This window comes from Micropterus salmoides, unplaced genomic scaffold (genome assembly GCF_014851395.1).
Source record: "Micropterus salmoides isolate LMB-PRFRI ecotype aquatic unplaced genomic scaffold, ASM1485139v1 Ms_hic_scaffold_14, whole genome shotgun sequence".
NCBI lineage: Eukaryota > Metazoa > Chordata > Actinopteri > Centrarchiformes > Centrarchidae > Micropterus > Micropterus salmoides.
Window position 1 is genome coordinate 32,667,162 of NW_024040485.1, and position 71,329 is coordinate 32,738,490.

The 71,329-nt window shown below is 43.8% G+C and overlaps 3 protein-coding genes across 4 annotated transcripts in view; 2 read left to right on the plus strand and 1 right to left on the minus strand.

Annotated features, from left to right (window-relative positions):
- Positions 1–1,656, plus strand: part of lamc2 (laminin, gamma 2) — a 20,645-nt gene extending 18,989 nt beyond the window's left edge. Inside the window, exon 21 of the mRNA XM_038719079.1 lies at positions 450–1,656. Within this exon, the coding sequence (XP_038575007.1) occupies positions 450–703 (254 nt within the window). The 3' untranslated portion in view covers positions 704–1,656. The remainder of the gene's footprint in view (positions 1–449) is intronic.
- Positions 1,657–4,017: 2,361 nt separating this feature from the next.
- On the minus strand, positions 4,018–29,375 carry nmnat2 (nicotinamide nucleotide adenylyltransferase 2). The gene is made up of 12 exons (XM_038719088.1): positions 29,270–29,375; positions 27,104–27,353; positions 20,869–20,957; positions 16,361–16,428; positions 16,142–16,220; positions 14,680–14,806; positions 12,977–13,057; positions 12,775–12,819; positions 12,535–12,611; positions 10,860–10,961; positions 10,668–10,735; positions 4,018–6,548 (listed from the first exon to the last, which is right to left on the minus strand). Exons 2-12 carry the CDS (start codon positions 27,186–27,188, stop codon positions 6,446–6,448), a joined length of 924 nt encoding a protein of 307 aa, XP_038575016.1. The 5' UTR covers positions 27,189–27,353; positions 29,270–29,375; the 3' UTR covers positions 4,018–6,445.
- A 3,364-nt stretch (positions 29,376–32,739) lies between these two features.
- smg7 (SMG7 nonsense mediated mRNA decay factor) lies at positions 32,740–56,181 on the plus strand. Of its 2 annotated transcripts, XM_038719090.1 has the most exons (23): positions 32,740–32,849; positions 33,684–33,715; positions 36,556–36,673; positions 36,783–36,915; positions 38,828–38,999; positions 39,090–39,161; positions 41,328–41,478; positions 41,586–41,721; positions 41,801–41,963; positions 42,765–42,924; positions 43,002–43,072; positions 43,540–43,600; positions 43,683–43,802; positions 45,155–45,578; positions 45,686–45,827; positions 47,764–48,170; positions 48,602–48,979; positions 50,677–50,826; positions 51,913–51,996; positions 53,256–53,406; positions 53,492–53,662; positions 55,348–55,508; positions 55,642–56,181. In XM_038719090.1, exons 1-23 carry the CDS (start codon positions 32,824–32,826, stop codon positions 55,753–55,755), a joined length of 3,597 nt encoding a protein of 1,198 aa, XP_038575018.1. In that variant the 5' UTR covers positions 32,740–32,823; the 3' UTR covers positions 55,756–56,181. The 2 variants fall into 2 exon arrangements, with proteins under 2 accessions (XP_038575018.1, XP_038575017.1); XM_038719089.1 differs by lacking the exon at positions 50,677–50,826.
- The last annotated feature ends 15,148 nt before the right edge of the window (positions 56,182–71,329 follow it).

The following is a 71,329-nucleotide window of genomic DNA, read 5'->3' on the forward strand; positions in this document are numbered from 1 at the left end:
ACAACAACAAGGTATTCAAAGTGCTTTACATAAAAGTTTTAAAAGTTAAATAGAAAATAAAAAGGCAGGATTTGCTTCTCTTATCTGCATCGATAACAGATTCCGTTGTTTAGAGATCGCGGAGTGACTGAAAGCTTCTTCGAGTGGTTCCAATAATTGTTTTCCCAACTCAGAAGTCTTTGGGTATTTAAAACTTGACAGCTGTGAAAACTATCAGGTTTCTGATCTAAAACTTTGACGGTACCTTTAGAGTTTCGAGTGGCTTCATTGTGGATTTTCTAGTCCGTGCCCAGCTTGTCAAACAATTCCTCTTGTATTGGAATTCAGATACATAAAGTGAAATTCACGGACTTTAAAGCTGGTGTTAAGTGTTTTTAAGTGAGCCCCATGTGGCGTGTTTTAAAGAGCTCTTTCTTACCCTCTGCGTCTTTCGTTCTCCTTCTCCTCAGACCGGCCCGGCGCTGTGGATGAAAAGCATCTGAAGCAGCTGGAGGACTCTCTGGCCAACGCTCAGAGAGACGTGGAAGGAAGTCTGAGGCCTCGGTTCAGGGACATGGAGGAGCTGGAGGCCGCCCAGCGCCGCCGGCTGACGGCCATCAACCTGGACATCGACACCATCCTGGGGGACATCGCCAACCTGGAGGACATCCTGAGAGCCATCCCCAGCGGCTGCTACAACAGCCCGCCCATCGAGGAGCCCTGAGGGCCGCCAGGAGACGTCAGGTCTCACAGAGTCCTGATCTGCCATTTAAACAAGAATCTACCTTCTCTTATAAAACAACGGGTGGTGCAGTGACAGTGTTTTTGAGTGACTGGTACTAAATAATAATTCAGAACAAATGTGTATTCACAGCTCAAAGCTTTATTTAAAGCATCCTCCTAGAAGAGCGTTGATAACGTGCTAAACATGAAAGGGAGGGCGGACTATACAAATCAGAGTTAGAACTATTCTAAAAGTGAGTTTAAGGAATTTAGTCTTCGGCCAGTGTTTTACATTCTGCTGTATTATCAGGTACCAATAAATCCTGCTGGTACTCTAAGAATTTTTTTTTATTGATTTTAACTTTTAAGGAACAAAGAAAACTTTAAAGAGAAATCTGTCCTCACTGCTTCATAAAGTCGTTGTTGTGAGAGACAGATTTACAACCGAGGGCTCCAAAAAGATCCTACATTTCCCATAATGCACTTGGTTAGTGTCTGTAAACAGCCACAATTTCTCTTTCTTTTCCTCTTGAAGTTACGAGGTTGGTGTTGTTCGATGAACTCATCACGTTCACTGGGTCAGTTCACCCAAAAACTCACTGTGATGCTCGTGCTGCGTTCACGCCACGCAGGAGCCACTGTAAATATCAGTATCTGTCTCAAAAATACTGTCCACGGTCAAAAAACAAGCAATGGCCCTGAACGCAACATGTTTTACAGTAAATACAGATTAAACTGCTGCGGATCAACACGTTTCATTTCTGATAATAACGGTGTGTTTGATGTATGAGTGTGTCAATGTAAAAGTGTTTTATTTATAACTGTAAATGTTTTTGAATTCAGTGTTTTTATTTGTTCTGTCAACTCATTCATGCGACGGATCAGCAGAGATATTTATATGTTTTGTTACTGCTTTTAAATAAAACCTGCTGCACTTTTTCTCCTGATTTTCAACATGTTTTAGTTTCATTATTCATGTATGTGTCTGACATTTCTACGTGCAGCACTGGTGACGTTATGGAAGCCAAAACAAATGGAGGAAAAGTTAGGAACTATGGAATAAAAATAAAAATGTTAAGAGCATCTCTATTTTATAATAATGAGATAACGAGGTTAAATATACCAATTCTTGATTTTCAACTGATCATTTACTGAATGTCAAAACGCACTCCTGTCTGAAATGTTGAGTACAAAGTGACTTAAATTAAAGACAGCACATCTAAAATAAGGACATGTGGTCATATTACTACAGAATAAACTTTATTGTGGTATTGGAATGACAAGAGTTAACTTGTAGAGTCCCGGGACATGCGGGGGAAGGATGAAGTCCACTTCTGAAAAAGTCAAAAGGTCAGGAAGGTGGAGCTGCCTGCCTGTCAATCATCACACCGACACCGTGTGGTGCTGTCGCGTTCAGAGTCACTGGAAATCGTGACATGACATAAATATCTCTTCTATGAAACTGGCAGATTGTGACTAACGTACCCAAATTGAAGTCTACACACACAGAACAGACTCAGTGTTACATATTCTACTAACTGAGATCTGATAAACGTCATCACGCCAAATCTTTGAGTGTTAGATTCACCTCCGATCAAATGTTTCTCTGGATCTACAGATGAGTTAATATTTTTAACCAAAGACATTTTTATCTAGGCAGCAGGGGTCCGAGTTGCTTCATGTAACCAGACTTAAATTAAAAATTAAAAATCTGTTGCCGCAAAACACGTAGCATAAATCTCCTGTTGAAATACATTAATTAAAGATTTGTCAAATTCACTTTCAGTTTAGTTCCTCTCTTTGTTTCAGTCTCTCTCTCTTTCCTTTGAGATGAGTTAAGTTCACTGAGTCCAGCTGCGTCGTGTTACAGCTGCAGGATGCTGATCGAGGCCTTTCTAGTCAACGCCAGAGGCGTCGACCCAGCAGGAGGTCAGACTCAGAACGGCGTAGAGAATGTGGTCAGTTATCAAACACCCTGTGCAGACTCCCGATCATAAAACAACCATAAACACGGTTAAAGCAAACAAAAAAACAAACAAACCACTTAACTACGTAACCTACTTAAGCACTGATCAGCCAAAACAGTGATTCTGAGCAGAAGGATGTGCAGCCGTTAAGGCGATGGAACAAAGGCGGGTTGCCGGTAGGCATAGTAAAAAAAACACAACAAGGACAAAGTACCAACAACGTGCTCCTGAAACACGTCTGCCAGAGGAAGATGACGGAGGCCGGAACCAAACCGCAGCAGGACTCAGTGAACTTTCTGGGCTAGAGTTCAGTTATATAAATGTTAAAGCATAAATAACATTAAATTATGTTTCCGTCCTCGTCTGTAAACACACAGCTGCTGCTGAGAAAACCCCAACCAGACACACTCACACAAACAAAGTGCATCACAGTTTACAAACAAAAGAAGTGAAAGGCAGATTCACACACACAGAACATGAATAAATGTACAAATCATTGCAAACAAATTTCACACTGACGAGGGTCTTCAGTACAGATCTGTACATTTACAGAGCGAACAGAAAATGGACAGACGTGGGTGATGATCCCCACTCTATACTATATATTTATATACATATACTCTCTCTCTATATATATAAATATATAGTATGTATATATATCCTCTTTTGTATTGTTTCTTTTTTGCAAACACATTCACAACAGATCATATTCTACCAAGTGATAAACATTCATGCCAGAACTGTCTAAGCATGCAGTCTAAGAGGAGCTAACAGGAGCACATGAAGAAGAAAAGAACAGCCTTATACACATCACAAAAACACTGTTTTACAAAAGTTTCCATCATCATCATCAATATGTCAAATGATTTTCAGGATCCTCAACGCCTTAAAATCTCATTCACTTATTGGCACGACAGGATGTCCTGACTTAGGACAATAATTCTGCCTCTCCTGCCGTACTCCCTGTTTAAAAGTGTGTCTGTGGTCAGTTTAACCCACAGTTAGGGTAGCATCAGAAGCATCAGGGCTCTTGCTTTGCTTACCTGCAGGTTATTATACCTAAAGCTCTGATTTAGCTCGGAGGTTAAACTGTTGACGTGAACTATGATGTGGCGCTATGTACAGTTTCGGCTGCAGCTACCGCAGCACCTCTGGTGGCGCCGGTAGCTGCAGTGTGAAGAGAAAAAGATTTCCTTCAAACGTCGCAGAAGACGGTGGGCCTGATGCAAGAACATTTCTGCATTCCTGTTCTAAACGCAGCGGCTTCAGGCAGAACGCCGAGAGAATTTTGGAGGCAGTACGACTGCATCCAAAGTCGGTGGGAAGACAAATGATGCAAAGATGCATAAAAAGTTTAAACTTTAGTGAAACAATAACATGCAACAGAAAGGAGACAGAAACACACCACAGACATGGCCGGTGCGTCCTTACAGCTAACATACAGGTGGTTTGTTAGCTGGCTGGGGTCATTAAGCACAAACTGTCCAGCGGTAAAAATTTGGGGTGACAATTCACATTGCTTCCGGTCTGAATGCGACTTTAAGGGCAACACAAACACAGAAGGTGGACTCGTGTCCTATTTCTGCACACGTGTTCACGAGCAGGAGGGCGTTTGTGAGAAGGTATCAAGCTTTATTTACAAAAAGTAATGTCACCAAATAGTAAAGAGAAGAACTTCACAGTGCGGAGCTTTAGTGGTTCAACACACACGGTCCAACTTTACGAGTAGTTTCCGAAGTGTTTTAAATGTATCAGTGTCTGTAGTGGCGTCAGGGCAGCCCACAAAAGGTAAACAATGAAAACCATCTCTAAAGCCAAGCTAGGTCAATAAAAACAATAAAGCATATATTTTTGTTGCTTGTTCATGGTTTTCTAGATGAGCTACAGGATGAAGTCAGAATGAAACAACTTTTATTTTACCTTTTCATGCTACATTAATAATGACTAACTAGCTCTACTCTGCAATACAGGAACAACTCTGCTCCTTCATTTCTTCTTCTTGGGACTGGGGACCTGTTAACTTTAGCCTCAGCCTGTTAGCATGACATGTAGCAGTCTTATTTAAAAACCTTTTGCAGGATTCACAATTAAAATAAGTCAGCAACAAACATTAAAAACTCTGGCGACGGAGTTTTCAATCAACTCGTGGAGCTAACGTTAGCTTCTGTTGGCTATTAGTTCTGCGGGAAACCGAATTGTGAGACGCCGACTGAAAGGAGCTGCCTTTGTCTGAAATCAAGGATCCACTGTTTCAATAGTTACTATGGATTTAAATGGTCTGGAAATTATCATGATGTGCTTAAATGCAATGCTTGACAGGTAACGGAGCTTAGCAAACAAGACGCATGACATTGTACAGAATATTAGCAGTGTTACATTTAGCTTTAATTTTGTATTTGATTATTTTGTTTCTTGTTGATTTTGGTACAATTTAAAATTATTCAGATTAAGGAATAATAAATGTTACATCAAAGTTTTTTTTTTTGGAGAAAGGACTAATTATTATTATATTTAGTATTATTTTATATTATTTCATGCCAAGTTTATTATCGTTATTGTAAACTAGGTGTGAAAATATTTTCTTTTAACATAATAAAAATAAAAACAAGGCTTTACAAAAAACTAACTAAAATAAAATAAACAGAGTTAATGGCTTTAATTTTCATCTTTGTCAGTTTATTTCAGGCCGGACATAAGCCTGGTATTTTGGGTAGATATGAAATCTGTCTTCCAGTTTCTTAACTGTGCCAGAATTTAGTCCACGCCCATCACCTGGCATCATGGTGCGAAAGTCGAGAGGCCCAAAGACTAAAACTAACACTCAAACGAATTAAAACTAAACTAAAACTGAGCATTTTCAAAAACTACAAACTAAATTAAACCAACTTTAAAAACGAATTAAAATTAAACTGAGCATTTTCAAAAACTACAAACTAAATTAAACCGACTTTAAAAATGAATTAAAACTAAACTGAGCATTTTCAAAAACTACAAACTAAATTAAACCCGCTTTAAAAACGAATTAAAACCAAACTGAGCATTTTCAAAAACTACAAACTAAATTAAACCCGCTTTAAAAACTAATTAAAACCAAACTGAGCATTTTCAAAAACTACAAACTAAATTAAACCCGCTTTAAAAACAAATTAAAACTAAACTGAAATTAAAAACCAAAAGTCAAAATGAAATAACAATAAAACCTAATGAAAAATCTAAAACTATATTAACCTTGTTTCAACAAACCAAAGAGAAAATTATAAATACCAAAAAATGGGGGAATTTGGCAAGTTGCCTTGAATCCCACCAAATCTGTTCCTACGAGTGGTTCTTGCATGAGGCCCAAAAACCCTGTCGTCTTTTAGCTAAAAGCCGCCCTGATCCAGAAGAAGAGTTTCCTGCCGTTGGTACACTGAGCATGCCCGGCTGCGAGTCATGCACCCCAAACTTTAATGAAGACAGATAACAGAGTGAGAAACAGTGGCGTCACCGCTGCAGTGGAAAAACACATCAATAACAGCTCTGCAGCCCTTAGGGGTTACCTCCATACCTCCCCCCCCACCCCCACGTAAAGTCACATGACACAGACAGAAGGAGGGACACTAATGCTCCTTTTGGAAAGCAACAGCTCAAAGAAGAGTATATGTTTGACACAAGACAGAGAAGGAAGGTTGGGTTTTTTTTGGGGGGGGGGTTATAGTTATATAGATGACGGTTGTATGTAGCCCCCCCCCCCTCCACTCCACGCTCCCTGTTGTCATGCGGGCAGGTCGTTGTCTCTATCCCGAGGCGTTGATGTACAGCTGACTCTGCAGGATGTAGTCGATGACGGGCTGACACAGGTAGTCCACAACGTGGCCGTCACCGTGCTGCAGGGCCAGTCTGATGGAGGAGGAGGGGCATTAATTCAGTTTGAATATTTTACATTTAACCTTCTAAACTCTTCATCACTTTTCATGAGACAAGAAATACCTTGTTGTCAGCTTTGTGGCAGCGGCAATGCATTTTTTTCAGCTAACCCAAAGGGCCCATCAGGAACACGCAATCCTTCAAAATCACCAACTTTGGACAAACATGGCAGCAGCATTTAACTCTCCGCATGAAATGATTTTATTTCAATTAAATGGGTGCAATCAGTAGATCTTGTTAATTTTGTCAGCCTTTTTAAAATTTAATCTTAGTCCTGTGTCAAATGTCCTTGTTAGTTTTTGTCATATTCAGTCCACTGTATACTATTTTTTAAATCAAGTTTTAGTTTTAGTCTGATTTTAGTCAAAAGAAAATCTTAGTACTTTAGCCTAGTTTTAGCCATTAACCATCATTTAAGTCTTTTCTGACTCATTAGTATAATTTGATCAGCATTTGGTCAATCTGCTCGAACCAAAATAGAGATATTTATCATTTTATTCTTTATTTCACTCATCTCACATATAGATAAAATGTTTTGTAAAATTTTAGCTTTGTTCCCATTTTTATTTCAAAGGAAATGTTATCTCATTTCCTGGTGGTTAGCCTTGATAAGCCTTTTAAAGTTTGTAGTATTTTTCCAGAACCACATTGCTCGCCGTTCGATTTAATTAGGCACTCTGTTTTTTTTTGTCCGCCTCACTGTATTTGTAATGTATATAATATTCACATCCTCCACAGTAACGCTGCCCTTTTGTTTAAACTCTGAAACGTCGCCCCGGTCGCCCAGCATTCAAAGCACAGGAAATAAAAAAACACACTGTTCAAGTGAAAATTTAGAGGGAGAATATCTGGCCTGTAATATTTGTCTCCTCGTTATACTGACAAAAAGAAAGAGATTTTATTAACGTTATTATTTTATGAATTACATTTTAGTCTTGTGATTTTTCGTCAAAAATATTGCATGTTAACATAGTGACAGTCAGTGTTTATGGACGTTGTCGCCATCTTGTCTTTGTCTCGTTTTCGTCAGGGCAAAAAGGTTGTTTACCAATATATTTCGTTTACTTTCGTCTAAGGGAAAGTTACACAAGTAGATCTGCTTGAGCAGCCCGTCCTCACAAGAGAAACCAACGCATTCTCATTCCCAACTCCGTGGTCAAGTTAGCAACAATAAATATGCAACGTCTGGTTAGACTTTTATAATAAAAGTACCTTTTTAAGACGGCACGTAGTTGAAGTTGTGAAACGTCGCAATTTGGTTAGGTTTAGGGAAAGATCATGGTGTGGGTTAAAATAACTATGTTACTTACATCACTTAACTCACGTAAGTGAAGTAACGTTACTTACGTAACTTCTGTAACCTAAGTAACTTAGATATAAACATGCAGTGTTGACTTTTTGATTCCCACAGGAAACAAACACCGGTCTCCTGGGTGAAAACGGCCATACAGGTTGATTATGCTGCGGCTTATTAGGCTTATTATTTTTGTTAAACATCTAGAGGCCAAAGAAGTCAGGTGACGTAGTATAAAGTCAGGACTTTCACTCAGGGGGCCGAGGTTTGAGTCCCATGTGAAACAAAGTCAAACATGGCAGGTTGTGACTTAAACAACGTTTTGTAGATGACTTACATCACATGAAATATGTAACGTAGATATTTTAACCGAAACCAATGCATTTTCCTAAACCATACCAAGAAGATTTGTTGCCTAAACGTAACCAAACTACCACAGTTACAGTCACAACGTCACGTGACTTAAATCACTTTCTTTAGGTCTGGTACGTCTGTTGCTGGAATGGTACTTGTACTAGAACACTAAGCGAGATCACATCACCGCGGTTCTTGCCTCTCTTCACTGGCTCCCAGTTCATTTTAGGATTGATTTTAAGATTCTGTTGTTTGTTTTTAAAGCCCTTGATGGACGAGCTGCAGGCTATGTCGCTGATCTACTGAAGTCGCATGCTCCTTGAAGGTCGTTAAGGTCCGCGAACCAGTCACTTTTTGTTGTCCCTAAAACACGGCTCAAGAACTTTTTCAGCCCCGAGACTGTGGAATGAATTGCCTCTTCATGTCACACTGGCCCCCAGCCTTCCAGTTTTTAAATCGTGACTTAACTAATTTTTACTCCTTGGCTTTTAATCTGGGATGAGAGTAATATGTTTGTTTATATGTATGTTTTTTACGGTTGTATTTGTTTATTTATTGATTCATGTCAATGTACAGCACTTTGGTCAACCTGTGCTTTATAAATAAAGTAGGATTGGGTTGGACTGGTACTTGCCAGCGCTCTATATATTGTTTTGAGGAATGGTCATATTTGCCGTTGCGCTTTCCAACTGGCATTTGTGTCATTTTGGAAAACTCGACGATTGACCTATTTAGTGGTTTAGGTATGAGGACGCGTTGGCTTGTAGGGTTGAAGTAAATCTGCACAAATGATTTGTGTTGAGTTCAACTTGATTAAGCTCTGTTAATGAACAGCAAACCCTCCTGACTGTGCTGACCTCTGATGGAACAGAGAGTCCACATCCGAGGAGGTAATTAGCTGATTAGCTGTGTGTCACCATACGTTTTTATGATTAGCTTGGACTGTAGTAGTATTGTGACTGATTAGTGCTAGCGTTTTCCGAGGTGACTTGCCTGTTAGCGATTAGCTTGATTAGATGAACAGGGCTTTACCCAGAGTCCGGTGTTTCAGGTGGATATGTTTCAAGCCTAACTTTTAGACGCTTCAGGCAGCAGTTTTCTACATTTCCAGAGACTATGGCTGTGTTCGAAAAGGGCTAAACTGCTGTCTCAGATGGTGTCTAACAGGACAGCGAGGCAGCAAATGCTGTTTGAAACGGCTTGAACGATGTCTTCCTGTCTCCTGAGACGCCTTCATGCTGCTCCAGTAACGGCCAGTTTTGAAGGCAGCATCGCTGCTGCCTATTACCCATAAAACAGTGCAGCTAAGGCCACCGTAACTTTTGAAAACGGGTTAAGACGGCGGACAGACAAGCTGAATTCATACACAAATATATGTTTTTAAAAGTTTTTATTAGTTTTCTAGCTTCGATTTTTGAAAAGCTAGCGAGAACTAAACACTGAACTATCACATGAGCCCGTGACTTTAACCAACCAAGTTTGTTCAGTCTGATTTCTGAGGCATCTGTTACCCATTTGGCTTTTCACTAGCTAGTTAGCTGATGCTAAGGCTAGCATCTCTTCTGACAGCCAGAGGAGACGCAAGACGGCGTGCTTACGTCACATGTTGCCGTAAGTGCTGCCCTAGAAGGCTGTTCGAAACCAATGCAAACAGAGCTGCCTTCACTTGAAAGTGATGCCTTCTGAGGCAGCTGTCTGTTACAGTAACGAGGCAGCGAGGCCACTGCCTTCCGTTTCGAACACAGCCTACGTGAAACTTGAAGAACAAGCTAACGGTAAGCAATCTCTTTTTGAAGTAATTATGTTATTGGTGGTTAAATTAGCTTTGTTTGTAGCAAGCTAGATCCGTTTTCACCTTTTTCACCCCTGGCGAGTTTGCACCCCTGTTATACAACAAGTGTAGGAATAGAAATGTAAAAAGGAACGTGGTTTTAACAGCAGTTAGCGGTAGAGCTATTTGTTGACCAGCATCTGCTGTTAGCAGTGATTGCATGTAGCATCTCTAAAATCCTGAACTTAAAGTGGAGTTGTAGGTTTGAGCTCTTCTACTGTCTAATTCTACTGTCAACTAAACCAGCTGTCCACACAGTGAACTACTCACAAGCTGCCAGTAAGCTAACAAGAGATATCATGTAAATCAGACTGAGTTGTGATGGAACTATGGTAGGAGTTTCCCCTGTCCTTGTGCTAAGCTAGGCTAACAACGCACTGGACTTATCTCTGAATCGGACACATAGATTAAACTGATATCCATCTGAATGATCTGATCTACATTTATACAGTCTCAAAGGCATAAATGCTGGTAAATTCTTCTGTGGTTTGATTGTGAAGTTGCATTATTCCCAACTTTTGTGCACAGCAGCCTGAGGTCATGTAAAATAAACATTTGTTTTATGTGAAAACACCCAATAGTAATAACGTCAAAGCTTTAGTCTAATCCCCACCTGCTCTTGGTTGAGCTGACGATAGACATTGGGTGGCTCGTGGCATCTTTCACCACGATGATGTTGTCCTGAAACCGGGAACAGCACACAGAGATCAGACGAGACAATGAAGGAGGACGTTTCTCTCACAGTGTAAATATGGATGTCAGAGCGGGAGGAACAAGGTGTGAACAGTGGTATTTTTGCTCTGACCTTGTACTTGCGGAGAATGGAGGAGTGATTCATGATCCTCTCTGTGTCGGCTCCGTCACGGGGAACCACCACGATCCCAAAATCCCCCACGATCACCTGCATCTGAAACCACAGAAACACAACCTTCAGTCGCTCCTCAGGGCTCAGCGCTGCACAAGAGTTTGAAGGTGATAACTGTGGCTTCAAGGTTCGCCTGTAACACAAGCATTTATAACCAATATCGGACCGAATCAGTCCATCTCATGGACTCTCCATGATCAGAGGATTTGCTCCCTGGGGACAAACACATTTGTGTGATGTTTTTGTGTACGGTTAAACTTTGGTGAACTCTGACATGCTAATTATCTCTGTAGATAAATCAAAAAACATCTAGGCAGTGTTGACTTTTGAGGGAATAAAGAGAACCAAAGAGTCCAACATGGAGTTATTTGTCAAGTTAGCAAACAAGAGAGTTGGCGTCCTAATTAAGCTAGCTAACTGGTAGCACGCTAGCTAGAATGTGAGCTATGTTGGCTAGCAGTTAGCTCGCTAACTAGCCTCACAAGTTTACCAACTACTTTCAGAGGATTTGCAAATAATCTCACTTTCTTATGTGAGCAGGTAGTCATCCAACTCAGTCAAGCCACATTTCAAGGTTACATGAAGTTTCAAACAATAACATTTTGTTATTGTTGTTATTGCAATATTTAATAAATAAAACTACATTTGTATCTTGACTTGTTGGAAGCTCTACAAGAAAATAAATTTATGTAAGCGATTTAAACTGTACCTGCTGAAAACCCCCCAAATCTGTCTAAATTTGGATACCATTTAATTTCTCACAGGAACTTTGTGCCAATGGTGGAACATTGAACAATTTTTCACCTCAAGTCATTCGTACAGATATGACAGCTGGAGGATTATTGCAGACAGTGCTTATTCACCAATGTTAAAACTGTACAGACAGTGGATGAGTCTTGCTAGCAACATTCCACGACTGATCTCAAAAACTTGGACCCTGGAACATTAAGCTCTTTAAAGCCCCAATAAGTACTACTTTTTCGCACCAGTGCCTCAATTTGTGCGATTCAGGTGACTTTGCATCTATTTGCATCCACTTGCGTCTTTAATTTGACTTTATGTGCAATATATATTTTGTATTGGTACAAGAAGGTTCTCAGGAATATTAATCCTTTGTGTCCAATCTGGAACTACAGGGGATGTTCTTGTCACCAAGATTACTCTCATGGTCAGTCTGGTATTTTGTCGCTAGTCAGTATTGGTTATTCAGTATAGCCTACCTGCAGACCTTTGTTATCATGAGCTACACATTTTTTTGCATTTTTATCGTTCCCTCAATCAGTAAGTTGTGTCTTTGAATTTAACATAATTCCCTTAAAATGACTTATTACTGTACGAGTACAATATCAATTACATAAATTGAATTGAATTCCTTCGTTGTCTCTTGCTAACAGCTAGCATTCACATTAGCATGATGGTTAGCTTGTTAGCAGTGTGAGAGAAGAATAACGTTGCATGCTATGATGACTCTTTCCCTTTGCAGATGTTTCCTTTGTCAACAACATCGAAATGACCGGTCGGTCATTACGATTTCAGAGGAATTTGCTGAGGGGCGGGGCTACATCATACTAGGGCGGGGTTAAATTGGATGGGGGCGGGGTTACAGTGTGCTTACATCACTGTCCTTCCACAGGCCAGGGATGCAGAAGGACTCCAGGAGGTCACTGCCACACAGGAGCAAGATGCGTAACTCTACAGATGACAAACAGGCAGGAGGAAAGAGACAACGTCCTCAGTAAACAACACGTTTACTGGACACAAACAAACCAGAAGGAGTTCAAACACAGCAGGAAGGAAAACAAGAGGACACAACACCGGAGTCTCTTCAGGTTCAGATCCTGAAGAGACGACTCACCGATCTCCTCGTATCTCATTGCGGTCCCCAGGTTAGCGTTTTCATCTGACGCAGAGAAACAGAAGACATGATTTATGTTCAGTGTTTGCAGTAAATGCATCGCGTCTGGAAAAGGCCGCTAACATGATAATATACTTTTACAATGTGTCATTATGATAATTTCTCTGTCCTCTCCATCTTTACTTAGGTCGTGTCTATTTACCGACGAAGGTGAAGCGTTCGATTTGAGGGCGGACGCAGCAGATCTTCCCCAGACTCTCGCTGACCTTCCCCCACAGTTTGACTGAGCAGAGAAAGGAAAGTTTAGACATCATCAAACAACCGTTTCTAACACAGTTTCCTGTCCTTTCTGTAACAAATATTGACATTACATTTAGCTGATGCTTTTATCCAAAGCGACTTACAATTGTCAGAGGTCGTACGCCTCTGGAGCAACTAAGTGTTGCTCTGGGACACCCTGGTGGATGGGTCACAGTGGGGGATTGAACATGGGTCTCCATTGCACTATCGCCACCTCCAAATATACTCAACTGCTGTACTTAAGCTACTTTTACTTTAGGGACATATTGTACGTTTTACTTCACTATAATGATTGATCGGTTTAATTATTTTACAAATTCAGATTTTTGCACACAAAACATGAAATTATTCAAGTACGGCTGAAACAATTAGTTAATCTGATGTTTCAGCTTCTCTGCTGCTTCTCCTCTGAATGATTAATAACTGTGATGTTTGTTAGTAACGTTGATCTTTGGACTGTCGGCTGTGAAGGAGTCACTTTGGGCTCTGGGTAACTGTGACGGCAGAATCTTTACAAACCGAACAATGGATGGACCGATGGAGGAAATAATCAGCAGATTGATCCAGCATGCAGTCTGATACTAAACAGTTCAGAATGAGCTCCAGCTGTTAGGATTTTGGTTGTGTGTTCATGTTTTTACTGATTCAGTCTTGTGCCTGTCTTAGTTCTTGTTTTAATGCTTGGCTGCATTCTACCTGTCCGTTCTGTATAGTTTAGTTCCCCACAAGATGTTGTTTGTTGGTCTGTTCTGTCGGTCTTATTTGTGGAGTTGTTTATGTTTTGGTTTTTTAGTCCTATCAGTCTGTTGTATTGTGCCCAGCCTGCCCGGTGTTTATTTGCCTCTGCCTGTTTGATGTCAGTCTGTTTCTTGTTTCAGTCCGTTTACGTGGTTTACAGTTTTTATTCCAAGTCTTGATTCCTCTGTTCTGCCTTGTTATGTTACTTGGATGTTCAGTTATTTCTGTTCAGTCTTGCCTTGGCCCGTTAGGTTTCACTCCCTGCCTCTGTGTTCGAGTTCTGTGTTCTCGTTTAGGTTTTGTCTGTTATGCATGCGTTCTCTGGTATTGTGTTACTTTCGTCCTTGTCTGCTGTCGCATGCTTTACTTCCTGGTTTATTTTGTAGTAGTCAGTGTGTGGTGTTTGTGTCTAGCTTGTTCCTGTTTCTGATTAGTCCCTCATGTCTTTCACCTGTTGACTCCCTCCCTGCTCGTTAGCCCTGTGTGCATATATTGCCTGTGTTTTCCTCAGTCATGCTCTGTCTCATCTCGTGTTTTGCCTCGTCTGTTCCCGGCTTGTTTCATCTGGACATCTTTGTTGGATCGTCTTCTTTGGAACTCTACCTGCTCTGCTCGGTGTCCTGCATTTGGGTCCTTCATCCTCAATACCACACACAGCCCTGTGACACCAGCTCAACAACTACAGCAACATGCTGCTTTACATTAATGAGGAAGAAGAATCTGAGGAGATGTAATGGGAGGAGTAGTGGTGTTGGTAGTTTTACTGCAGTGAAGGTCTGAATACTTCCTCCAGCACAGAGGAAAAAAATCTGCTCGTTTATCTCGAGCTCTTGCTGATGGATGGATGAATTAATGAACATGACTCACTGGCTGTGGGCTTGTGATTCATGTTGTTGTGGTTCTGGTAGATGGGCGGAGTCTGGTTCTGCGGCTGACCAATCACAGGAGTCGTCGACGGCGTGTTGACGTTGGACAGAATACAGCCGGTGACTCTCTGAGGCACAAACACGTCTTTATCAACACTTAATAATAATCCAAACAACACACACAGATGGGAATATGATTAAGGTTTCCATGGTAACTGCTGAGGCCTCTGCTTTCATGAGGGTTTAAGATAAATTAAAAACTATTTAGATTAAGTGGGTTTCAGCTATGAGGTCTAAACACCATCGTAATGACACCAAAATATCATAATTTACTTTTAAAATATTTTAAAATATCATAAAAATAAAGTAAAAGTCACTCCAGATGTGTTTCCAGGGGTATTTGAGTAAAATAATATATATTATAGACACTTCATGTTCAAATGCAAGTGATGAACAGCTTTTAACATTAATACATGGAGAAAAACATGCAAATACTGTGACTTTCCATCTTCCCCACTTTTCCATGAACTTCTTTAAAACTCACTTTTTATTTAGTTTTTCGGTGCTGTTAATAACAAGTGTTTGAATCATCCAGAAAATATCACCCACAATAATTCAGACATCTCAACTGCAGCTGTGAAAATCTCTCTCGATTGGCTTAAAGTCACTACAAAGATTTGTAAAGGTGAGAAGGTGAACTTTTGCTGTTTTAAGAAGATAAGAAATTGCTTGACATTTGATTGTGCCTTGATGTTCTTAAACTCGGTGATATTTTCATATCTGTCCTTTGGTTTAACTGCCTGGTCCGAGGCCAGCCACTCTGTAATTTAATCAGTACTTTGAAAATCTTGGACAAAAAGCAAGTTAGGTTGCATTTTAAGTAAATACAAGATTTTAAGTTTTGAAAACTATTGATTTCCATCATATAAAGTTTGTGTTTAAATGGATTTGCTCCTCTGACTTTCTGTAAATACATCAGGAGACACCAGAGCAGCAGCAGCAGCAGATCTGCCAGAGCGGATTTCATTTTGCAAAACTTCTTTTGCTCAGACGGCCTTTTCTGTGAAAGGTGCAAAGTCTTGGAAGTTGCTAACTAAACACTTGAAAACTTGCAAACTTCACCACCTTTCAGACGTCTCAAGTCCTGGTTGGTTCAGAACCTAACTTGTACTCAGGTAACGTGTGCTTTATGGTATTTGGAGTAACTCATTTGACCTCTTTTTATCTTGTGTTGCACTGTACTTACTTGTATACTTAGGGAGGGATGAGGCGAATTAACAACTGCTAAAATCACTACGATACAGACTTTAAATTGCTGTTTTCAGTTTACGTGTATCGGTCCCTACTAAAAAATAAAAATAAAATAAAATACATTTTTTAGCATAAGTTGACAGAGAGAAATAAATGAAATAAATAAATACTACTACTACTACTAATGATGATGATGATAAATATCTCCTGACCTTCATCAGGTCGCGGTGATGCTCCAGCACGCTGCAGGTCGTCTGCCAGGTGTCCTGGTAACACTCCCAGGGGTCCACCCTGCACCAAACCCCACAGACAAACAGGCTGATTTACAACGAGCTCCTGATGCAACATATGAGGTGAATGAAGGTGAATCTGGTTCCTTTCCTTCGGGATTTTCTTCCACATCACATAAAGACATATAAACGCTGTCTCACCTGATCCAATCAGAGGACTGGACGGCCATCTGACACATGGTGAGGCGATGTCTGCTGGGCACTAATCCCTGCAGACACACAGTCAAACAGTCAGTCCACAGACACACAGAGGACTGAAAATGCTGAGAGCAGAGGAGGAAGCAGTAACTCGATTGCAGATGGTGCTACTAAAGCTTCCATTACTGGAAACCACACGCCAACTCTCTTATTCGATCGTCCCTCGCTTGCCGTTATGAAGGACGTTTGCTTTTAGACAGACTCACCTCCTTCTGACATACATCCCTGCAGTTTTATACCAAAGTGGATAAAAAAAAGAACCAAGACTCCAGAGATCGAGATTTGATTTTCTTTCAGATTCACCATCTAGTTCAAAACAGCAGCTCTGTGTTAACTGAAGGTCTGACTGACCAAAGGAACATAAATAATAAGTACTGTCTTTGTTGGTCTTTCAGCAACAAACACGTTTTAATCTTCATTGTCAGGACGGTTAATGTTTTCCCTCTCTGTTTGTTGGTCAGCGTCTGTGTGTGGTGAGCCTGCCTGCCTCTCGCTCGCCCTATAACCTGCGCACACATCGCGAAAGATGACGAGTCACTGTGATACAAGATGGCCTAAAATAATCACATTTCTATTAAACTTAATTTCAATTTCCTCCCAAACTATATGCTCATTATATTCAGCCTCACATAAAATAAATTAATTAAACCCATTTATTTTAACGGCTGCGACAGACTGTGTGAAACGGACTGGGAGCAAATAAGAAAATATAAAACACATTTCAAAGCAGTGAGCAGGCTCACCGTCATATCCTAAAAGTCTAACAAGTAGAAGCAGACTTCAGTCAGTCTCTGTAGGATGATGTCGCTGTACTAAAGTTTCTCCGCAGCAAACATAAAAGCAGCCTATCAAACAGTCTGCGGGGTCTCCTGCAGATGGTCAGTAGGCGGCGTTTTCACAGAGTTGATCTCTTATCTGGAACAGACCCTGCTCCGGAGCAGGTTAGCCGTTCAGCATCAGTTACCATGGCGATCTACCACCTTCGTGGTGCTGAAAACCCAGGGTTACCCGGGAAAAGCTCAAATCCTGCTTCGTGGGTAAGGGTCCAGTGACTCACGTGGTAGAGTAGGCGACCTCTGGCCAATCAGTCGCCAGTGGTTTTCCTGATTATCTCTTGTGCTTTAAATACTTCCTGGGGTTTTTCCTGGGCCTCCACCCTCCTCTGCCAACCGGCACCGGGCCGGGCCGTCTCAAGCCGGCCTGCCTCTTGCTCTGGTCGGCTCCACCAGCCACCTCCACTGCAGCTCGCATGTTAATAAACACTGATAAGTTGTACCTCGCCTGCTGTGTTCAGTGAAACGTAACATAAATAATGAATTTACAAACAGAGAATATGAAAAAATGCAAATAGTCCATTTGTGGATCTGAGCGCAGCATGAGGACAGGTGTTTGTCAAACAGCTCAGATTTACAGAAAAGCCCTGCTGTGCTGACGGCGGCAGCTCTGGCTTCAGAGGACGGTTCAGGAGCCCCATGTTTCCTCTCTCCTCACGTCCCCAGAGGGACTGAGGTGGGAAGAAAACACGAAAGTGAAGGAAAGGTGGATGTTCAGCCATTTTCCTATTGAGCTGGTATTTCAGCGTGGATGGCCGACGTATAAAGTGACATTATCATGGTCGTTCATCGCTGTGAAAATATGAAAACGTGTGAATATATATAATATGATCTCTGTAGTGCTGCCTGCTCGCAGATCTGAATCTGACCTTTGCTCATCTCCGCCTGGTTGAGCAGATGGAAGATAATAAGTGTGAGGCTGTGATTAACTTTGACTTATACTAACAAACACACACTGCCTACACTTCACACGCACCACACAGGTAGGACTGTTAACACGGCAGAACAAAAGAGAAACGGCTGTGTCAGAAAACATCTGGTTCTTTGATGCAAAGTCAAAGCAGCGGAAAAACCTGATTTGTCGGAAACAAAGTGCAAATAATGGTGGTAATAAAAGTGGTGGTCAGAACATGAACCCGTAGTCTGGTTCCATCATCCAGGACAGTCCAGAGAGTCCATGTTGGGGTTCTGGGGTGTTTCATGTTTCCTGTTTGAAGTTGTTCTGTCCCCGGTGAAATTGTCCTGTCTTGCTTCCTGTCTGTGTGTTCACTGATTGTCTAATTACCTGCGTCTCATTATGTCCACCCCTGTGGTGTATTTAGTGGGTTTGATCCTTTCGTTGGTGCCAGCTCATTGTTTGTACCAGCTACTTAGGTAGCTACTGTAGGTAAACGTGTTGGGAAGGAGGGAGGTTAATGTTCTTTTGGTGGATTGTGACCTTTTTCATGGATATTTAATTAATAATAATTATTATGGAAGTGAAGAAATATGCTCTTTTGCACTCTTACTTTGTTATGTTGTATTTGCTGTCCTTTAACATCTAGCTGAAGTGGTGACAGGAGCCGTTGGTTGTTTCACGACAGAATGGAGCATTAGGACAGTACAAGCACTTTAAGCTATAAACTACAATATAATCAACTTTATGTGTATTTCACCTTTCATGATAAAGAACGCAGCTCAAAGAGGAGGGTAAATATCAACAAGTCCTCCAACCAAAACGACTAAATCAGTTGTTTTCCCATATCAGTCCAGCGACAGGCACCGACCGTAACTACACAACCACATGACATCAAACACGTGGTTCAGAAAGGCCACAGTTTAAGGCTTCAAAAATACTTGGTTAGGTTCAGAAGAACAATGTGGTTTGGGTTAAAGCAAGTACATTACGTTGGTCACATGACATACAGTATATCACAAGGGTATTCAATTGACCCTTCGCTAAGCCACGCCCTGAATACACAGCTGTCCAATCACAGTGCAGTATAGGACTCGCTCTAACTGAGGTCCGACATTTTCATGGCTGCGCTCCACTGATTCTGATGTAAAAAGAGTCGTTTTCCAGCTTTTCTGGTCAAACGCTGTCCCTGCAGCATCTTGTAATAGTTACAGCAGCTACCCAGAGATGCTGAAAGGAGAAGTAAGATTTATTCTCTTTACAAAACCAAAACCAAATTCAGAAAAATGTCAGCTGTGGTTTGATCCTAATGTGATGCTAGTTAGCTAACGCTAGCTAACTTCCTGCTGAATGTAACGTAATAAAAGCCCTGCTGTTCTGCTTTTTAATGAACAGAGGCCGACCAGCTGTACAGGAACACTGATGATCCTTAATATTGTTGTCCTCTTTCTCAATAATCAATAATAATATGGAGGTTCACTTTTACTCTGTGATCAGTAGGCTTTAGCTCCTGTCTTTTTTTCATGTCAGTCTGAGTCAGTTTGAGTCAGTCTGTTAGTCTGAGTCAGTCTGTTAGTTTGAGTCAGTCTGAGTCAGTCTGTTAGTCTGAGTCAGTCTGTTAGTCTGAGTCAGTCTGTTAGTCTGAGTCAGTTTGAGTCAGTCTGTTAGTCTGAGTCAGTCTGTTAGTCTGAGTCAGTCTGAGTCAGTCTGTTAGTCTGAGTCAGTCTGAGTCAGTCTGTTAGTTTGAGTCAGTCTGTTAGTCTGAGTCAGTCTGTTAGTTTGAGTCAGTCTGTTAGTCTGAGTCAGTCTGTTAGTCTGAGTCAGTTTGAGTCAGTCTGTTAGTCTGAGTCAATCTGAGTCAGTCTGTTAGTCTGAGTCAGTCTGTTAGTCTGAGTCAGTCTGAGTAAAATGTGTAAAGTCTGAGTCAGTCTGTTAGTCTGAGTTAGTCTGAGTCAGTCTGGGTAAAATGTGTAAAGTCTGAGTCAGTGATGTAATGACCTGGTCGTTTCTCTGGAGAGGACAGGCCAGTGAACATCCTACACTTACAACTCTGTCCTTTCATTACTTCCCAGGAGACAAAAAACAAACGCCAGGAGCACTAATGAACCGAGCGAGATCCATCACCTGGATAACGACCCGACAGACAGTCAGCCAGAACTGAAGAAGCATCTTCAGGCCAAACATCTTCAACCAAGTCCAGTTGCCCTCGATGTTAACCTTCCTTGGTGGGTAGTTAGGTGGGTAAATAAGTACATCCAGTACATCTGCTGTTAACCAGTCACATCCACAATGAACCCAAGAGGCTGTGCAGGTCGGTGAGTCATCTGTTTCTATCAGGTCTGACTAATGTTCTCCACCATGAATAAACCACCAGCCGGGTTGTTGAGCTGCAGGTAAAGCACTGAGGCTGGAAATCATCATTTGAAATGAGCAAAGACTCCTGATGTGGGTGAAAACTGTGTTTCTGTAGCATCTATTATTCATGTTGTGTGTTTCTACAGTAGCAGAGCAGAAAGTAGGACAAGAGCTTCATTAATTCCAGCAGGAAGCCGAGTGGAAAACAACAGCAGAGCTCTGCACGCAGGACGCCGTTATCTGCTGGTAGATCTGATGTTATCTGCGCTTTGTGACGTGACGCAGGTTTGCTCTGATCACATACTCACTCAGTAATCAGTCTGACATTGTGGAACATAAACCTCTGTCATGGTTAAAAGGTGACTTACAGGTTTCCCGTAGGAGTCGTGCACCGGCGAGATGATTCCTCCGATCACGATGAAACGACCTGTTTTGTGCAGATATTCTCTGGCCTTTTCTGCAAACACACAAACAGAAAGTGAAGCACAACATGAAGGTAAACACAGAGTCCTCACTCTGTCTGAACACAGAGCGGCGGAACCAACCAAGGACAGTTGCTGAAATACTGTGCTGGAGTACAAGTTTGAGGTACTTGTACTCTACTTCACTACAGTTCAGAGATAACTAGTGTACCTTTTCTTTTCTGGCAATTTCCCACAACAAGACATGGTATAAAATACAACACATTGTTAAATTTTCATATTCTTCCTGTTGGCTACGCTAAGTTTAGCGCTCTGCCCTTTTTGTTGTCCGTTTGGTTCTGTGTTAATTGTTTTTGTTCTGTTATCCTAGTCTGTTGTCTGAGTACGTCTGCGTTTAGTGTCCAGTTAGCTAGGTTATGTCTGTCCCCCCTGCTGTCTCTCTGCCTGCCTGTTCGTTAGCCCTGATCCCTGTTCACCCGTGTTGCTCCCGCCCTGCTCGTTAGTCCCTGGTGTTTGGTGTTTCTGTTCAGTCCCCGTCCGGTCAGTGTCGTATGATGTGTGCTCTGCCTGTTACTGCGCTACCCGTTCTGCAGTTTGGATGTTGCCCGTTTCCACGTCCTGTGAGTTTTGTCTCGCATGTAACTTTGGATTAAAAACCCTGGAACTTTATCTCTGCTCTCAGTGTATTTGGGCTCTGTCCTGCTTTGCGCACCCTTGATCCTGAAAATAAGTATGAAACAACTTGCTCCGTACTTTCCAACCTGACTGTTAACCTCTTACAAAACACACGGGTCTGGTTATGTGTTTCAGGTGTTCTGAGTTATCAGTTCCACCAGAGAGACGTTTCCCTCTAAACTTTTTACATGATTTCATTCTGAGGCCCAGAAGTCCAAATACTGAAAACAGATAATTCATCTCACGACCCCTCAGATTTATATGTTGACCTTTTAGAGGGGCCTGACCCATACGTTGGGAACCACTGGACTAAACTAGCTAACTTTGTAACTGTGCACAACTTAGCTTCACTTTGAGCGGTCAGAAGAGTAAAATGCTGCTGATGAGTCAGACAGAATCAGACTGTCAGGGTTTGTTCCATGTTTCTGCCCGTTTCCTGTTTTATTTTGGTAATTGTCGTGCTTTGTTTCCTGTCTGATTCTTAATGGGTCCCACCCAAAGAGTACGGAAACGTTCTGAAATCTCGTGAGAGCCAAGCTGTCGCAGGAAGACGTCGTGGAAACGAGGGAGAGCAGTTTGTTGTGTGCGTAGAGGAGCTGCTAGCAAGACTTTATTTCCTAAAATCACTGAACTGACCCGGCCTGTATTTGGGACAGGCCTTTAATTCCTCTGAAATAGGTGAATATGAAACAGTTTATTTCAAACAGAATATTACTTGAATAAAAATTATCCAAAATATCAAATACGCTCCGACAGAAAGCTTACGCTCTTTTATTTTGAAGGCAGCAACGTCAGGAAAACAACAACAGGATGAGAGAAGTTAGCAGACAGAGAGCGACGGACTTCACATGACAGGATTCACAACTTGGATTAATTTTTATGAAAAGCTGTTCTGATTCTTTTGGTCGATGGATCCTCACAGACTGAAGGAAGATAAATAATCAGGAACGGACACATTCGGACTGAACGAGCGCTTCAGAGGTAACGGGAGTTTTCATCTCTCGTACCAGGCAGGTGTGAAATGTAAAAGAATTAGACTTTGGGGCTCGTTGTTTCTGTTAAATGAACTGAACGATCTAACGATGTCCACACTAACACACTGATCATAAGTTTAAACATTAATATTTGGATTAACGATCTGAGCAGCTTAGAAGCAGCTAAAGCGTCGACCCCGCGGGGTTTAAGAGGTTTAATACATCCAGAGAGCTTCTATAAAAACCAGACCAGGCTTCTAATGGAGACCTGCGTTTATTTGTCATAATGTGTTTCCTCACCAGGCGGCTGTTTGGGACTCGGCTGTTAGGGTCATTTTTTTAATGGGGGATATTTGTAAATAGTTGATATACCTATATTTTAAAGTTCTATTGTAAAAAGGACTAACTTCATGAAAAACATTTATCGTATTAAATATAGATATATTAGCAACATGTGACACGCGGGAAACGTCCACCCTGTTAAGGACTTAGACATAACTGTTTAAAAGTGTTTTCAGGGAAGGATTGCTACTAAAATTAATTTTTATAGAAATCATATGTCCCTCACTCTTATCAGATATTTGTTTTGCAATAAAATAATTTTTAAACAGCATAGGCAAGGCCTATATTGAGAAAAACAAGCGCACATTACGAAAAGGGGAAGTATTTTTCCACTTTCTCCTCAAGTGAATTATAATAAGAATTACTCAACGTCTCTTGCCTGTATATTCAATCCCTTCTATATCTTTATGTAAATACAAATATACACTTAATATTTGGTCATTTCAATAAACTATGAAGGAAAAATACCAGTATGCACTATATACATGTCCATATACATTTTGAGCTAACGTTAGCCTGTTACCTGCCTGTGTGAGCTTAATTAGATGACGAATCTATATTTTTTCACAAACAATTTTTGAAATTATTTGATTTGATTGAGCTGCAAAATCACACAGCTAAATTTCCCTCCACCAGGTGTGATGTCACCAGGTCACCTAATGAGAGTGATGTCATTAAAGGCCAGTTCATGCAACTCAACAGGGTGGACATGGTCGCTGGGGACAAAAATAAAACCTTATTTTTTGGTACAAAAGTTTAAAATTTGATTAAATAGATGTTGAACAGGAAAATTAGATAATAATGAAACATTTGGAAATCCATATGTTTTTCTGGAGAGGAACGTTTGAACGCAGCACGCGGTCATGTGTTCAGCTCTGAACAGGAAATGTTCCTGAATGTTACTCTTGTTGCAGAACTCCTGTTTGAAAGTGGAGTATTCAGAGGAGCTCACACACTTCTGGTCCAGTTAGGGTTAGTTTCTCTGCCACGATGAGTTGAACGACACACGGCGAGCTGGCCTGTCATTGGTCTTTGCTTCTGAGTGGAAAAACATGGCGTAACTGTCGACTGAAATCAGCTGTGAATACGTTTGAGGAGAGAAACGTGACGTCAGGAGGAATTTGATGTCTTCAATTTTACTGGTTCACTCAACACGTTTTCACACTTACACGAAGCATATCTCTGCTTTTTACTGCCTACTGTGTACTTTACTGTGTACTGAGTCGTACTGTGTACTGTGTACTATGAACTGTACTGTGTGCTGTACTGCGAACTGTACTGTGTACTATGAACCGTACTGTGTACTGTGTACTGTGTACTAGGAACTGTACTGTGTGCTGTACTGCGAACTGTACTGTGTACTATGAACCGTACTGTGTACTGTGTACTGTGTACTAGGAACTGTACTGTGTGCTGTACTGCGAACTGTACTGTGTACTATGAACTGTACTGTGTGCTGTACTATGAACTGTACTGTGTACTATGAACTGTACTGTGTACTACAAATTGTACTGTGTACTCTGTGTGGTTTTCATCCTACCTGTCAAATAGGAGGTTTTGTGTGTCTGTAAACAACTATGTCTCCTCATTCTGTCCAGTTAAATATGGTGTTCCTCAGGGGTCGGTCTTGGGACCCATTTTGTTTTCCTTGTATCTGCTTCCCCTTGGACATTTTATCCATAAACATGGCATTTCTTTTCATATCTATGCTGATGACACACAAATGTACTTGCCCGTCAGATCCTGGAATGCTGAGTTCACTTACCAACTGCCTTTGTGAAGTTAAAAAAATGGCGAACTGTACTGTGTATCTCTGCTTTTTACTGCCTACTGTGTACTTTACTGTGTACTGAGTCGTACTGTGTACTGTGTACTATGAACTGTACTGTGTGCTGTACTGCGAACTGTGCTGTGTACTATGAACGTACTGTGTACTGTGTGCTGTACTATGAACCCTACTGTGTATTGTGTACTATGAACTGTACTGTTTGCTGTGTACTATGAACTGTACTGTGTACTGTGTACTATGAACTGTACTGTGTGTTGTGTACTATGAACCGTACTGTGTACTATGAACCGTACTGTGTACTCTGTACTCTGTACTGTGTACTCTGTGTGGTTTTCATCCTACCTGTCAAATAGGAAGTTTTGTGTGTCTGTAAACAACTATGTCTCCTCGTTCTGTCCAGTTAAATATGGTGTGCCTCAGGGGTCGGTCTTAGGACCCATTTTGTTTTCCTTGTATCTGCTTCCCCTTGGACATATATCCATAAACATGGCATTTCTTTTCATATTTATGCTGATGACACACAAATGTACTTGCCCGTCAGATCCACAGACCCTGGAATGCTGAGTTCACTTAACAACTGCCTTTGTGAAGTTAAAAAATGGATGTCAAATAATTTCCTCCAGCTGAACTCAGACTAAACAGAAATCCTGGTCATCGGGTCTCAGCAGATGGCAAATCAAATACTGCCATCTGCTGGTTCCCTAGTAAATCACATTAAGCCTGTGGCAAAGAACCTTGGTGTTTGGTTTGATAGTAATTTAAATTTCGAGCAGCACACCACAAAGCTTGTTCAATCATGTTTTTATCAACTTAGAAATATAGCAAAAATTCGATCTATGTTAACTTTTAAGGACACCGAGACCATTTTACACGCCTTCATCTCATCACGCCTGGATTATTGCAACAGCCTTTTCACCTGTTTAACCCAAAAATCTATTGATCGACTCCAGACTGTCCAGAACTCAGCTGCCAGGCTTTTAACCAGAACAAAGAAATATGACCACATTACTCCTATTTTAGCTTCATTACACTGGCTCCCAGTATGTTTTAGAATTGACTTTAAAATTCTATTGATCACTTTTAAAGCTCTTCATGGCCTCTCGCCTTGTTATATTTCTGACCTTTTAGTCCCATACGCACCAGCACGTACCTTGAGATCCTCGGGCAGAGGTCTGTTGTCTGTTCCAGAGTCTCGACTGAAAACTAAAGGGGACAGAGCGTTTGCTGTCAGGGCCCCGAGGCTCTGGAACAGCCTGCCCGAGGAAATCAGGTCGGCTGAGTCAGTGAACTCTTTTAAGTCCCTTCTTAAAACATACTTTTATAGGAGAGCCTTTCCCGATCTTATTGACTTTATTTTATCCCTTTTATTTTATTGTATTTTACTAATTTTATATTTATCTTAAATGTGTATTTTAGTCTTATCAATGTTTTTTTGCTTTTATCTTTATCTGTATCTTTTCAGTAAATCAGTTTCTCGGGTGAGACGTCTCATCAGGTGGAGTAAAGACTGAAATCAAGAGCACACTGTTTTAAAGGCATTAATAAAACTCTGCGATCACGTGTAGTGTGATGTGTTTTGTTTTAAATTAGGATTCGAATTAATGAATAAATTAAACACAATTTAAAGGGTAAAAACACCTTAAATATTTGCCAAAACGCTCGAAAGCCATAATTGGGTTAAGGCCCCTTTTAAGGTGGAAATTATGGGATGCTCTTCTGTTGTTTTTTACCCACAAAACGGGCAGATAATCAGAACTGAGCCACACGTAATATCTTATAAAACAGTTCAAGATGAACAGATTAATGGCTGTAAGCTGCATGCGATGGTCATTTAGAAAAAGCAGCAGAAATCTGAATAATTAATCTGCAGCTGTTTGAGCTCATTAGGCCTCTGAGCGCCTCTTTAATGACGCAGGAGCCTCTGAGCAAGGCACCGCCCGCTGCACGGGCTCCAGCGGCCCTCACACTCGGCCTTTGCGTTAGTTGGTTTGTTTTGCATCGTGTTTCTGTCTCTACGAACTGAACCTCCGGAGGATCCGTCAGCGGAGGCTCCGTTTGTGGGCTGCGCCACACGGCGCGCGAGGCCTGCGGAGGTTCAGCACGGAACATTTCCGTGTCTTTACGTCCTAAAACGCGTTCACACGGCGCTCAGCTCGGGTCAGCTCTATTCTCCATGTGTTGTTATTCGGTTCTTTCTTTTGTGTTGTCGGCATTTTCCGCTGGATGTCGGGCGGTCGCCCATTTCAGCACCACCCAGCTGGACAGCGACCAGACCCGACACACCAAACCTCAGTCATATTTTCCTGGTTTTTAGCTCAGATCCGTGTGTGTTGTTTATTGGGGAGGTCTCAGGTGATCTTTATCTTCTAATAACAACTCCCCCCCCCCCCCCCCCACCTACCGAACATATGGATGTGTCCCTTGGTGATGGGGTTGAAGCTGCCGCAGGACAGCAGGATGACGTGGGTTTTAGTGGCTTCTGTCATGGTTTCTTTCGGTCTCGGTCTTCCTCTGTTGTCCTGTGTCCCGGTCCGGTCCGGTCCGGTGCTGTGTGGTTCTGTGGTCGGTTGTTTGTAGCAGCAGCAGCCGCAGCAGAGAGAGACAGAGAGAGAGGCGAGGTTGGTGAGTCTGCGGCAGGAAGCAGCGTCAGCCTGTTAAAGAGACACTCACATCATGACTTGATTTAATTATGACCTCAGGCCAAGAGATAATTAAACATCGCTCATGTGTTTGTTAACAGAGAAGAATAAAATTAACGTTGAAACCTTCAGTGTGAAGCTGGAATGACTTGATATTTTGATATGTAGGAGTTTAACGTGGCTGTATTCACAGGAATCGGAGCCACTTCCTGTGCTGATGAAATAATTTGGAGCTCAAACACAGTCTGATGGGCAGTGGATGAAAGTGAAAGTGTAAAAATGGATTACAATAATTTTACTTTTACTTTAAAGTACAGAAGAATCATCAGCCAAATATACTGAAAGTATCAAAAGTAAAAGTACTCATAATACCAAATTGCGGCTTTCAGAGAGTTAGAGTTCTCATATATTACTGGATAAGGTAGATACAGCAGCATAATATCACTGACTACTTGAATCTCCGACAGGTTCGGTCAGCTGACAGCAGCCTCTCTGATCAGGGTCGGTATTTATCAAACTTCTCAAAGTGCCATTTTAGTCTTAAGTGCTGAGAATTCATGAAATTTACTCCTACTTTCAAAATTAAGTATAAAAGCAAGTTATCAGATTTTTCAAAGCTAAGAATCACTCTGACTCTCCCAGTTATTTCAGCCAGCTGGAGAGGTCGTCAGGAGCTGCCGGTAGGGGCTGTGACGGCGCTGTGGAGACAGAGACGTGCATCTTTCAGGACAGTAAGATGTTTCTGAATTATGTGACGACGCGCAGTTGATCAGACGGGGTCGGACCGTGCTTGGTCAGCGAGCTGGTGAGCGACGTCATCTCACCACTGACTTTACGCAGTCACGCGTTTTCAGTTAAACTGAAGGTAGAGATGACGCTTCGTTTATTTGCCACAGGGGAAACGCAGCAATGCTGATGATTGTGTCCGTCACAACCATCAATAAGTCAAACTGTCATGGAAACAATTACAGCTCAGCTCCGCACACTGTCACGCGTTTCATCTACTTCCCCCCCACTAGGCGAAACTTTTTTATCTTTCATTTATTAGTGTGTAGGCCGATGTCATAATGTATTATTTTGAATATTCTTTATTGTTAAATGTGTGTTGAATATAAACTCCTGAGGAATTTCACCATTCAGAGAGAATATTCTTAAATAAGGACATCTCTTCAGTGATTGGTCCTTGGCTACATCGTCATCAAAAATCATGTTTGCGGCAAAGCAAAGTGTCTTAAATCAAGACTGACACTTAATCAAGACTGATTTAGTCCTACACTTCACTCAAATTAGGACTATGATGCTTGATAACTTTTAAGCTTTGAGCCAAGAATTCTTTTTACTATTAAGTCAGTTCTTAGCAGTATTCTTATTCTGAGAAGCTTGATCAATACGGGCCCTGGAAAGAAACTCCTTAAAGCACAAACACACAGCCTGTAGAAATCTATTTACCCATGAACCATCAGGGGAGCTGCCGTCTTGTTAAGAGGTCCTGTAACAGCTTAATAAGGCTATGGCTTATTTAAATATATAGGCATGCAGCTAAAAGCATGAACAACAAAGCTGAGCACAGACATTTAACTATAACACTGGTAGACATACAAGCAGGTGAAAAAAAAAGGTTCAATATATAAATATAAACAACAAGCAACAATCACCAACAACATGCAAGTATTTCTCTAAATTGTAAACAAATACCAAGTACAAGGGTTTATGCATATTGACTATATAAAGTGGTCATGTATCTATACGGTAGATACATTGTGCAGGACTCATGTTTGACAGTGATGGATGATGACATGTACGTGTTAAAGCAAACTGTAAATATATCATTTATAAATTGAACGTAAGTGGATGTTCGTGTTTTAGTGTTTAGCTGTTTTAATGTTAATTTAATATTTATTAAATATAACCAGATGATCCAGGCTTACGTGTCAGAAGTCCAAACAAAGCTGATGATCCACAAGTTGAACAGAACATAATCCAACGTGGATCTAATGATGAACTGGAACACTGAGCAGACCGAGACGCTCAACAACAACGATGACGTGACAAAGATCCAAAGAAGCAGGGAGGAGTGAGGAACAGCAGGTGCAACACATCAGGGAAAATCAGAGTGAACAGGAAACAAAGCTAGACAACACGGACGCAGGCAACTTCAAACTAAAACAGGAAACAGGACTCTGGTTGATCTGTTTTCTTTCACTTCTGCCAGCAGAATCATTTTCTGTTCTGTTTTCTGCCTGTTTGACGCTCGACAGCGTCCTCTGGCTGAAGAAAACATCGTAACTGTTTTATATCAGAAAACAAAGACGAGAAACGAAGGAGCATGGAAATAAATTAATAAATATAAATGAATTAAAAAACAGCAACCACAGAAAAGAAGTGTGGTGTGACAAAGACAAGGGACCGACAGACTCCTCACTGTTCAACACAGACACTAGGGGGCGCCACAGAGAACACATCTGTTGTCCATCACAATAATAATAATACTAACAATATAATAGTTTTATTTCTAAAGGGCTTTTCAAGATGAGAAACCAGCACATTTAACATAGGTGAAGCAAATAGAATTGATACGTATAATTACATAAAAGCAAGTGAAACATATAAACAAATAACAGCAGGTGATTTATAATATTATTTCTAATTTATCAGGGTGAAGGCTAATCAAAATAGGTAGATTCTGATAAGTGATCTGTATGCGTCCTCTGTCACCCCAGATACGGTGTAGGATATTAAAACCAGTCGGTACCAGATTCTGTTCATCCACATCTGTTACTCCCCGTTTCCTCAACTACATATGGTTGTTTTTCTGTGTGTGTTTCTTACATTGACCATACTGTTGACTGGTTTACCAGAACTCAGTGTGTTTGTTTTGACAATCTCAAATCTGCAACACTGAATGTATCTAGTGGTGTACCGCAAGGATCTGTCTTGGGTCCACTTTTATTTACCATTTTGTATTAATAACTTAGGGACAAGACATCCCACAGGCTCATTTACATTTTTATGCTGATGATACCATTATTTATTGTAAGGCTGCTACTTAACATCAAGCTTTTTCTTATTTACAATCTGCTTGTAACCTTGTTCAGGTACAACTGTTTCAGCTTAAGCTAGTTTTGAATGTTGAGAAAACTACGATTATGCTTTTTTCAAAATCTAAGAAGTCTCTGGACAGTCTTCCAAGTATTTTTACTATACATGGTGAGCAGATCGAACAAGCCAATTGTACAAATACTTGGGTAGCCTATATTAATTGATGATCAGCTCTCTTTTAAGTCGCACATTGACAAACTGGTACAGAAGCTCAAACTAAAAATAGGATTTTATTTTAGAAACAAAGCCTGTTTTTCTTGGAAAACCAGAAAGAGACTGGTTGGTGCAACCTGTCTCACTGCACTCGATTACAGTGACCTGCTCTATAGAAACATTTGTCTTTGTTGGAGACTGTCTACCATAGTGCTTTGAGGTTTGTGACTGGATGTAAAGCATCAACACACCATTGTACCTTGTACAAAATGACAAACTGGCATTCATTATCAGTGAGGAGGCCCAGACATTGGCTCACTTTTAGTCTATGCTGCATATGCTCCCCTCTTTGCACTTATATATCATGCAACATCAGTTCCTATAATTTGCGCTGTGATAGCTTGTATTTGTCATCTGTACTTACGGTCCGTACAGAGCTCGCTAAGAAGGCCTTTAGTTATGCTGCCCCGTCCACCTGAAACACATTGCAGACTGATTTGCAGTAGCGAAATCTTTTAAGTGGTCTAATGTTGTTTGTTTATGTATCGTAAGGGTCTTGTTGATTGTTCTTTATTGTTGTGCTCGTGTTCATATTTGTAACTGTGCTTTGTCAATATGCTGCTATTTTGGCCAGGTCTCTCTTGGAAAAGAGGTTTTAAATCTCAATGAGATCATCTGGTTAAATAAAGGTTGAATAAAAAAAATGTTGTGTATTCTAGTTATCATAGCTGTTCTTTAACTGAACTTGTTTCAACTTTAGACTTAAAACAAAAAATTATTTTACTTTATCCGTGCAAGAAAACGTCCCTTAACTAGTCCAACATACATTTCTGTATTATTCACAGTTTCAAAATAAAACAACTTATACCACTTTCCATTTCAAGTTAAGAGGATCTAAATTAAAATTTCGTGTCAGTTTACATGTATAAGGTAATTGTCAGGTTCTCTCACCAGTCCTTTCTTGTTTACCACAAAAGTGTCTATATTTTAGTTGGAATCTAAATACATGACTTATATCTGCGGTTTATAATTAGTTATGTCCATGCTTTAACTTTGCCAAGGCTTAAAAGACTCTACTTTCTTTCTCTGGCTCTGAGTCCCACACACCTGCCTCCTTTTAGTTTAGTCAACACATTTGATAAAAGTCTCAGATGGTCAACACAACAAATTAATGCAAGTCTAACTTTTGAAACTTGAAAACTCAAAATAAAGTTCAAAATCCAAAACTTGTCAGAGCTCTTTGAGTTAAAAAGAAGAAATAAGTGGACGTAACTGAACGAGGCTGTACTGATTTACAGAGAATCCGTCTTTATGAGACAATATCACAAAGGTGCAAAAAGCAAAGTCAGTTTGTCTGCATAGCGGATTTAAAGTGGTTTGATTGGATAAGACCAAATGATTGAGAATAATTAGTTCACGTGTAAGATGCAATTTTATGAAGTTAGAACAGAGAATTTAGCAAAAGATGCCTGACATCTGAAAAGATTTGAACACTTAATTAAACACTTAATTTCCTGCAGTCTGGAGACATTTTCTGCAGCAATTTAAGGTGGAAATGTCTTTATTTATACAAAAGGAAAATTCAGATTATAAAAATATGATGGGATATAAAGCAGCATTTTTTTTTTAGCTTAAGTCATTTTTTCTGGACAATGTAGATCTGTTTTCTTTTAATATTCACATTGCACTGCATGTTTTCTCATAGCACCTACATTTGTTATTCAGCATTTCTTGTTGCAAGCTATTTTTCAGAACATTTTTAACAAATGCTTTCAAAAAGGGGACAAAATCAGCTATTTCAAAAAGGGCCGGAGACACTTCCCAGCGTCCCCAGTGTACATGACACCTACACAATTGCCCCCAAACACTCTGACTTCTGGCACTGAAGTTATTGTTATAGTCTTTCCCTCACTGGTAAAAAGATGTTAATTGTATTATTATTAAGCTCACGTGTTATGTTTCTTGTGTATTTTAAGTATTTTTTTAGTTATGAAGGAAAAAAACGAGTCCAAATATAGATAAAACATTATATTTTTATTTTATTATCATTGTTTCTGTCTTTGGTTTTCCTCCCCCCTGAAACCGAAACCTGCCCCCCCCACTCCTCCCCTCCCTCCCTCCCTCCTCCTCCCCCTCCGGCCCTGTGTGGGTCAGACAGGAACAATATGGCGCCGGGAGGAGCGTTAGCTTCTCGACCAGTCGTTGTCTGATAGACTGGCGATCCGGCAGGATGAACCTCTGCGCCCAGTACCTACGGTAAGCTCGGTGCGGGGTCCTCTGCCGGTCCTCCCGCCGTACAGGTGTTGTCAGAAACGGACACTTTAACCCGACAGGTGAAGTGTTTTGTTCGGTTGCTAACGCTAAAGCTAGCTGCTTCGGGGGACCACCCCCCTTAGCTTGATGTTAGCTTCACATATCAACAAACAATCGATGCTACCTTCTGCCGTCACCTCACTCAAACAGAGTCAAACATCTGGAAGGTTTGGAATAAAAGTGTGTGTAGGTGTACTTATATAAAATGTTTGTTATCCGCCACTGGTGTGAATTTATTCTTAAATGTGTGTTTACCCGCCACAGACGGACGTGGTAACCCTGTGTGTTGTCGCTAGTTAGCTTTAGCTTGCTAGCGACTTTCTGCGCATATCAGGTTAGCTTTGATGCTGTTACACGTTAAACGTGATTTATGGTTAATGAATTAATTAACACCGGTCTCTCTCATCTTTTTAGTGTACCGGTTAATGTGTCCACCCGTTTAATCTGCTGGTTTTAAATGTCGGGAGGTGAATTAGCTTCGTGCGGGCTGTTAGCTAGCCGACGGGTTTGTTATTCGGACATATTTAGTCGCGTTTTGGATCCAGGGATTAGTCTGAGCCCGACACCACCACCACCACCGAGCCCTCCTGCCGACATCTGATACGAGCTGTGTAATGTTTCACTGAAGGATGGAGCCGTACGTTGGCAGTAGCATCACTGCAAGGTGTCTGTGCAATAAGGAAGTGCTGGCTGATGTTAGCATGCGTGAGGCCAGCTGTTCCCATGCTGTTTGTGTGTCTCTGTCTAACCTCCTCCTCTCTGTTTACACCCGAGCAGACAGGCAGAGGCCCTGAAGGCTGACATGACAGGTAGGTTTGCACCATCACCTCCGACACTTCACTCACACTCAGGCTGCTTTGTTTTTCACTGCAGGCACGTTTTTGTGTTCAGACTGTAGAGCTGTGATCCTCCTCACTGCTGAGGAGAACCTGTTGAGCACCGACTGGTTTTTAAGCGTTGAAAGTTGGGAGCAAGTACTTGGTCAGACTCTATTATTTACTGACATGAAGCTGAGTGTAATGACAGCAGGGATCTCACCAAACCACACATTTAGTATTTGATACTGATGCCAGTAAAATTCCACGATCATGAGAACAATTTGACACCACGGCAAAATACAAAACCAAAACAAAATGCCCGATGTATTTCAACATTTACACTTTACATGATAACAACTGAACAACTAACAGCTGTGTGAGCTGTGAGAGGACGTCCAGGACAGATGAGAGGGGGTTCAGGACTGAGCAAGCTGGAGAAATTACAGCCTTGGACTGTGCGTGTTTAACATCGAGGGTTAACCTTGTCAACGTAGAGGGTGTCGTTTAAGTCAGGGATCTTTCTTCGCAGTGTTTCAGTCAGAGCTGGACGATTAATCAAAGGGATCTCAGAACTATAACCTGTGTAAGTTTCCCATGTCGGTTATTATTATTTAATCCTGACAATATTTCCCACTGTGGGTGTTCATGTACTTTGCTCTTAAAAACAAACTACGGCGTGTGTGATCACCGGTCGCTACGCACACACATCGCACTGCTCCTATAACACCACCTGTCAGGTAGATGAGGAGATGAAGCTCGCCAAGCGATGCCGTGAAAATCACTAGTTGCTGATTGATATTTAATGGTGGCGTGATCAGTTATCAGTTACCATTTACCAGATAATTGATTTTTGACGTGTTTGAATCCAAAAGAAACATCCCATCTTTAAAGGTTTAAAAGTTTTAGTGGCATCTAGTGGTGAGTGTTGAGCATTGCAACCAGCTCAGCCACCGCTCACCGCTACGGTGGCCGACACGCTGTCGGCTGTCGTGCTAAATGATACGTGTGGTCCTCATGGCGACGTCCATGTGAGAGGCCCCGCGGTGTCTGTAGATAGAAATGTCTCATTCTGAGGTAATAAAAACGTAACGGTTCATTATGTGAAGTCTTTACACACCGCTGAGAACATAGTTATGGATCTTATATTGTCTCTGTCAATAGATCCTCCTGAATGTGACACGCTGGACCTTTTTTAAATGTTGAGGATACTTTCATCACAAACCTTGTCACTGTTCAACTGATCGTGATTATGATTTGAGGTCATATTGTCGTGCCGTAGATTCAGCAGCCCGTGTCATTGAAAGTGTTAAATGAATAATCTGAGCTGACTAAGCGTCACTTCTGTAAGTTTTGCTCTTCAGCTCAGTGGCTCTTCCTCCCCTCCTGCTACTCGGCAGCCAGTGCATTGATTTGATTTCTCACCGACCACGCTGTTTGGCTCTCTTTAGATTTCACCACTCGCTTCGCCTACTTTTACCAGCCGGTTTGATTTTTAGAGCAGAGCAGCAGCTCGTCATGGCGGCTGGCCGCCTGCCAGAGTGTCTGGTGGAGGAAGCTGCGTTCAGCCTGCAGGCCCGAGCGCTCTCTGATGGTCTTTCATCTCTGTCACACCTGACGATGATTAAACGGATCTCCAGCCTGAACAGGAAGACCGACATGCTTGGTGTGATCGAGGCAGCTGCTTCTTTTGATGTCAGCCTCAGTCCTCAGACTTCCCAAATGCTCATTAAACGTGTTGGTGGGATCTGCAGTCGCAGGCAGATGTTTTCTGGTCAAAAGAATTCAGACGGTCGGCCTCAAAGACGAGGCCTCAGATTGTAGTCACACAGTACAGATCAATCCAAACAGCAATTTCCAAATGTTCCATAAGAGGAGAACATTAAATCCTGCTGCACCTGACACAAATTATTATTCAACTTCATTAACAGTAATTAATCATCACTTTGTTGTTCAAGTACTGGTTCCAGTTTCTCAGCATTTGGTCTTTAATCAGGTAATACTGTGAGACGAGGTCTGTCGACTTATTAATAATTAATCAGGTAATTTAACTGACACTGAAAAACAATCTGTGGACCAGCTAATAATTAAAAATGATCTTAAACTGTAGCTGCTTGTTGTCACTTTGCCCAGACGTTGTTCCTAAATGTAGAAGGTTTTGTATTGTGAGAAGGAGGCGGCGTAAGCTTTGGCTTTCCAGCAGAAACAAGGTGTGAACACAACATTGACATGTCATTATAATCTACAGAGCTACAGGAAGGTGTATTCTCTCCCTGTTAGCTCTGTGTTTGGTCTCCACCAGCTCCTGAGGGAAACATCTGGCTCTTCAGCTGCTGAACGCTGCTCTCTGTTCACCAGCTGCTCTGACTGAGTCTGAGCAGCTGCTGTACGGCGGCTTCTTACAGCTTTGTTTCTGGAAACGGCGCTCTGAGAGTCACTATAACGCTCAGGAAAGCCGAGGGCAGCATTGGATTTATACAGACATACAATAAAGCAGCGTTTGATGGAAATAAATATCAGTAATATTCAGTAGTTTAAAACTTAGAACACACAGACGTTTCTTGGACAGACCAGCCATTAAAATGGTGAAATGTGAAATAAGCTGACGCCGCCCAAGTTGTCTGTGAGAAACACTTTGATACTTGAGTTTCAGTGTTGACAGTAAAGGTACTTTTTAGATTGCTTACTTTGTAAAATACTTACTTTCCTACAACACACTTCTCAAGTTTACTCACATGCAGCTGTAAAAAACAGGCACTGAAAGAATTAAATCAGGAACCATGTGATCAAACTGTCAACATTATTCCTGAGGTTGATTCCTCCCCGTGTGTTAGATTCGAAGCTGGGGGCGGCAGAGGTGTGGACGTCACGGCAGGCCCTGCAGGATCTGTACCAGAAGATGCTGGTGACCGACCTGGAGTACGCTCTGGACAAGAAGGTGGAGCAAGACCTGTAAGCTGCTCCGCCCGCATCACCGTCAGAGATGAAGAACTGATGTCACTTGTGGAACTAGTTTTCAGCCTCGTGTTGGCGCTGATGGTGGATTTCTGTCTGTCTGCAGGTGGAATCATGCTTTTAAGAACCAGATCACCACACTGCAGAGCCAGGCCAAGAACCGAGCCAACCCCAACCGCAGCGAGGTCCAGGCCAACCTGTCGCTGTTTCTGGAAGCGGCGAGCGGTTTCTACACACAGGTACGATTCAGGTGGAGCTCAGGGGGAACCTGCAGGATCAGGTTCAATGTCAGTTCTGGTTCTCGTCATTGAATTTAATCCTTTTTGAATCCTTATCAGGATTCTGGTCCAACAAAATCCAAATATTCTCTCAGACAGAAGTGGATAAGACGCATGCCTTTGGTGTGAGAGACGGGGGTTCAATCCCCCGCTGTGACACGTCCACCGATGTGTCCCTGAACCAGACATTTAACCCCTCGTTGCTCCAGAGGCGGGTGACCTCTGACTGTGGATAAGAGCTTAATGAGTTGAGAAGAATCCTGATTCTCACACAGCTCCTGTTTCCCTTTTGACACCTGAGATACCAGATATCAATGAATATTGATTTTTAAGCAAGGCAAGTTTATTTGTACAGCACATTTCAACAAAGTGCTTTACATAAAACATTAAAACAGACAAATAAAAACATTTGGGTTTGGTTTCCAATAATCAGGCTTTTCACCTTCTGTTGTTTTGCTTTTTTGATCTCCCGTCTGTCACCAGTCGACCCTCGTATGATATTTATTTCGTCTTATTCACAATCGTCTAAACCTATTGAGAAACTGGTGCTCATCATCCTGATCTTCACGCTTTAACTTCTACTCTCCTGTTTTATCTTCAGAATCAGTTTTATTTGCCAGGTATGTGCACATACGAGGCTCCGATGTCTGACTCATGCAGTAATAAAATCAGACAGTATATATACAGTGTGGAGAACACATATATATATATATATTATAAACAACAACAATATAGACAGATGGAATAGTGCACTGAGCAGAGTGCAAAGGATGCTGATATAAATAAGTGTTATGTGCAGGTGTTGATCTTGAGGTAGGTTAGTGCACAGGAATTGTTCCTGACACTGTGAGTCAGGAATCAGCTTGTTCATCAGAGTGATGGTTTCTGGGAAGAACCTGTTCCTGAGTCAGAGGGGAGGAGCTGGAACAGGTTGTGTTCAGGGTGAGATGGATCTGCAGTGATGTTTCCTGACTCTGGAAAGTCCTGAATGGAGGGCAGGTTGGCACCGATGATCTTTTCTGCAGTCCTGACTGTCCGTTGTAGTCTGCTCCTGTCCTTTTTGGTGGCAGATCCAAACCAGACAGTGATGGAGGTGCAGAGGACAGACTGGATGACGGTTGTGTAGAAGTGGATCAGCAGCTCCTTAGGCAGGTTGAGCCTCCTGAGCTGGTGCTGGAAGTACATCCTCTGCTGGGCCTTCTTGATGATGGTGTCAGTGTTGGGCTCCCACTTCAGGTCCTGGTATGTAGTGGATCTCAGAAACCTAAAGGATTCCACAGCAGACACAGGGCTGTTGAGTATGGTGATGGGGGCAGAATGGGGGGGCTTCTCCTGAAGTCCACGATCATCTCCTTAGTTTTGAGCGTGTTAAGCTCCAGGTTGTTCTGACCGCACCAGAGAGCCAGCTGATCAACCTCCCGTCTGTAGGCCAACTCATCACCGTCCCGGATGAGGCCGATGAGTTTGACAGATGAGTCTCCTGAGGTGCAGTCGTTGGTGTAGAGGGAGAAGAGCAGTGGGGAGGGCACACACCCCTGGGGGGCGCCAGTGCTGATAGTCCGGAGGCTGGATGTGATGTTTCCCAGCCTCACCTGCTGACTCATGTCAGTCAGGAAGTCTGTGATCCACTGGCAGGTGGAGGCTGGAACAGTGAGCTGGGTGAGTTTGGTGCTGAGGATGTCCGGGATGATGGTGTTGAACGCCGAGCTGAAGTCAATGAACAGGATTTTCTTGTTTTTATTTTCTATTTAAGTCTTTTTGTTGTATTTAAATGTCTCTTTATATAAACCACCCTGTTTGAAATGTGCTATATAAACAAACTTGCCTTACAACGTCCGAGAATGAACCGTCCCTCCTGCTCTGGTGTCTCCAGTTACTGCAGGAGCTGTGCACGGTGTTTAACGTTGACCTGCCTTCTCGCGTCAAGTCGTCTCAGCTCGGCATCATCAGCAATAAGCAGAGCAGCGGCAGCGCCATCGTCACCCCGCAGCCCAGCTCCTGCTCCTACATCTGCCAGCACTGCCTCGTCCACCTCGGAGACATAGGTGAGACAACTCCCCTTTAATCTAATCGCGCCTTTACTGTCCCCGAAGACATTCTAACAAAGTGTCCGGCCTTCATTTTGTCCATTTCAGCACGTTACCGTAACCAGACCAGCCAGGCGGAGTCTTACTACCGACATGCGGCTCAGCTGGTCCCGTCAAACGGTGAGTCTGATGCTGCAGGCTGGGGGACGTTTTCTTTAACTTTGAACTGCATTTGAACTAGGCTAACAGTTTCCACCTACTTCTAGTCTTTGTGCTAAGCTAGGCTAAAGGGTATCTTGGTATCTTAGTCTTGAGGGGGGGATATATTTATGCAGCACTTTGAACATCCTCTTTGTTAAAACGTAACGTGCTTTGACTTAAGAAACTGTGTATAAATGAAATCCTGATGATGTTTTATCAACCATGTTATTATTTCAAAACGTTCTACAAATTAACTGTCACAGAACAAATAATTTCAGTTTTATTTATAGATAGATGTTACAAAAATACCCAACTTAAACAAAACACGCATGAGTTTATTTATCCATCCATTGTCAACCGCTTATCCTGCGTACAGGGTCGCTACTTTACAGTAATGGAAGTTTAAACAAGCTTATAGATGCGTCTCTCTGACTGTATCTGTGAAAATGAGTGTAAAGGATCTCCTCTCCTGCCCAGAGGGGACTCATTGGATATTGAACGGTCTTTGTCGTTCGTGCCGAGGATGTGAAGTGTGACTTTGTGTTTGTGCAGCATCCGTCCATCTTGTTCAGCTTCTTAGTGTCACCGGCTCTGATGGGCAAAACTGGACTTGCAACAACAGGCTGGTAGAAAATGTGCAACATATTGCCGCACACGTTAAAGGACCTGGGCTTCCTCGAGAAGAAGAGTCTGCGCTGTCTCTTCTCGTAGACCGTCACTGTGTTTTAACTAGGGCTGGGGCGATTCGTCAACCCATTACGTAAATACGTCGACGTGTCGCTGCATCTGGGGTGGGATTCTCCGGGACAAGCTCCAGCTACAAGACGGCGCCTTTGACCGTCTAAAGTTTAGAGAATTTCAAACAATCAACAACGTGCTGCTCTGGGAGCTCTGAACTGGAAACAGCTTCACTGCAGCACAGCTGCTGTCCACGAACACGTGAAGCGAAAGTATCCCGCAGCACTTTGTCTAGACGGCAGCGCCGCAAATTGTGTTTCCTTTCTGTCGCCACACGAGCACGGCACATTATCAGCACGAGGACACGTAGTGTTTCTTCATTGCCTTCATGTTAAAAGTAATTTCTGCCCCGCTGCTGTCATGGTAACGTTACACCGCGAGTCACGTAACGATCGGCTGTTTCATATTTTCTGTTTGAGCGAGAAAACAGCTGAATCTAATTACAGACGATCTGTGACTGTCTGTACAGTCTGAGTCCTTTCAGGTGTTCACTGATGCAGAAATACATTTTATTATCATACTGCATTACTTAATATTGAAATGAATCCATGTCAGAAACATTTAAAGTTTTAAGTAAAGCAGCGTAATTAGTCAGTGATGTGGAAATTTGATTCATTTTAAGATTTGCTGCTATTGTCATTATTCTGATGTGCTTCATCAGGATGATTGAATAAAATATAGATTTATTGATTAGATATGTTTTTGATATTTGGATAAATTTGTATGTTAATCGAGTAATAGGCAACTTTTCTTTCTTTAGAATAAACAAAATTAGTCGTTAGATTAATCAACTTGAAAAATAATCGATATGTACAGCCCTAGTTTTAACGACCGGGTGCGTTTGTTTTGGAGAGGAGCCTCGGTGGTAATTCGGCTGCAGGTAGAAACCTCCTGAACGGTCATCACCGAAGGATTCCTAAAATAAAAACAAACTCAGCTGCACCGGCTGCACACAGGTTATTTCTGACACGGATTTGTGGTCGATTCTCTCTGACCAATCGGTGGTCTGCGGCGCTTTCACGCCACCTTTCAGTATCGCGTCAGCCGCTTAGAACAGACGTGATACCAAAATCACAGACAAGTAAAGTCGAGGCGACAGGAAAAGGGGCAGAGGTGAACGCCCAGGCGTCTGGAACCCTCCGCCTCCGTCACCTCTTCTCCCCGGATGTAAATAGTTTTCAGATTAATCCTGGTCCTCCGAAAGTCCACAAAAATATAGTTAGCTAGCTTCCTAAAAATGTAAAAATTCTCTGGATTATATTGTGGCTTTTTCCAGCTACTGAACATGTCAAGAATTAGACCCTTCCTTACGTGTTCCAGCAGGTAAAGCAGCACTCGGATTAGAGCGGCCATGTTTGTAGTTTCTCCCTGTGTATGTGGTGTGATGTTGCTCTGTGTCTCCTGCAGGTCAGCCGTACAACCAGCTGGCCATCCTGGCGTCCTCTAAAGGAGACCACCTCACCACCATCTTCTACTACTGCCGCAGCATCGCGGTCAAGTTCCCGTTCCCAGCAGCCTCCACCAACCTGCAGAAGGCCCTGTCCAAAGCTCTGGAGAGGTAACGCTGCGGGAAACAAACCTCACACGACACGTGGGAGTTTTCTTTTAATGCTCCGTTTAAACTGGCTCTGACGCCGTCCTCTTCCTCCCTCTGTGTCCCTGCAGCCGCGACGAGGTGAAAACCAAGTGGAGCGTGTCGGATTTCATCAAGGCCTTCATCAAGTTTCACGGCCACGTGTACCTGAGTAAGAGTCTGGACAAACTGGATAGTCTGAGGGAGAAACTGGAGGAGCAGTTTCAGGTACAGCATGAGGACACTTTCCAGAGTTTCTTCTGCGCGGTGTGATTTAAAGTCTGATGACCTGTGTGTGTGTGTGCAGAGGCTGATGTTGCAGAAAGCCTTCAGCTCTCAGCAGCTGGTTCACATCACCGTCATCAACCTGTTTGAGCTCCACCACCTCAGAGACCTGACGGCTGACGGCGGCGAGCAGAGCTACAGCAGCGAGCAGCAGATCAGCTGGTTCCAGCTGCTCGGACTCTTCAGTAAGAACCGAAATACTCCAAATACTGACTGCGATAATACTGCTAGTATTCACACTGCCGGGGCTGCTCGGCCTTTCAAGTAGCCGTGTTTCCGTGCTAGAACCACCAAGACCAGTCTGGGCCGGGCGGGTCATGAATAAGTACTTATATTATGTGATGTGACTATAAGACAAGTATGTGTTTTAATAGCGACAGTTACAATATCGACCATCGATTCAGGAACGAGACCTCGGTATTGTGTTTACATGTGTGTCTGTTTACATAAGAATTAAATGGCTACTTCTGTCCTCTCGTCTCTCCGTGTCGGAGGCAGCTCCTCCACATAAAGAGCGACAGGTGTCGATAACGAGTTGCTCGAAGCTATGAGGTGTTTTAATTGGTGTTTTTCCCAAAGACTAGATGACTCTGGTCAGAATGTTTGTAACGCTCGAGGTGGCCGCGTCGATCGTAGTAGATCGTAGCCTTCGTCCGTCAATAATAACCTCGCCTATTATTGACAGAAGCTGTTTCAAGCGGCACAGAGCAGATGAACACCCTGTGCAGACTCCTGATCATAATACAAATAAAACAAAGAAGAAACCGTTTAACTGCGTAGCCTCAACCACGGTAGAAGCACAAGTTAATAAATCTACAAAAGCCGGTTAAAATGACGACTATATTGTGTATTGCACATATTTCTGGGACAGTGTATCGTCCAACATAAGCTAAGGTTTAGTTAATGATCTGTGACTGCTGCTGTGTTGGAGGGCTGGCTCATGGTTGGTTGTTGGTGGCGTTTGACGTGACTTCCTGTGTTCCCAGTGTCCTTCCTGGGTGTCATGTGCAGCCGCGCTCTGCTCAACAAGAGCCGAGGGGAGGAGATCATGGGGGAGTGTCCTCTGCCGGCCATCAAAGTGTCTCTGGAGTGGCTCAAACTGAGGCCCAGCGTCTTCCACGAGGCCGCTGTGGACAAGAGGCAGTAGTAAGTCTTCTGTCCTTCAGTCATTTGATCAACGCTCAGTGGTTTTGCGGTTGTTAACTCCTCTTCCTGTCTCTCAGTATCTGGCCCTGGCTGGTCTCCATCCTCAACAGTTTCCAGCCCAAAGAGGACGACGTGTCGGGTTCCTCAGGTAGGACCGCAGCGCTGAAACCAATCAGGTTCTTTATTTAGTTCAGGGATCGATACGAGCTCTGGTCTGAGTCCAAACAGCGTTTTACAGGAACAACGACTCTGTTGGTGGATGGCAGTTAGTCTTCATATCCTGTCATCCCTTCAGAATAAAAGCTGCTTTGGTCTTTGTGCTGGTCACCCTCTGATTCAGCCGATCTTTATAATCCAGCTGCTGCCGTCTCTTCCCGGATGGATCACGCTTTCACTCTTTTGTTTTGTTTGCCAGGAGGAAGAGCTTTAATGTTTTTGTTGTTGTTGACCTTCACAAATGAATCTCAGTGTTTCCAGACTTTGACATCAGGATGTTTTAGTTCCCAGAAGAGCCAAAGCCACATTAACAGCTTTAATTTTTCCAGCTGATGTATAAATGATGTGACAGCATTGCCAGATGTGTTCAAGCTGAAGGTGTGTTTACTTTCTCTGCAGTGACGCCCCTGCCAGAGGAGTTTGAGTTGCAGGGTTTCTTGGCGCTCCGCCCGGCTCTGAGGTATTCCACTTTGATTCAGCAGTGTGGTGGAGAATCAGTCATCAGTGTGTGTCCATGTGTTGATGTCTGTTGGGTGTTTCAGGTCCCTGGACTTCACTAAAGGTCATCAGGGCATCCTGGTGGACCGGGACGGCCTGCCGGTTCACACTCGACACCAGAGACTCATCAGTCTGGGCAAATGGGTGGCCGACAACCAGCCGGGGTGAGTGTTCGTCTGCTCTGTCAACAGAAAGACAACCTTACTGTGAAAACGGTGAGACAGATTATTAATTAATCGATAATAGAAAGGGTAGTCGCAGAGCGAGAGGAGAGCTCAGTAGGTGCAGTTCTGTAGTGTCTCTTTGACATCCAGGTTTAAAAAAGAAACAATATTTTGTCTGAGGGCAGTGGTTGAATGACACGCCTGTCCTCCACCTACCTTGTGCCCTGTGGAAATCCCATCTGTGGTTTGTTTTTATGTTCCAAAGGTGCAAAACTGGCCGTCACAAATAGTTTGATCTCTAGTAAATAAGCAGAATACTAATCAGCCACAGGTCTCCACCTGTGAGAGAGCAGCACGCGTCACATTCAGGCAAAAGCCTGAAACAGTTTCTAAAAACGTCACCGAACACGTTGCTGACTGATCTATAACACACAGCTGAAGGCTGGAGAGACTTTCCACTGCATCGGTGACCAGAATGTGGAAAAGAAAGGAGATAATGAAATGAAAGTTTGATTTTAGGATCCATAGTTTGTCTTCCACAAGCTGTTTAGAGTCATTTTATAGTAATTTTTAGCCTTTTTGAAACTCTTAACAGGACTTGCAGTAACCAGTAGAAGGATAAGCTTTACTGACCACATCAAAAAGACGAGGAGCCCGATTGGCATGCGATTTTGTTATTTGACATGCATAGTTTGTCCACCAGAGGGCGCTCTGCAGCTTACTGTTGGCAACACGGGGCTTTGGAACGCCGCAGATCACAGAAATCAGCTGTACTTCTGTTCAAAGTATTAGTTATTTAAACTGCATTATGTCGTTGTCTTGGTGAGGGTTTCATAAATACACATATCAAATGTTAGGGATGATCTGTATGTAGGGCTGGGCAATAAAACAATAATGATTATTATTGCAATATAATCAGGACTTAATTTTTCTATTAAAATATTTATTTTGTTGACTTTAATCATAATAGTTTTGAATGTTTTACCTCAGATTTGTGAAGTGATTCTCTGTTTGGCATCAAGTTTTTGTCCAATTCTGACTATAAAGAAAAGTTTAACCACATAATTAACATCAGGTTTCTTCAACTTTCACTCAGGAGCAAAGATCAGCCTTTAAACATGAAAAAATAACGATTTGACATTTATCCTGATAATTATCGATATCGACTGATATGAAATGTTTTTATTGTGATAACATCTTTATGTTATGGGTCTCTAAAAATAATTAAATAAAGAAGGTTGACGTATATAAATCAGAAGATCAGATTTTAAAATCCTCAAATATCAAACTCTGGATCTGCCTTAAAGATCCCAAGTCCTCAAACTCTGAGTCACTTCTTCTCCTCTCTGCAGGCTGATCCAGTGCAGAGCGAGTGAGGACGGCCTCCTCGTCTTCATCACCGACATTCCGGAGCAGGACATCGAGGAGCCGCAGGAGAAGGACGCGCCGGTGCTGCAGGAGTCGTCCAACGGCGAGCAGACGCCCAACGACGGCGGAAACTCCGGCCTGAAGTCGGTGCTGTCTGCCGGGAAGACGCAGAGCTCGTGGCCCGACGGCAGCGACCGGCCCGTCGTCACCTTCAAGGAGAACATCAAGCCCCGAGAGCAGGGCCGCGAGGCCACACGAAACCATCACCTGAAAGACAGCGGCAAGGAGCGCCGGGACTTCGCCAAAGGCAACGGGGCTGCTGGGAAAGCAGAGCTGAAGAGGGACGGGAAGAGGAAGAGCGAGCTGAAAAAAGCCGGTCACGAGAAAACCACGGACGCCGGGAAACAGGTGCGAACTTTTTACCACCTTTGAGCAGCTTCATCGGCGACAGAGCCGCTCAGATTTCACCGAGGAGTCGAGTCCGAGCAGCCGACTGATTTTGTCCTCTCGTTCAGGTGAAGGCGCAGACGGAGCTGAGGAAGACTCCGGTGTCCGAGGCCAAGAAGACGCCTGTCACTCAAACTCAAACCACCTGCTCCAACCAGTTCATCCCCATCCATCATCCTGGAGCCTTCCCACCCCTGCCCAGCAGACCAGGTACACACACACACACGCATTTCACAAAGTTACCTTCAAATAGAAGCTAAAACCCTCTGCTAAGCCCCGCCCCCCTTAGATACTGTTCCTAAGTCCTTAAAGTCAAAGTCATTAAAAAGCAGTACGGCTTTATTATGTTACACTCAGCAGGAAGTTACATCTAACTAACATTATATTAAGAACGATCGACAGTCGACATGTTTCTGGATTTATTTTAGGTTTTGGAAAGAGAATAAATCGTCCTTCTCTTTTCAGCCTCTGCTGTAACTACTACAAGATGCCGAAGGGACGGCGTTTGACCAGATCTTAGAAAAATACAGCCAGAAAAAGCTGGAAAACGACTCGAAAGTGTTGGACCTCAGTTAGAGCGAGTCCTATACTGCGCTGCGATTGGCCAGCTGTGTATTCAGGGCGTGGCTTAGCGAAGGGTCGGTTGATTAGTTGATCAACAGAAAATAGTTAATTGATGGTTTTAAATTTCTGCGGGCGTTTCTGTGTGTTTCAGACCTGCTGTTACTTGTGTTGGAGATGTTGTATATTGCTGCCGTTAAGGATTTGATTAGATTTTTCTGAAAATGTGTAGGATTTTATAATGTGTATCTTTACAGGCCGTTTTCTCTAAATGGGTTTTTCCTCTGAGCCTGAAATCTTCCGCAGCTCTAAAGCCGAGTTCACACTACACGATTTTTAGCCTGAATTGCCGCTCGGCGACCGTCAGGCTGCGATCGGAGGTAAATCAGCGGTCGATCGGCGGACGCCAGTCGTTATGTGTGAACTACTCAACGACGCATCAAAACGGCTCGACATCCACATCCAGCCAATGAGAGCAGGCGGCTACTTTTTCACTTCAAAACCTTTTTCCTCCCCTGCAGCTCTCTGTAGCTCAGCCTGCTGCTGCCTGCGTGTGCTGATCCATCCTTTCACCCAGATTCTTTGTCTTTAGAATAACAAACAGCTGTTTCATTTCCTGTTTCATATTTCACGTGTGTTTTCTTGACTAAACGTGGTTTGGAGACCAGCGTCAGACGACTCAGCCGCTGTCAGCTCGTGTAGCGTGTGACCCCCTGTCACCGATCAGTCACGTAGCGTGAACGCCACGACGACTTCGAGACTCCCGTCACCAAACTCTCCAGCTGTCTTCCTGACTGTATTCTGAAGCTTTTTAGAGGCGTTTGTTCATCTGTCATTCACAGCCTGAATTATAGAACTTTTTTTCACTGAAACATGGTGAAAATTGGCTTGTTGACGAGGCTTGAGCAGGTGAAGAGCGACGCACAGTGAGAGAGTCTGATCCAGCAGGTCCAGAGCAGAATCCGGTAATACTTCAGCCGGGAGGGGGTCCAGGCGGAGAGCAGCCGGGATGAGCGGTGTTTCCTAAATCTAAACTAAATCTAACACGTTGTTATGCATAATTCCCTTTCAACTCATATTATAGCGACTAAATGCTCTTCTCCTGCAACCCCCTCAATCGGATCTCAGAACTGAAAATCCGATGTGTACCCAACGGTTGAGGGTCCAGCCTCTGATTTATGAAATAATAAGAGAGATCCCCTCAGTGTTCAGATTTCAGTTCTTGAAATAGATGCAAATTAGCACATATTTAATTGGATAGTGTGTCATTTGCATATTTAAACATCATAATTCAGAAAACTTGTAATACAAAATATTGTCTTAATGCAATTAATCAACTATGAAAGTTTCATGGCGATAATTTCTTTACCGTGTTGACCTGCAGCGCCTCGCCTGGCTCAGTTGTCCACCTCACGTGTGTCTGACCTTTACTAACCGTTACTTTTGTCAGTACAGGTGTCAACGCAAGCTGCATTTTGCGTAAATCAAGTTATATCAGAATTATTTGCTGGAAACACTGAAGTGGCCTCGTGTTGGATCTGATCGCAGATTTACAGTCCGTTTAAATTCTGCTCTTCCTCCGCAGGTTTCCCCCCCTCGGCCTACGTGATCCCTCCCCCGGTGGGCTTCCCGGGGCTTCAGGTGAATCCAGGCTTCACCTTCTCCACTGGGGTGTCGGTCCCGTCCTTCCTTCAGCCGGGCGTGCACACCCAGGCCGGCACCCAGGGCGGGAAGCCGTCCCACATTCCCTACAGTCAGCAGAGGCCCTCTGGTCCCGGTCCGGGTCAAGGGCCGGGGTCCTCGGGCCCGGGCCCTATGAACCAGGGCCCCTCCCAGGGTCAGCAGCCCCAGGCGCCCTCCCAGCAGGCCTTGCAGCAGTCGGTCCAGCTGCAGGTGCAGGCGATGAGCCAGCAGCAGCAGCAGTCTCCCACCAAACCGGTCCAGCAGGTCGGGATGGGGAAGAGTCCACCTCACCACCCGGGGATGCAGCAGGTCAGTGTCTGCAGGTCTTCCTCCCTCGCTGCAACCTCCACCAATTACAGAGGAGGACAGCCTGCTTTAAGCCTGATTGGCTAAACTTATTGCATCAAAAAATAAGTCCTGTTGGTGCACAGAAACACTTCAACTGAAAGTTCTGTGAGCCCGTTGGTCCCCTCAGATAAATAGTTTCATGTTTTAAAGGCTCAGCAATTGTAGTTTCTATCAAACTCAGCAGGAAATGGTGCATCTGCTGGGGACTACTTCCAGCGGCGGATGAATCCACATGTGGTTCTGTAGTGAGTCTTTGGGGCAGCAGGACGGTCAGAATAAACTACAGTGTGTGTTTGTGGGTTTTTCTTTGCTGTGAAACCCAGACCGCCCTGCTGACCGCTCAGAGTACACTAAAGTAATGGTCTCTCTGGTCGTGTGTCTGGTCTCTGCAGTACATGCAGGTCCAGGATCAGCCGGCACAGATGTGGAACCAGGCTCAGGCCGCTCTGCAGAAGATTTCTCCCATGCAGATGTCCATGAAGCAGCAGCAGCCTCAGCAGCAGCAGCAGCAGCAGCAGCAGCAGCAGCAGCAGCAGCAGGCCTTTTACATGGCGGCTCAGGATCCCCTCAAGCTGTACGAGCACCAGCTGCAGCCGCCCAACATGGACAAGAAGATCAAGTACCCCAACATGCAGGATTTCTACTGGGAGCCGTCCTACCGGATAGGGGACGGTCTGGCTGTGATGGCAGACAGGATAAAGAGGCCTCCGCCTGGTGGGATCTGCTCTGAGCAGGACCCGTCCGCCGGGCCCCGGGGACCCCCGTTTGAGGTGAGCGTCTCTCAGGTGACTGAAAGAGGAGGAGGCGGTCCCGTCCTGCTGCTTTTCTGTCTCTACGCTGCTTTTTCTCGCACGTTTCCTGCTTCTTTTTTCCCCTCTCAGTCGTCTGTTCTGGTCTTTCAGAAGTTACAGACGTGTCAGTCAGGGTGCATTTTGAGATTAGAGGTGTTTGAAAACAGCACAAAACTTTGCTGCACTAGTTGGATGCGTGATTCAAAACAGTACCGGTCAGACGTTTTAGCAGACACCCATGTTTGTAGTGTGTATATAAATGTAAGTAGTTCAAGTCCAGTGAAAACCTAGATGTACCCAAGTAAGCAGAAGTTAAAAAACATTTGCGTCCTCAAAACAAACATTTTCAGATCTAAAACTTAACAATTAAATTAAGGAGTTTTGTTCATTATTTCACTGTAGGATCAACTGATGACCAGCTGCTCTGTCTGCCTCCATTAATATATATAATATAGCACAAATAAAGCTTTTGAGGGTGGATTAACAGGCTTGAATTAGGGCCTGTGTCCACCAAAAGCGTCTTTTTCCGGTCGCCGCGAGTTTCAACTTTGGGAAAAACGCTGCGCTCGTCACTGTCACTTTTTCCCAGCCGTCCAATCACAGTGCAGGAGGGGCGGGACAAACACCACACCGAGCACATTCGATCAACGAAACAGTGTGCCTACTCGCCGAGGTGTTTCCTCGCCCGCAAAATCTCATGGACCCACGTTCGGGAGTCCGTCCCTCATGTTTCAGTCTTCTCTTCATGCAGAGCGAGTAGGCCTACGGACTTTGTGGGACATTTTCTACACAGTAAAATTAGGTAGCCTACGTGTGCAGCACATCGCAAATCATACATCGAAATTATGTATCATAGACATAAACCATACGCTGCGCCTCCAAAGCGCACCCTGGCGCTCCCAGCTAGGCGTTTTCAGCTGGTAAAAACCGCTTTGGTGGACACGGGCCCTTAGGGTAGCGGTCGCATTATATATACCTCGTTGGTTTCGATCGTTTTATAGGCTACGTCATTAACAAGGTAGCGTGTACAGCCACGATGCTGGCTCAAAGTTGTGATGTGTGTCCGTTAGACAGAACTGCAGCGGAAAATGCATTTTATCAACAGATATCGGAAGCCATAGCTTTTCATGAGCAACGAACGAAACCACGTTGATCCTACAACACAGTTTGAGATTAGACAATTTGAACACAAGTGTGTTTTGAAAAGGTTACGACCGTCAGACCAGCCGGGTCCCTGCAGTGCTCTGGGTTTCCTTCAGGTCGTTTCAGCAGAGAGGATGAGCCTCATGTGGCGTCTCTCAGTTGTTGCTTCTACACCGACACGATGAAACGGGTCAAACATAGAGCCGTCCAAGGTCGATCTAAATGGGTCACAGCCTGTTTGATGCCCCCCAGATGTGATGTTTGTTGATATTGATGTTAAAAGTCATCAGAGTGACGTTAGTGAACCACGCTGCAGACTGGAGTCCCTCAGCACGGTTGAAGGACGGACGCTGTTTTTACTGTTGACTCGGCGTTAGATTTCTCTCCTCTGTGATGTTGAACTCTGTTCTGTGTTCAGCTTCTGAAGCTTTTAGCGTAACTTTGCTTCCACCTCTTGTCTTACCGGCTTGCCTTTCTTTTTCTCTTCTTTTCTCCCTTCTTCTTCCTCTTCTTCTTGCTCCATCTCTCACCAGGACAACAAGAGCTCGCCTCTTCTACCTCCTGACCTGTTAAAAACTCTAGCAGATTTTGAGGAGGAGGAAGAGCTGGTCTTTACTAAGCCTCCTGATTTCTTCCAGGCCTTGGCTGGTCCTCTTAGCACTGCTCCTGGACCAAACATATTTGTATGTAGCCGTGTCTTCTGCCTCCATCACCCCCCACCCTGAACACCCCCCCACATCCAGACCTAGAGCCGCACTCTGCTCTTCGTCTGCCATCTCTTCCCTGAATGGAGCTGCTGTCTTTCATGTCTTGTGATATTAGAGTAGTAATGATTTACCAACAAAAACAATGCAAATTTAATTCCTCCTTATATCAGTGAGTCTGAAAGTCAAATATGTAGCTTTGCTGAAGTTTAACTGACAGGAGGGCGAGTAGATCATAAGCAAATCATTCTTCTGTGGGGTTTTCTTTACCTGTAAATCTAATGGGTTTGGCAGGATATTTTACTTCTGCGTCTTGGCTCTGAATAAAATAAGAGAGAAGCTGACCGCTGAAAGACACACAGGCTGTAACCATGTCAGAGAAGAGATCGTTTTATGATTTATTTCTGCCAAGTGTGAGATGAAGTGGCCGTCGAACATCCGGTAATCCCTCTGACTGTGGTTTTAGTCGGATGCTGAAGGGCCCTGGTGATTTAACAGGAACTGAAACACAAGAACAGATGAAAGGATCAATCAAATCAAAGAGAAATATTAAATGGACGCCTGAAAGGTTTTCATAAATGTATTAAGAAGAGATGTAAAAGATGATAAGTAGGTATCTGGAGATCCAGGATTTCCTAAACGTATAATATCCTGTCTGTCTGAGTCTTCTGCTCGTAGACAGACTGCTGATGCTTTAAAGTCTCATTAAATGATCCTCAGACATCCTCATTTTATAAAAGTGACCCTTAGCTCAGCTGTAAGGATCTATGGCGGTCCTCGGGGCCTATTTGTTCTGACTTAAATATATATATATAGATTTACATTAACGACTTCTCGTGCAGCTCCTTCACAGTAAATGTACTCCGGCTTTGTGAGGTGCTTTGGTCACATTCCCTTCAGCTGGAGAGCTTTTACTGTGAAACAGCTTTTATGCACTTTAATACGCAGCAAGACAATGAAATGGATTCATCATGCGGCTCCGCTCTGCAGCATGTTTGTGAAAGACGTGTGATGATATATCGGATGTCTGCCGGTCCTCATCATGTCCGTCCTTCGTCTCTGCAGCTGCCAAACCAGACCAGGATGGAGAACGGCCCCGAGGTCATCAGCCAGTCTTCTCTCCTGCCAATGTCTGGCTTCCCCATGCAGGTCAGACCCATCATCATCTCACAGTCACATGCCTGCAGGGGTTGATGGGTTGTACATGAGCTCCTGCTGAAACTTCTGCCTCCTTAAATTCACCAAAGACTGAAACTGAACGTCAGCGTTTCTCAAAAAGAAAATGTCTCAGAATTGGATAATGCAGAATATTCACTTCAAAACCAGTTCAGGGGTTGAGGGGGGGGCTGAGGGTTTTGGAAGGGATTGGGTTCAGGGTTTGCAGGGCTCAGAGGGGCTCGTTCAGATAGGGGGTTTGGAAGGGACAGGTTTTCAGAGGGTTCACGCGGTTCAAAGGGAGAGGGATCGGAGACTTCAGAAGGACAGGGTTCAGGGAGTTCAGAGGAACAGGGTTCATGGGGTTCAGAGGGGCTGGTACAGATAGATAGGGTTCAGGGGGTTCACGTGGTTCAAAGGGAGAGGGATCGGAGACTTCAGAAGGACAGGGTTCAGGGGGTTCGGAGGGACAGGTTTTCAGAGGGTTCACACGGTTCAAAGGGAGAGGGATCGGAGACTTCAGAAGGACAGGGTTCAGGGGGTTCGGAGGGACAGGTTTTCAGAGGGTTCACACGGTTCAAAGGGAGAGGGATCGGAGACTTCAGACGGACAGGGTTCAGGGGGTTCAGAAGGGCTGTTGCGATCTGAAGTTGTTTCAACATGTTGTTATCTGGGAGAGGTTTGTAGATGAACTCCTGCTCAGACTTCTGCCTCCTTAAGTTCACCACAGAATGAAACTCACTATTCACTTTAGAACACTGTTTTGAAGGTTGTCTTTATTTTATGAAATGGAAGCAGAAGTCCTGCAGCAGCTGGTCTTCAAAAGACATATTCAAGTTATGAGTGAAAACAGTGAAAGTTTGCTGCAACTGTTGTAACATTGTTCAACCACCAGGTGGAAGTAGATTCAGTTAACATGTGTTAAAACATACATGCTTACATCTGCATGTCTGATAGATCAAATCTGTCAGGGTATGTGGCATCTGTTCACATTCGTATCACCGTATTAATAAATACTGTGATAAAATACTTAATAAATAAATTTATATATTCAATAATGAGATTAGAACCTCTGTTTGAGGACAATCCAGTGAATCCTATTCCTGCAAACACCTTATAAATCTAATAATACCACAAACCACAACCAGAGGTATTAAAGGGATAGTTATGAACAACATTATACATTGTGTCTTCATATCATGATCAAATCAATCAGATCTGTCTCTTCATTTGTTGTGTGTTTGTGTGTTCAGGAGTACAACCAGAACAGCATCTTCAGTCAGGCCTACGGCAAGAACCTGCCGCCCAGCTCCAAGCCCGACACTCCCATGATGCACCAGGAACCATCCCTCTACTCCCTGTTCGAAGGGACTCCCTGGTCCCCCTCCCTCCCTGCCAGTTCAGGTACGTCTCACCTGTAAAGATGTAATATATTTATATTCATAACCGTGAAACACGGCGCTGATGTAAGCGGTGTTCTGATTGGCAGATCACTCCACCCCGGCCAGCCAATCCCCCCACTCCTCCAACCCCAGCAGCCTGCCGTCCTCCCCGCCGACACACAACCATGGAGCCATGCCTTTCTCTAACTTCGGGCCCATAGGCACTCCGGACAGCCGGGACCGCAGGGTGGTGGACCGCTGGAAGGCTGACAAGACCGGTGAGGACGGGTTCAAGGGGTTTGGAGGGAGGAGTTTTAGGAGGGTACGGGGGGTTTAGAGGGTTTGGAGGGTTCGGGGAATCTGGAGGGATAGGGTTCAGAGGGTTCGGAGGGTTTAGAGGGTTCAGGGAATCTGGAGGGATAGGGTTCAGAGGGTTCGGAGGGTTTGGAGGGTTCGGGGAATCTGGAGGGATAGGGTTCAGAGGGTTTGGAGGGTTCAGGGAATCTGGAGGGATAGGGTTTGGAGGGTTTGGAGAGTTGAGGGGTTTGGAGTGTTTGGAAAGTTCAGGGAATCTGGAGGGATAGGGTTCGGAGGGTTTGGAGAGTTAAGGGGTTTGGAGCGTTAAGGGGTTCGGAGGGTTTGGAGGGTTAGGGGGTTCGGAGAGTTTAGAGCGTTAAGGGGTTCGGAGGGTTTGGAGCATTAAGGGGTTCGGAGGGTTTGGAGGGTTCGGGGAATCTGGAGGGATAGGGTTCAGAGGGTTCGGAGGGTTTGGAGGGTTCAGGGAATCTGGAGGGATAGGGTTCAGAGGGTTTGGAGAGTTAAGGGGTTCAGAGGGTTTGGAGGGTTCGGGGAATCTGGAGGGATAGGGTTCAGAGGGTTCAGAGGGTTTGGAGGGTTCAGGGAATCTGGAGGGATAGGGTTCAGAGGGTTTGGAGAGTTAAGGGGTTCGGAGGGTTTGGAGAGTTAAGGGGTTCGGAGGGTTTAGAGCATTAAGGGGTTCGGAGGGTTTGGAGGGTTCGGGGAATCTGGAGGGATAGGGTTCAGAGGGTTCGGAGGGTTTGGAGGGTTCAGGGAATCTGGAGGGATAGGGTTCGGAGGGTTTGGAGAGTTAAGGGGTTCGGAGGGTTTCGAGAGTTGAGGGGTTCGGAGGGTTTGGAGAGTTGAGGGGTTCGGAGGGTTTGGAGAGTTGAGGGGTTTGGAGTGTTTGGAAAGTTCAGGGAATCTGGAACGTTAAGGGGTTCGGAGGGTTTGGAGAGTTGAGGGGTTTGGAGTGTTTGGAAAGTTCAGGGAATCTGGAACGTTAAGGGGTTCGGAGGGTTTGGAGCGTGAAGGGGTTTGGAGCGTTAAGGGGTTCGGAGGGTTCGGAGGGTTTGGAGCGTTAAGGGGTTCGGAGGGTTTGGAGCGTTCAGGGAATCCAGAGGGTTAGGGTTCAGAGGGTTTGGAGTTTTGAGAGAGTGCAGAGGGTTTGGAGAGTTGAGGGGTTTGGAGTGTTTGGAAAGTTCAGGGAATCTGGAGCGTTAAGGGGTTCGGAGGGTTTGGAGCGTTAAGGGGTTCGGAGGGTTTGGAGCGTTCAGGGAATCCAGAGGGATAAGGTTCAGAGGGATAAGGTTCAGAGGGTTTGGAGTTTTGAGAGAGTGCAGAGGGTTTGGAGAGTTCAGGGACTTCGGAGGGACGGGGTTCATGGGTTCGGAAAGACGGGGTTCAGATGGTTCGTATGGACTGTTTAGATCTTAAGTTTAAGTTGTTTGAACAGGTTTTTAGCTGCTGTTTTGTCAAAAGCCGACTTCAACAGATAAAAAGCAAAAAAACTTTTCTCTTGAATTAAAATAATCCTGATGAACAATCAGAACCACTGTCGGGAAAGTAGTTCTTTACTCACAGCTGTCTGTTCAGCCTCGAGTTCAGATTCACTGTGAGCTTTTGCTTCCAGATGTTGACATGTGGTTGTTGTGGTGTTTTTTAGGAGCGGTCAGCGGGTTCGGTCTGGACTACCTGCCGGCGTCGGCCTCCTCTGCAGCTTCAGACAACAGCTGGCACCAGGCCGGACCGCCTGGCAGCTCCTGGGCCAGTCAGGAGTCTCCTATGGAGGAGTCGTCCTCCACCGTGCTGCTCGACAGCCTCAAGGTCCACCAACACCCCCACATCTTTTAGTTTGACAGTTCCTGTCAATTATGAGAAAGTTAAGACACAAAATACCAAAGAGATGTGTGTGTTGAACAGGATTAGCGTCGTGCTAACACTTTGCTCTCCCCTGCAGTCGATCTGGTCGAGCTCCATGATGCAGCCGGGCCCGTCGGCGCTGGAGCAGCTCCTCCTGCAGCAGAAACAGAAGCAGCAGCGAGGTCACGGCGCCATGAACCCGCCTCACTGAACGGCAGGCCGAGGCGGCGCTTTGTGTCCGGACGTCAACAAAACCACCACCAGGAGAAACGGGAGGGAAAAAAAAACAGATGTTTGACGAAGATGAGCTCCAACTAAAATGGAAAATTAAACCGGTGAGAAACGGTGGAGGCTGGGGAGGCGACGCGACCCCCCGACGAGGCTGAAACACCACCCCACCCCCCCCGGCTGTCGAGGAGCGGTGACGCCCCTCCTGGTCCGGAGGGCGCGGGATCTCTTCAACCGCGGTGCCATGCGCCACGCCACCGCCGGGTTTCCTTCAACCCGTGGAAATCTGAACATTGAGGAACATAAACCCCCCCCCAACACCTCACCACCACTGACCCCCCCTGGTTTTGGACAGACGCCACATCTCCACAACTCCTCTCATCTGGAGGAAGTTCTTACTTCTGCGGAAGAAAAAATAAAAAATAACCCGACCTCCTGGACGTCTGCTCGGTCCGGCCGGAGCGCCTGTTTTTTAGCGTCTCCGCCGGCGCAGACTGAAGGGGGGCGGGGGCGTTGTGAGAGAGAGAGAATGGCGTGGCGGTCGGGTTCAGGGGGGGAGGTCAGGTGAAGCACTGGGGGTCAAAATATAGACTGAACTTTCTGATCTCTTTCATTTTCATTACTGTGGAGGAAGAGGAGGAGGAAGGCTCTGTGTAGCTTGGCGTTTGAATGAAGGAAGCGGAGGAGGACGGTTTGGGTTGGTACAGCGATATAATATAAATAAATATATTGCCATAGTTGGACTTTAAACGGGCCTTGTCTCTTAGCCGTGTTGTGAGAACGAGGACTGGCCGCTGCTTTGTGAAGCCAGGTGTGTGACGTCACCTGGACTGAGCGCTCGCTCGCCGTCCCACCTTTTTGAAGGAGGAGCCTTGAGACCGGATGGCGGGACGGCTTCGTGGTGCCAGTGAACGTCGCAGGAAAGAAAGAAGTACAAAGGGGGGGGGGGCTAAGAACATAAAAACCTCGTCACACTTAGGGATAGTATTACCGCTTCAGGAGATTGCAGATATTAACAAACTGTATTTTGTGATTTGTTCGTAGCAGTTTTAGCTTCACGCCCTGCGAGGCGAGTACAGGTATGTCTACTAGCTTCCTGCTTGAGTATTTCCGGGGTTTTCTTCCTCTCCGGCCTCTTCTTCCTGTTGTTTCTTTACTTACTGAAGAAAAAAAACAAAAAATGTAACCCTGCTCGCTTACTTAACCTGCATTTACTGTTTCTTTACGTTCATGTTTTGCCTTTTACTAGTTTTCCGCAGCTGTCGGCTCGTCTGTGCCTGCTCACTGTCCCGTCTACTGTTAGCACAGAGCGAGCGGCGGGCGGCTCAGCCTGAATGTTTTCCACTAGCTTTCCTTCAGTCACCACTACTGCAGCTCCACCCTGTACAGCAGACTTTTAAGAATCGTAGCGCTTTTATTTAACATGTAACTGAAGCCCCCTTTTCAACCTGAAAGTCCCGGGAACTAGGGAGCCACGAGAACCAAACTCAGGAACCAGAAAGCACCTTTTTGTGCAGTCACATTTTCTCCACATGAGAGCCGGTAAAATGGAACCAATTAATCCTGTAACGGATTAGAAAAACTTGAGAGTCCCTGTGTTGTCCTTCATTTAATATTTTGATTCATGAAATGATCAAGTTTGACGTCTTCAAAAGACTTGTGTCGCCTGATCAGGAGTCAAAAACCCAAAAAGATCCAGGATACTATCATAGGAGAAAAGAAAACCGGATAAGATTTACCTTTTGAGAAGCTGGAACACTAAAAATACGATATATAAAAGTAACTCAGTTATTAAAATTGTTGCCCATTTCTCTTCTGTTGAGCGATAAATCGACTTGTAGCTCAAGTCCTTCGCTTGTTTTTTCCTGACCAACCATCAAAAAAAACATTTAAAATATTAAGTTAATTGACAAAGAAAAGCCGCAGCTGGAACCAGCAAATGTTCTATAGTTTTATTTAAAAAATGACTTCATCCGTTATCAAACTTTCTGCTCCGTATTCACGGGTGTTCCTGTAGTGTTGCCCTGGGTTTTGTTTGAAAGGCGACATGCAGATGTGGAAAGTCCTTGTGTAGTTTATGGTTATTTATTTCTGCTTTGGTACAAAACAACCAGCAGCAAGCTGCACCCTGAAAGTTCCTGGGCCATCTAACGAGGACCTTTTTTTGTTTTAAGTCCAGGAAGTAAAAGTAAAGTTTCTGAGTTCCCTAAAAAGGTTCCTGAGTTCCTGAAAAGTTCCCGTGGAGGAGACGGGCTGGGGGAGTCGAGTTTCAGGGGCTTTATTCTATGGTTGCACCCTTGTAGAGCTTTTACCTGCCGTCAGTCCTGGTTGTTTTAGAGACAGCTTGACCAGTCAGGACGCTCAGAGGTGTGACGGTTTAGACTGCAGCACTGTAAGTAACTTCCTGTCCAGTTTAAACCAGCAGAAAGCTGTTTTTCTACCTTTAAAAGTGAAACGATCACTCGCCGTTCAGTTCCAAGGGATAAAAAATAAAAATAAATGCCTGTTTTTTTATTTTCCCTGTTTTATTGAAGCAGACTTACAAGAGACGTGTCTATTTTCAGTGTGATTGTGCTTTTCATGTTGCATTTACAAAATGTATTTGAAAAAAATAATAAAGATAAAATATTAATGAATGTGAGGACGAATTTGGCCAGAAGCGTCAAGGAGAGATGTTCATGTTAGAGGCTCATCACCACGAGGACCTCAGCTGGTTCTGGTCGCCTTTGGCTTTTCTTCTTTGTTTTTGGAGTAAGAACTAAATGGACCGGGATCTGTCGATGACATTCCACTCTGTAAGATGTTCGGGAGGCTTCAGGGCGGCGGGTCCTCGTTGGTCGGAGCTCTGACGGAGACTTTGTGACGGGAATCATTGGTTCAGATCTAAGCTTTGACTTTATTGTTTCTGTCTCTGTAGACTTTCAGAACTGGTGGAATCAGCCTTTAAATAAAAGTAAACAATGTTCTCCCTTGAAACTGTGTCAGTTTTTATTAATCTTCTTTTGTCAGTGCAGTCTGGTGGAGGAAGAAGTGTTCACTTCAACAAAGGTGACAACAAATGTACTTAAAGTATCTCAAGTACACCAAACAGACAAACTTGTCCCTTTGTTATGTTAGTTAATGCTAATGTATATTCATTTTAACATACTTTGTTTTCAGAATTCCGACTTTAAAGATTTGTCATTAAAGTCAGAACTCCAATATATTTGCACATGTGGCCCTAATCCTCTTCCATATTTAATCCTTTAATATATTAAATATTGTACATCCTACTCGGTACTTAAAGCTGTAACAATGCAGTGAATCTCCCTCACTCAGCTGTTAGTTTGAGGCTCCTGATACGGCAGGAATCAATCACATCTTTACCGTTCATGAGTGTCCAGTGAGCCCACATACTAACACATCCTCTAAAATAACTGGTCCTCCCACTCCCAACCTGCCGTCCCTCATTGACACCGCCACCACTCGCAGACCAAATACCATAAAACTAAATCCCAGCCGCCCTCTAAACTCCTGCTTCAGCCTTCTCCCCTCAGGCCGCAGATAGTCGCTGTACAAAAAAAGCATGACTTGGAAAAGTTTTGTACGCTGCTCCATAAGAGCGTTCAATTCGCAGCCAAAGTTATGATGCCCCCTTTGTGTAAAATGTGTAAATTATATACAGTGTAATAATAATAAATCCCCCTCTCAGCCCTTGTGAGAGGGGGATTTGTCATCCTCCAGCTCGGGTCCTGGGAGTTTGAGGGTTCTGCGCAGTAACTTAACTGTTACTAGGACTGCACTCTTCTGGACAGAGACCTCTGATGTTTTACCTGGAATCTGCTGGAGCCACTCTCCCAGTTTGGGGGTTCCCAGTGCTCCGATCACCACTGGCACCACTGTTGCTCTTACTTTCCACATCTTTTCTAGCTCCTCTTTCAGCCCTTGGTATTTCTCGTGTTCCTTCTTCTTGGGATTGCCACATCTATCACTGCAGCCTTCTTCTGCTGTCTGTTGATCAACACGATGTCTGGTTTGTTAGCCATCACCAGTTTGTCAGTCTGGATCTTGAAGTCCCACAGGATCTTAGCTCGGTCATTCTCAACCACCTTAGGAGGTGTCTTCCATTTTGAGCTTGGGACTTCTAGGCCATCCTATGGCAGATGTTCCTGTACACTATGCCAGCTACCTGGTTATGGCGTTCCATGTACGCACTTCCTGCACAGTGTGTATATATATATATATATATATATATATATATATATATATAGGTTGCTCTTTTAGGGCAGTCTGTGAAAACATTTCCTCCATTGAGGACAGTAAAGATTGAATCTGAATCTAACACCATTTCTTCATCAACTTCAATTGTGGCCAGCCTTCGGCCATTTATTGTGGCCAGCCTTCGGCCTTTTATTGTGGCCAGCCTTAGGCCTTTTATTGTGGCTAGCCTTAGGCATTTTATTGTGGCTAGCCTAAGGCCTTTAATTGTGGCCAGCCTTCGGCCTTTTATTGTGGCCAGCCTTCGGCCTTTTATTGTGGCCAGCCTTAGGCATTTTATTGTGGCTAGCCTAAGGCCTTTAATTGTGGTCAGCCTTAGGCCTTTTATTGTGGCCAGCCTTAGGCCTTTTATTGTGGCCAGCCTTAGGCCTGTTATTGTGGCTAGCCTAAGGCCTTTAATTGTGGTCAGCCTTAGGCCTTTTATTGTCGCCAGCCTAAGGCACACCTGTGCAATCCCCATGCTGTCTGATCAGCATCTTGATACGCCACACCTGTGAGGTGGATGGATTATCTTGGGAAAGGAGAAGTGCTCACTAACACAGATTTTGGCAGATTTGTGAACAGTATTTGAGAGAAATAGGCCTTTTGTGTAGAGAAAGTCTTAGATCTTTCAGTTCAGCTCATGATGAATGGGGGCAAAAACAACAGCGTTGCCTTTATAATTTTGGTCAGAGTAGATATCTACTGTGTATCTGTATATCAGGAGATCTCTTCCCAATCATCACATAGATTTATTAGTTCTGCAGTATTTGAATTCCTGCTATAATCAAACATCTACCATCATAAAATCTTCTGGTTGGTTGTTATGTTTTGTTTTCAGATCAAAAAACGAGCCACCAAAGTCCTCTTGTAACCAGACTGACATCCTCCTTTTGAGGCGGTCTTGGCCAAGTTGTTCAGTCCGCAACAACTTTGACTGACCACTTTCAACTCAAACAAACATAAACAAACAGGTGAACACACCTGAGTGTGTTTTAACTGACCCGAACAGGTTGGAGGTGAAAGCACCATGAAACCTTATCTCTACTGGCCTGTTCCCTGATAAACACTGTCCCCTTTGTCTTTGAAGAAAAACGCTGTTCGTGAGAGTTATAATCCAAACACCAGCCTTCAAAATGTCCCATCAGACCTTCAGAGATTTAGAAAGTAATAAAATAATTGTAAAAGGTCCCATTATAAAAATTAAATCAGATCTTTAATCTGGCATCCCTCCCTCATTGGTCTTCACAGCGTAAGATTTAAATGAGGTAACATCAACAAAAAATAAGGATAAGCGGTTGATGATGGATGGATGAACACTTTTATTATACACTATATGGCCAAAAGCATGGGGAGCCCCCTGGGAAATCTTGATGCTACATTATTTTATAGTTTTAATAATCCTTCCACCCAGTTTGTGTTTGGCCTTTTCAACAGCCTTTACAAAGCCAGCTCCATCAGGAAATGGTTCTCCATGTGAAGTACTAGAACATGCAGTTCGTGCTCTGCCTCTGTCTATATTAGCTAAACGTTTGGAGAAAACAAAATAAAACAGAGAAAATGTAAACTACAAAACACTCTAACAATGATTCCTCAGTGGATTTACTCGTTCTGGTGTTAACAACCAACTGACCAACGCAGCACAAGCCCACAGCTTCTATACCCGCAGTGATCTTGAGCCTTTTTAGCTCCAAATACAACCGTTTAAAATTGAATGTCCAAAAACCCGCAAGTTCATACCTATAAAATATCAAGTAAGTGAGCAATTACCTATAAATACCCGATCTGAAATGATCTGATCAAAAACGACCACGTCATGTTTCTGCTTCGCTCTGATCGTCAGGTCACATGACCCTCGTCACATGTGTCTCTGCAGCGTCTTCAGACGTCACAGACTGTCAAAGTGTTTTTTTTAGACTATTGTCGAGTCCCATCAGATAAGACCCCTCCTCTCTTCAAAGAAGCCACAGCGGGTTGATGGGAAAAAACCTCAAGCCACGTTCAGCTGCTGCTGAGTGTCTTCCATAGAGAAACAGTTCAACAGTTTTTGTACGACGGTTTTTCACCGTGTCTACGTACCACAGTGACTGAAGTCAGTCTGACACCCTGACAAAAACCTCTGAGGCATTTTCCAGGTCTAAATACTCACTGTGGAGAATATCTGGGTCCAGTTTTGGGGCTCCTGAACCTCACAGACAGGGGCCCCACATGCTGTAGGTTCACATATTTACTCGTCTTCAAGTTTTGATGAGACCTTAGAAACTTTAGAACTAGAGCTTATAATAATCGTAAAGTCCCCTGAATCACACACAGCTTTCGTCGTATTCATGAAACATCCTGAACAGTAGCTCCTGACTGAGTTAAGAGAAACTCCTAAAATTATGTTTGTGTCAGTCTGACCTTTTGAGACTCTGAGGCCCTTCCTCCTGCATATCTCCTCTGAGTGCCTTTGGTGTGAGAGACCCAGGTTCAATCCCCCACTGTGACCCGTCCACCATTGTGTCCCTGAGCGAGACACTTAACCCCTCGTTGCTCCAGAGGTGTGTGACCTCTGACATGTATAGCAATTGGAAGTTGCTTTGGATAAAAGCATCCACTAAATGAATAAATGTAATGAACAGTTGAATGCTGTTCACTTTTTGGACCTCGAGAAAGCCTGCGGTTTTGCTAATTTGGGGTAATGCTAGTGCTTGTTTAGCACTAACTTGGTTAGCACCATAGTAAAGTAAAACTGATCGAGTAGACACGCATATTTTCAGAATTTACCAGATGCTCTAACTTCCCTGCTGACCTTCCTTCAAATGATCTCTTTTTTTTGCCTGGTCTCTGCAAATGTACGACGTTGTGTCGTATAACTCCTGGTGCCCAAACACAGCCGCAGTTTCTCCTCCACTGGGATTGCTTCTGATTTGTCAGTACGTCGCGGTGAAGTACTTTCCATCGCGGCAATATGTTGGGGCTCAACAGTATTATCGCATTTTTCACCGATGAAGTAATTTGGTGCCATATAGCAGAGTAAGAGTGTCTGAATCTGTCATCTCACTGCACAGCGAGCCGCTAACAGCAGCTTTATGGTCTGAGCAGGCTAACTGCTGCGTGCTAGTTAACAACTTTTTTGTAGTTTGTCTTTTTCACACGTAGCTATATCATTACCTTCAGGGCACGTCTATCAAGTCAGTTTACATACCACAGCAATGCACACACACACACTCTAGAACTAACCCCTGCGCTGTAGTAACGTTTTAACTAAATTTCCACAGAAAGCAACATAAACAACAGCTGCAGGCATCTGACACACTACGCTACTTAGTTCGTGAGCTTCAAATGAGGCTTAACGTCCACAGTTTCTCTGGACTGTCCTTCAGCAACGTTAGTCCAACATCGCCGAGCGTGCTAGCACATTAGCCGCGCTATATGCTAATGCAAAGTTAGCTAACCTTTAAAATAAACAGTAAAACAACACAAAACACGGCAACACTTACAGCTTCAGAGTTTGAAGTCGGGTCAAGTGCAGCCCATGGTGATCCATCCTTGAACCTTTACAGAGCTCTTTACGGTTGTGGAACTCATTTATTAATTTAATACGCCCTGAAGTGTACAGTATGAACATTGCAGTTGTTGCGGTGCTTGCCATCCTCCGCGGTAGGCTTGACGGATAGCGCGGTATTTCAATTTTGCGGTTTATCGCGACAGCCCTACCTCTAAATCACACATTGTTGTGGTGTGGTCCTTGCTAGTGAAATGACTGTTAATAAGAGTTAACACCAGACTTTAAAATGTCCCATCACACCTTCAGAGATTCAGACAATAATAAAACATTTGATTGTGTTTAAATGTAATTTATGTGATTGAAATGTAAAAAAAAAATGTCCCATTACAAACATTAAATCAGAATTTTAATCTGTCATCAGCCTCGTAGGATTTACACCAGACAACAACGTCAAACACTCATACAAGATAACAAGTTATTTATAATTCCTGATGCTGATAAAACACCAGCGACCTTTCCAGGGTGCTCCTCCTGCCCGGGGCCAGCTGGGATGGCTCCAGCCCCCCCCCCCGTGACCGTGTACAGGGTAAGCAGTTGGCGATGGATGGATGCTGTTGAAACTCAGCAATGTCAGCACACACACACACGTAAATATCTCTACATTAAGATTATGACCATTTAAAAAACTCATTAATTCACATTTTTAAATCTCCAAGTTTAACACTTTTGTTTTATGCTCTGATCGTCAGGTCACATGACCCTCGTCACATGTGTCTCTGCAGCGTCTTCAGACGTCACAGACTGTCAATGTGTTTTTTTTAGACTGTTGTCGAGTCCCATCAGATAAGACCCCTCCTCTCTTCAAAGAAGCCACAGCGGGTTGATGGGAAAAAACCTCAAGCCAGTTTCAGCTGCTGCTGAGTGTCTTCCATAGAGAAACAGTTCAACAGTTTTTGTACGACGGTTTTTCACCGTGTATACGGGGCACAGTGACTGAAGTCAGTCTGACACCCTGACAAAAACCTCTGAGGCATTTTCCAGGTCTAAATACTCACTGTGGAGAATATCTGGGTCCAGTTTTGGGGCTCCTGAACCTCACAGACAGGGGCCCCACATGCTGTAGGTTCATATACAGGTGCTGGTCATATAATTTAAAGTTGATTTATTTCAGTAATTCCATTCAAAAAGTGAAACTTGTATAATGTATACATTCATTCCACACAGACTGATATACACTGTTCAAAAAAAAAAAAAGGGAACACTAAAATAACATCCTAGATCTGAATGAATGAAATAATCTCATTAAATACTCCTTTCTTTACATAGTTGAATGTGCTGACAAAAAATCACACACAAATTATCAATGGAAATCAAATTATCAACCCATGGAGGTCTGGATTTGGAGTCACACTCAAAATCAAAGTGGAAAACTACACTACAGGCCGATCCAACTTTGATGTAATGTCCTTAAAACAAGTCAGAATGAGGCTCAGTAGTGTGTGTGGCCTCCACGTGCCTGTATGACCTCCCTACAACGCCTGGGCTCCTGATGAGGTGGCGGATGGTCTCCTGAGGGATCTCCTCCCAGACCTGGACTAAAGCGTACGCCAACTCCTGGACAGTCTGTGGTGCAACGTGGCGTTGGTGGATGGAGCGAGACATGATGTCCCAGATGTGCTCAGTTGGATTCAGGTCGGGGAACGGGCGGGCCGGTCCATAGCATCAATGCCTTCCTCTTGCAGGAACTGCTGACACACTCCAGCCACATGAGGTCTAGTATTGTCCTGCATTAGGAGGAACCCAGGGCCAACCGCACCAGCATATGGTCTCACAAGGGGTCTGAGGATCTCATCTCGGTACCTAATGGCAGTCAGGCTACCTCTGGCGAGCACATGGAGGGCTGTGCGGCCCCCCAAAGAAATGCCACCCCACACCATTACTGACCCACCGCCAAACCGGTCATGCTGGAGGATGTTGCAGGCAGCAGAACGTTCTCCACGGCGTCTCCAGACTCTGTCACGTCTGTCACATGTGCTCAGTGTGAACCTGCTTTCATCTGTGAAGAGCACAGGGCGCCAGTGGCGAATTTGCCAATCTTGGTGTTCTCTGGCAAATGCCAAACATCCTGCACGGTGTTGGGCTGTAAGCACAACCCCCACCTGTGGATGTCGGGCCCTCTTCCCACCTTCATGGAGTCTGTTTCTGACTGTTTGAGCCGACACATGCACATTTGTGGCCTGCTGGAGGTTATTTTGCAGGGCTCTGGCAGTGCTCCTCCTGCTCCTCCTTGCACAAAGGCAGAGGTAGCGGTCCTGCTGCTGGGTTGTTGCCCTCCTACGGCCTCCTCCACGTCTCCTGATGTACTGGCCTGTCTCCTGGTTGCGCCTCCGTGCTTTGGACACTACGCTGACAGACACAGCAAACCTTCTTGCCACAGCTCGCATTGATGTGCCATCCTGGATGAGCTGCACTACCTGAGCCACTTGTGTGGGTTGTAGACTCCGTCTCATGCTACCACTAGAGTGAAAGCAGCGCCAACATTCAAAAGTGACCAAAACATCAGCCAGGAAGCATAAGAACTGAGAAGTGGTCTGTGGTCCCCACCTGCAGAACCACTCCTTTATTGGGGGTGTCTTGCTAATTGCCTATAATTTCCACCTGTTGTCTATTCCATTTGCACAGCAGCATGTGAAATTGATTGTCAACCAGTGTTGCTTCCTAAGTGGACAGTTTGATTTCACAAGAATGTGATTGACTTGGAGTTACATTGTGTTGTTTAAGTGTTCCCTTTATTTTTTTGAGCAGTGTATTTCAAGTGTTCATTCCTTTTAATGTTGATGATTATAACTGACAACTAATGAAAACCCCAAAATCAGTATCTCAGAAAATTAGAATATTGTGAAAAGGTTCAATATTGAAGACACCTGGTGCCACACTCTAATCAGCTAATTAACTCAAAACACCTGCAAAGGCCTTTAAATGGTCTCTCAGTCTAGTTCTGTAGGCTACACAATCATGGGGAAGACTGCTGACTTGACAGCTGTCCAAAAGACGACCATTGACACCTTGCACAAGGAGGGCAAGACACAAAAGGTCATTGCTAAAGAGGCTGGCTGTTCACAGAGCTCTGTGTCCAAGCACATTAATAGAGAGGCGAAGGGAAGGAAAAGATGTGGTAGAAAAAAGTGTACAAGCAATAGGGATAACCGCACCCTGGAGAGGATTGTGAAACAAAACCCATTCAAAAATGTGGGGGAGATTCACAAAGAGTGGACTGCAGCTGGAGTCAGTGCTTCAAGAACCACCACGCACAGACGTATGCAAGACATGGCTGTCGCATTCCTTGTGTCAAGCCACTCTTGAACAAGATACGGCGTCAGAAGCATCTCGCCTGGGCTAAAGACAAAAAGGACTGGACTGCTGCTGAGTGGTCCAAAGTTATGTTCTCTGATGAAAGTAAATTTTCCTTTGGCAATCAAGGTCCCAGATTCTGGAGGAAGAGAGGAGAGGCACAGAATCCACGTTGCTTGAAGTCCAGTGTAAAGTTTCCACAGTCAGTGATGGTTTGGGTGCCATGTCATCTGCTGGTGTTGGTCCACTGTGTTTTCTGAGGTCCAAGGTCAACGCAGCCGTCTACCAGGAAGTTTTAGAGCACTTCATGCTTCCTGCTGCTAACCAACTTTATGGAGATGCAGATTTCATTTTCCAACAGGACTTGGCACCTGCACACAGTGCCAAGCTACCAGTACCTGGTTTAAGGACCATGGTCTCCCTGTTCTTAATTGGCCAGCAAACTCGCCTGACCTTAACCCTATAGAAAATGTATGGGGTATTGTGAAGAGGAAGATGCGATACGCCAGACCCAACAATGCAGGAGAGCTGAGGGCCACTATCAGAGCAACCTGGGCTCTCATAACACCTGAGCAGTGCCACAGACTGGTCGACTCCATGCCACACGCATTGCTGCAGTAATTCAGGCAAAAGGAGCCCCAACTAAGTATTGAGTGCTGTACATGCTCATACTTTTCATGTTCATACTTTTCAGTTGGCCAACATTTCTAAAAATCCTTTTTTTTGTATTGGTCTTAAGTAATATTATAATTTTCGGAGATACTGAATTTGGGATTTTCATTAGTTGTCAGTTTTAATCATCACAATTAAATGAAATAAACATTTGAAATATATCAGTCTGTGTGTAATGAATGAATATAATATCCAAGTTTCACATTTTGAATGGAATTACTGAAATAAATCAACTTGTTGATGATATTCTAATTATATGACCAGCACCTGTATTTACTCGTCTTCACTTGGAAAGTTGAAAGTTTTGATGAGACCTTAGAAATCTTAGAACCAGAGGTTAAAGTCCGGTTAGCCCCAGAAAAACACACCTGTCCATATTCCCTCCATCGGTCTCGTTGAAACAGGCTTTTCAGGCCAAATCCGGCTGTTCACTGGGATGTTGCTGAGCCTGGTTCCAATGCCCACTAGCCTAGCTCCAGTTCTGGTGCCTTTCCGGCACCACTCCTCGCTAGCATTCCTTGCTGGGTCCCCACCTCATCCCAGACCTGAAAACCTCCTCCTCCCGGCGGTCCAAAGAGCCTGCGCAAGCGGTGTAAACTACACCAACACTTCCCTGGTGCTCCAAGCTCCCAGTCTAGGTAGAGCCAGCTAATAGGACTGCTAACTAGTTAACGGTAGTACAGTTAGTGGTTACTGTTACTCATGATTTGTGGTGTGGAAGGGTGGTCGACCCAAACGCAGGACATAGCAGGTTCAATTCCAAAAGGGTTTATTAAACAAACTAAAAGCAAGCACACTTAAAATGAGTGGCTGAGTCCAGGTAATCCAAGCTAATAACGGTACAAACTAACCAGGTGATCCAACAGAGAAATCCAAGAACTGGTGTGATCCAAAATCCAAAGACCTCACAGGAAACAGGCAGGTAACAAGACGAGACAGAGCAGGCTACAACCACTACAATAGACAGAGCAAGCTACAACCACTACAATAGACAGAGCAAGCTACAACCACTACAATAGACAGAGCAAGCTACACGCTACAATGACCAGACAAACACCGAGGGAAACAAGCAAGAATATATACACAGGGTTAACGAGGAGGGAGGAGATACACAGGTGAACACAAAAACACAGACCAAATCAAAATAAGAAATAACAGATCAGGATAATAAAAACAACAACCTGATCCAGACAAAAGCAGACAGATCATAGATAAACTAACACCAATGAGGATCACAGACTAAAGCTACGATTAAACAGAACCAAGAGCAGACAAACATAACTAGGAGTAAATACAAAGACAAAACTAAGGCACAGAACTCAAATACAGAGCTAAACATAAGATACAAGACCAACAGGTACAAAGTGAGCTAAACAGACAACACAAGACAAGAAATAAAACACCACTAAACACTAACTGACAGATAATAACCAGATAAACAAAAACCCAGACTAGATAATAGATACAGAAAAGACTAAAATAACAAAACTGAGAATTAACTAAACAAGGCAGGCAGGCACACAGAGTGACAACTGCAACAACAAGTGTCCTTTAGGAAACTCAGAGTTGAGGGAGAGCAGTATTTTCTCCATACAATATGATCCATTTTTAATCAAATTAAATTAAGTTGTGTTTTTGGGGTAGGATAAGAGCTGAGATACCAACCTGCTTATTTAGACATGCAACCAGTATGGAGTTATCAATAGAAAGCAGCAGTCAGGGATAGCAGGGGCAGCTGAGGCTCAGAAGGTATAGTGGGTTGCCAACTAATTAGAAGATTGGGGGTTTAAGGCCCGGCTCTTGCAGTCTGTATGTCGAAGTGTCCTTGGGCAAGATACTGAATCCCAGATGGCTTGGGTGAGTTAATGTTAGTTTCTTTCTGGTAAGCACTTGGTACCATGCATCGGAGCCTCTGCCATCAGTGTATGAATGTGTGTGTGAATGGGTGAATGTGGCATGTAATGTAGGAAGCTTTGAGTGAAAACTGTGCTATTTAAGTACAGTCCATTTTCAATTACAATGTTCTCGATTGTCAGCTCGCAATAGGATGTCATTTAAGGCTGGATCGCACGGCTGCGTTGCATTCCAGCTGTGACGCTGCTGCCGGAGAAGATTGTCCAACAGATGCGACGCAGCAAAGTTTTAGAAGAGTCTGAAAATGCGGCGAGGCTATTTTTGACGGAAGCTGCGTCAAGAGCAGATGAACCGTGCAGGAAGTCCGGTGAATTAAAAAAACATTTAACTACATAGCCTACTTAACCACGGTAGAAGAACTACTTACCAAATCAACTAAATCTGTTAATTAAGCAAAATCAAGCAAAACGCTCTGCTCCTGAAATGATTCTGGTGGGATCTGGAGCTGCGCAGAGGTCTGAATAAATTATCAACAAAAATACCTTTTTTTTGGTTTGGAGGATCAAGGCCAGGTTTTTTTTTATTTTCTTGATCAACTCGTTTTAACTCCCAAATCGTCACAAGGTCCAGGCACCTTAGTGTAGGTTTGTAACACACTGATGTGGCCCTTAGCGTCATAGTTCAACGCACTGGGGGAAGAACTGTAACATCGCATTACAACGCTAAAGGTAGGTGTAGGATATTTAACAGAAAAGTCTGAGTAAGGAAGTTGTTGGGGTGTCAGGACAAAAATATAAAAAAAATCCAAAACTAATACGAGCAGAGACCAGAACTAAACAAGACATTAAAAAAACAGAAACAACACTAAGGCACTGAACACACCAAGCAGACAAAAGAACAGATACAGAACAGATCAAAACTAAGTAACACAGAACATGCAGAAAAACAACCTAAACACTACACCATGACAGAAAAACCCAAGAAGACAGACAGTAACAGATCAGGATGGTGACACGGGGGGCTGCAAACCAGACTTTCACCCAGTAGACTGGTGTTTGTTTCTCGTTTGAAACTAAAAGTCAACATCGAATGTTTTTAAGTTACGTAATTTGCGCAAGTTAAGCAAGTAACGTTACTTACACTATATTGCAATAGGTTTTGGGTCACCTGCCTTTACATGCACATGAAGGACACAGTCTCTGCTCTAATTCATCCCAAAGGTGTTCTATCAGGTTGAGGTCAGGAGTCAAGTTCTCCACACCAAACTCGCTCATCCTGGTCTTTATGGACCTTGCTTTGTGCACCGGTGAGCAGTCATGTTGGAACAGGAAGGGGCCAGCCCCAAACTGTTTCCACAAAGTTGGGAGCATGAACTTGTCCAAAATGTCTTGGTATGCTGAAGCATTAACAGTTCCTTTCACTGGCCCAAGCCCTGAAAAACAACCCCACACCATACTCCCCCCTCCACCAACTTTACACTTGGCACAATGCAGTCAGGCAAGTTCCGCTCTCCTGGCAGCCACCAAACCCAGACTCGTCCATCAGATTGCCAGACAGAGGAGCCTGATTCGTCCCTCCAGAGAACACGTTTCCACAGCTCTAGTGTCCAGTGGCGGCGTGCTTTACACTGCTGCATCCGATGCTTTGCATTGCACTTGGTGAAGTGAGGCTTGGATGCAGCTGCTCGGCCATGGAAACCCATTCCATGAAGCGCTCTACGTACTGTTCTTGAGCTAACTCTGACTCTGCAGAAAGTTGGCGACTTCAGCGCACTGTGCACCTCAGCATGGCAGACCCCACGCTGTAATTTTATGTGGCCTACCACTTCATGGCTGACTTTCTCTTGTTCCCAATCACTTCCACTTTGTTGTAATACCACTAACAGTTGACCGTGGGATATTTAGTAGTGAGGAAACTTTACAAATGAACTTATTGCACAGGTGGTAATATATCA

Excerpts from the sequence above, each read along its gene's own strand:
- smg7 (XM_038719090.1), top strand. The coding sequence starts at position 32,824 with ATGAACCTCTGCGCCCAGTACCTACG. Across the intron at positions 39,162-41,327 it reads TCAGCTGGTCCCGTCAAACG|GTCAGCCGTACAACCAGCTG; the intron begins GTGAGTCTGATG and ends TGTCTCCTGCAG. Across the intron at positions 53,407-53,491 it reads CTCCCTCCCTGCCAGTTCAG|ATCACTCCACCCCGGCCAGC; the intron begins GTACGTCTCACC and ends TCTGATTGGCAG.
- nmnat2 (XM_038719088.1), bottom strand. The coding sequence starts at position 27,188 with ATGACAGAAGCCACTAAAACCCACGTCATCCTGCTGTCCTGCGGCAGC. Across the intron at positions 16,221-16,360 it reads CAGTCCTCTGATTGGATCAG|GGTGGACCCCTGGGAGTGTT; the intron begins GTGAGACAGCGT and ends GGTTTGGTGCAG. Across the intron at positions 6,549-10,667 it reads GTCAGCTCAACCAAGAGCAG|ACTGGCCCTGCAGCACGGTG; the intron begins GTGGGGATTAGA and ends CTCCTCCATCAG.